This window comes from Oxyura jamaicensis, chromosome 19 (assembly GCF_011077185.1).
Source record: "Oxyura jamaicensis isolate SHBP4307 breed ruddy duck chromosome 19, BPBGC_Ojam_1.0, whole genome shotgun sequence".
Classification (NCBI taxonomy): Eukaryota; Metazoa; Chordata; class Aves; order Anseriformes; family Anatidae; genus Oxyura; species Oxyura jamaicensis.
Window position 1 is genome coordinate 2,559,161 of NC_048911.1, and position 72,089 is coordinate 2,631,249.

Consider the following 72,089-nt stretch of genomic DNA (forward strand, 5'->3'; position numbering starts at 1 on the left):
GTCAGGAATGCTTTGTAACAGTGTTCCCACTGCGTGAGCGTGCACAGGAGCTCTCTGATTCAGGACGTGTTTCTCTCTCTCTGGTATATTTTCTTCTCCCTCGATCATCAGCTGGTTCTTAAACATGATACAATTTGGCACAGACACTTCAGGATGAGAATGGGATGAGAATGGTTGTGTGTTTCATTTGATGACAGAGACATTTGACAGTTTGCTGCAGAGTTTGTTTAGATTTTTTCTTCCTTTTTTTAAAAAAAGAAAACAAAAACCACAGGACGACTGCTTAAAAACACTCTTCAGGGAAAAATCCTTTTTGCCAATCAGCAGAATATCAGCTCTGTGTTAGCAAGCTGGCTTGAGCACAAAATGACCTTTTTAAATTCATGTGTATCCATCTCTCTAGAATTAATCATCCATTCAGCTGGTAGTTTATTTAAACACAAATACCAAAAAAACGGTGCAGTAAGAGTACTCTCAGAATCCAAATATTTGCTTTCTACTTCTTTAACCACCTACCCACCACAAGAGTGAAAGCTGCCAACTGGCAGCTGAAAGCAACATTTTGTCTTCGATTAGTCATATTTGAATTTTTTTTCCTGTGAAATAGTGCCACGGGGATAAATGTGTAACAACAGAGGGCAAATGAGGTCACTTGAAAACCAACTCCTGGGGCATGTCTGGATTGTGAATGAGTTCATGACTTTTGTTCGGAGCTCCCATTCTCCCGTTGAGATTGTATTTCCTGCCTTAGACAGATCACTTCACGGAGCCAACAACTGCCTCCAGGCAAGCAGGATATAACGCTGTGCCCTGAGCAGCACAACACTTAACCTTGTGGGATATTGCACACGGGGTTTGTGTGTGCATGCACGGGGAGGAGGGGGAGGCTGCTTAATGTTACTTACCGACACTGACGCCACTGAGGGCTCCTGCAGTAGTGTGTTCTCTCAGCTGTCTGCTCCAGAGGAAAGGGCTGTGTGAAATGCTTCATCTCCCTCATGGCATGAGAAATGTATTTTGCAGCTATTAATGTTAACCGCTTGTGTTGGGACTCTTCCAAGGATGCCCAGAGATGGACCAGGATCACAGTGGGTGGTTTATGGACACCAAAGAAAAAGGTTTCTGTTGAGATAGAGGCCAATTTATTAGCTAATATTTATGTTCCAGCTCTCTGTGAGCTCCAGTAAGAGTGAGGAACTGTCCAATACGAGATCAGTGAGAATCAACATGCTGATGTGCTAATCGTGTTTTGGGGACTGGGGTTTGATGGGTTTGAATGTGGTTGAGCACAAGGGTCACTCCAAACTGGGCCTGCTGAGCTTTCACTTCACAAGTGACTTTACGAAGGCTTACATGGAAGGCTTCCCAGTGAAAGGAACTGGAGGTGACTGAGTTCCCCAGCTTATTTTTCAAGGTGGCAAATTCCCATGGGGCTATGTTATAAAAATGACGTGTGAGAGAGCGCACATGTCCTCCAAAGACATACTCAAAACTAACAAGAACTCTAAGCATTAGCATTGTGATTGATTCCTCCAGCACTCAGAACTTCTGTGACTAAAAAAAGCACATCTAAAAATAGGGGCTTGTTCTGAAAGGAGGAAAACAAAGTAAAACATCCTCACATGCCTACTTCAGGTCTGCTTTCTGTGTTACAGTAGTGGTTAAGAGATCTGTTCAGACAGGACTGCCCACAGGTTGATGAGCCATGGACACATGAAACCTGTAGCTTACACACCGCACCTTCATCTCATTAGCATGAGAAAGCATTATCATAGAAATAAGCATTTATCTCCAGGCCCAAATCTTCCCAGTCTCTCAATAGTTTTCTTCATACATCACGTTTCTAAAAAAAAAACCAAACCTGTTCTTGCAGCACCTGCACACCTGCTCCCATTACCTGTAACACCAGGGACGGTCCCATTCTGGAGCGCTGCACGGGTGACATCCGCTAACAGCTTGGCTCCTCCAAGCCGGCTGTTCTCAATAGCATCACTGGAGGAATGGCTGCTCCTGTATGAGAAACAGAATGAATTTAATTCCTGTTTCCAGACCTTCTCTATGCACTGTTTTGTGAGCTCACATGATCAGGTATGTTCTGCTTTTAGGACTTAGTCTATGCACATTACTGAACACTTGGATAGTTTCTCTAAGGAAAGCTTAAGAAAGCTCTACAACAACTCAAATAGTCTTATTCACTGCAAAGTCCCCAAATGGTATCAAATTTAAACTTAAGTCCTGCTTGGAGAGGAAATGAAACAGAGAGCAAGGGATTGGGGAGAATCCAAGGTTTTTTAATTAGTTTGTGGTTGAGAGGAATCATCTGCTGTAATACCCTGGTGCTCACATGCATATTGTTCTTTCCAGGGTCAGCTCTGGGAATGTGCTGAGTGACAAAAGGAGGAGGTGAGCTTACCACTTCCTCCTCTCATTCTCTAGTCTCAAATCAGCACAGCATTGTTGAATTTTACCTTTACCTCTACCTCTCCTTGGCTTTACAAGTTATCCCAGCGCAGCAGTAAGGAGCAATGACAGTTAGGTCATGTACACATCCCGCACCTGGACTCTTCAATCAGTATTGCGGTTACAAGGCTAGGCTGCTTTGGTTTAAGTATTTAATTCAACAATGACCTCCTGTCCCTTATATAGAAAGAAAAGCCACCTAGAACATAACATCTATTTCGTATTATGTCCCTGACGGACAGCTAAACATCACTCCTGCAGCTCTCGCTGCATGGATGAACAATGCAGCTGCTGCTGCTCCAGCTCCCCCCGATGAAGCACAGCGTAAGGAGTTTTCAGCACTTGCTCTCCAGACACTGTTCTTTCACGGAGAACGGGCTAAGGAAACATACAGTGGTGGCGAACTTTCCATCAGCATAATGCCACCCCTTCAGAAAACTGATTTGACCTAGTTTTGATTTGTAAAGCCTAGTGACATGCCATTTATTATGTGAAAAAAAAAAAACTTACAAAAAATGATGTAGCGCTCATACTCCTTCCATGCAATCTAATATTTCTATCACGCTGCGCATGCTGCTAATTCAAAAGGCTGATATGGTCACAGGCAGCCCAGCTTCTAGGATTTACCATTAAAACATACTTGAACTGGCACAAAAAATGCAATAAAATAATTCTTTCAGACAAGTTTAGAGAGAGGTATTCCCAAAAGACAGAATTCTGGCTTCCAGTCACATAAAGCTTACACTTTGTCAATAACACAGTGAAGGAAGGCATGAATGAATTTTATTTCATTGGACAAGTGACTTGGAATACAGATAAGGCAGGGTGAGCATATAAACCTTTAAATAAATGTTTTAGCACTATCTGGAAGGGAGGAATGCAATTGATTCCAATCTTTTCTGACAGAAAATCAGTTCCTCTAAAGCTCTTGGGGCAACAAACACTAACTAAGAGCGTCTGTTACTAATAAAATCTTTAAGTACAACAAAATAAACCATTGTCATTTGCAACTAATAGGCTATAATTAATGCGAATTATTACTCTGTAGTTTAATTATTAAACTGTGATATGAAGTCTTTGTTTTACTATGGCTTTAGAGTCATATAACTTCGAGGAGGGATCTTTAAAGACCTCAGGAAAAACCTAGCAGAGAAATACTCGACAAAGCCCCAGACAAAACACAATGCAAACACCAGCATCAGGAATACAAAAGATTCTGCTGCTCAAATGCTAGAGGATTTTTTTTTCCACTGAACATATTTATGTTACCTTAGACTGCTATAAACAGTTAAAAGGAAACACTGAGCCATGATTATGCCCAACATCATTCTTCTTTTGCTTTGTGGGTGTTACTCTACAAAGTTGTTTTGTGTGGAAACTCTTGACCTTTTCTTCCCTCTCTGCCTGTTTAACATGAGACTGGTGTTACTCTGTGCACTGCTGCTACAAGCTGGAGCAGTAAAACTTGCTGTTGTAATTCCGGTTTTGCTTTGCAAACACCCATTATGCTTCGGACTGAAGGAGTGAATTCAGAGTTCTGGGAGTTTTAAAGTTCCACATTTGGAACTTTTACATGAATAACCCACAGAAGGTGCAATTTGTTTTACCATTATAAATCTAACTCAAACCAGAATAGTTTTATTTGCAAAACCACAGGTTGTTAAAATGCATAAATCAAATGTAACATTATTATCAAGGGGGCCCCAGGGATGAATGATACTGCTAGAAAAAGGGACTGTACTCAGTCACAACCCAAATTTCAGATAAAATGGTACTTCATTCATATTGCCTATCTCAACCTATCACATTTGCTATGTGCCTGTTTCCTTTGCCAGTATAAAGCATCAGTGAGCATCAGAAGAGGAAGTGCTAAAAGGGAAGTGTAACACTGAGCACCTTGAAATGATTTATGTGCCCAAGTTCTGATATATTAAACCTAGCAAATGTAGAGACAAACAATCATCTGAACAGCATTTTAGATTTAATAACCCCCAAAAAATTGTGCTGCTGATTTTCAGCATCTTACAGAGAGCAAAACTCTTGAATAAAAGCCAAAGTACTTGGCTGCTGCTATTCCAACAGCCTTGCACTGTGAGCATTTGAGAGAGACATGGTTAAAAATGAACCAGCTTTCAGAGACCGCCACAAGGTGAAGCATCTGATCCCTGTTTTACATCCTGTCTCACATTACTTCTCACAGCCTTCCTGACATACAGAAGCAGGAAGGCAGCTTCACACTGTTGACGTTGTTCTTCCACGATCTTAGCGTGCTGTCCTTAACTTATTGATTCATGCATTGCCCATGCTCACAGCACTCACTTAGTTTTGTACCTTTCTGTAGCTGAATCACGAGTTACAAAACATTTATTTTTATGGAGGGCTGAATGTCCTCTAGAATTTCTGAAATTACCACACCAAAGGAGTAACTTCATTTCCAGTTTTAAATGTTCTTCTCATAATACCTTCCATAATGGGAGCAAAAATTATGGAATGGAAAAAAAAATGCATAGAAATGGAATGCAAATATACTTCAACTTCTTAAACCGATTTGTTGACACCTTGTCCTGTCCAGACACATCTGCAAGCCCCCATACTCATCATCTCTCCTTTAGTAGCAATGAGGGCCTGCAGCTAAGTTTTCCTAAGGTAGGGCTGTGGCTGTTTGCCCAGCTTTCAGTGGCTACATCAATGCTTTTAGCCTAAAATACACAGTAAGCTCTTTATTAGTTGATAGAAAACACTTTCTGGATTAAATTTGCTTTAATGTAATGCTTTCTGAAATCAACTGAATTCGGATTACGTTAGTTATTATAGCTAACATGTCCTTAAAAAGTAACAGATACCTCACAATTTCAGGTAGATGTGCTTGCCACTGTAATCATGTAAAGAGCTCTCACGGTAGACACTCAAATTTAGGCCTGAGTTTCCAGGCCTCCCTGCCCAATAATGAATGTCTGGATCCACCTTAAGCACTCTCTATTTAGAGCTAAGTACTCAGCCCTTAGACTTCAGTGCAAACGGGCTTTGGTACCAAACGAACACAAAACACAAGTGATAAACTCGGGACTTAGAAACAGCAAGTCATATTTCTATTTCCTATTTCTATGGTGAGAGAGGCAATAGAAACCTCTTGGCTATCCTCTCAGGAAGCCAAACTCCCCGCACTGAGGGTAGCTATTTCTTAAGGGACTGCTTTTCGGTTTGGCAGAAGAAAGCATTCAGAAAGTGCATGGAAACAAAAAACAAGTATTAAACAATGGACAACATTTTACTTATATGGCTATGTCTGCACAGTAATCTATACTTCTGCACTGTTGAACCCAAAATAATTGCACAAAGTCTCCAGGACATAAGAGTCATCACTGAAACCTCTACAAATACATCCCAGAACTCTTAATGCTAGCACAGGGTGGAACACAACCCTTCTGCAATCTCCTCTCTCAATTACACGTTTCTGGCAACAGGCACTATGCATATATATGCTTTAAATAAATTTCTGGTTTTAAGTGACACTAAAAAGTGAGAGCTTACATACTGCAGTGAGAGGCACTGATAGATAAAGCTATGAAAGAAACATTCCTTTACTCTCAGGGTATGTTTTTAAACATTAATTTTAACATTCCATCAAAAGCAACAGAACTTCCTGACTTGTGGCAGAGTACCTCAAATCTGAAGGTTTGAAAGTGTTTCTAGAAAATTTCTTCTGTATCTTCTGCCTTTATGGAAACTTTCAAAAATTCTTTTTGATTTCAAAGACAGAGGTGGCAGATTTCTTCCCACTCTCCCCCCAGACTTTGGTAACTCTATTTTTCAATCATCTCTCACGATTACAGATGTCATTAGTGGTGATGGGTTCTTCTGTTTATATGAAAGCTGCACAACCAACCCTGCACCTGAGAACTGAGGGATTAGATAGCCAGTGCTGATGCTTACCCTCTCATAAACTACTTAATTAATGAGAACTGACTGAAGCTGACTGATATACTGTGGAAAACTTTCATTGCAGTAATCTGCCAAATATCTCCACCTTTGGCTGAAGGATACTTTTCTTTCATTAGATATAGTTTTAAAATACAGTTTTCCTAATGCTGAAGAGAGCTAGTTGTGACTCTGTCATCAGCTGGCTATGACAAATGACTGGACAAAGCAGTAATCTAAAAAAAATCAGTTTGTTTTTATTTATTCATTAACCTATTCAGTACTGTAGATTATAAAACCAGAAGAGATCGATCTGACTTTTTCCATAATTCAGACCACGTAACACTTGAAAAGTTACAAAAACTTCTTTTAAAACAGTCCCTGTTTAGCAGGAACATGTGACCTGGAACTCTGAGTAAGGTAAAGTGTGTTTGGAAATTTGGATGTAGCTCCTGATACGCTCAGGGTGTGTGTACTGTCCTCACCTGCTGCTCCAGGGAGAAAAAAGGGGCCTCACATCTCAGTTGCTCAGAACTACCACCACCTGCAAAAGGTTGACCATATGCACATCTAGCATTGAAACTTTCTTTTCCTTTTTGTTTTTGGTTCAAAGTAACGGTGACTACCAGCATGGCATCCTTACAGCCTGATGCAGAGAGCACTGGCCTGAAAGCACGCAGTGACATTTGAGCACGCAGGACTGCCTGGGGTACCACCAAACAGCTCTCCTGGGTGGAGAAGCCTGAGTGGTGTTGGGTAAGGACAGAGTTAATAACAAACAAACCTTAAACACATTCTTATGCTTTCCTCAAGAACTACCTGGGGCTCACTCTACAAGGCAGTACAGAAGTGAACTGATGTGCCTGCAGTATGGCAAACTGCCCTATGGTGAGGCAGGGAGATGAGCATTAGACTTTGCCCTCTGTTCTTCCACTGGAGGCATCTTCCATAACTTGCTGTACCATCTCTTTCCTTTCATATCCCTGCAGTGTTTCTTCTTATTCCCTGTCCTCCTCCCTTTCTGCTGAGCTCCTTTATAAGCAAAGAAGCTTGCGATAATGATTTTTCCAGATATAGCTAGTTGCAAGTATTAAATGAATGCAAGTCAATCATTTGTGCGTACACGGAGGAATCTGGTTTTGATCAACTAAGGCTTTTTTCAGAATGTTGTCTCGAGACATTTCTGCCTACTACATAGAATAATTAAAGCTTGTGGTGAGTGATTTTTATTGTTGTTTTTTATTTTTTACTAGCTGTATCAAATAGTAAGGAAAACCACCATTAAGATTTCAACCTATTCAATTGTGCATGCTCTCCTAACAACTAATCCAAATTGTTAAATTTCTTGTCAACAGCAGGCAATGATTTATGTGGATGACCCTGACTTGCTGCACCTGAAAGTCTTTAACAGCTACACTTTCAACAGCAGCAGCTTCCAGAAGTAAGTAATCAATCTGGAACATGTTGTTTCACAAACATAACTAGGTGATTTTAAAGCTGTGTTTTTCCCATAGTGAAAACACCAGGTTACTGCCAAATCGAGCTAGCTGTCATTCCCATCTGCCTTCATGAAGGCAGTGGGACGCACAACCAAAGTCTGCCAGGGAATCTCTTTGTGTCCCTTCAAGCTGGAGAACTGTGCGAGATCACAAGGCCTGGCGGCACTGGAAGAAAGTGCCAGAACATAAGCCTGCAAACATACTGTTACCAGGCAGATCTGCGGGGATCACTGTGCTGTGTAATTCACACTGACATTCCTCTAACGCATAAAATACCAGGCTAGTACCCGTGTCACACAGAGCACACTTTGCTCCTGCTGCTCTCGCTCCCTGCTGCGCAGATGAGGCTCAGGCTGAACTCCCCCATTTAGGAGGGCAGTGGCACTCTGGATTCATTTTTCTTCAATTTACTCCAACACAGAGAGCAAAGTAAAACTCACGTGCAGCTTTCACCGTGTACAGAACTACACTGCCTGTTACTCTAACACAGCCTTGCTCAGATAAATGTTGCCATACAAACTGTCCTCATCTCAGTGTAGCGAAAAGCTGTGGTACCTTGCAGGCACAGCTCCTCTCCTCCTCCCAGGTCCCCAGGGTACCGCGGCTCGTGCAGACATCCAGTTGGATTGTGCTGCCCTCCTCCTCTGTGTGCTGTTGTAGCCTCTCCCCAAGGCTCTTCCCATTCCTGCTCTCTAAAGGCAGATGGATCCACTTCATGTTACCGTGTGCATCTGAGAAAGAAAAGGCTTAGTTAAAACGATAGATATATGGAAGAGGAAGGAGAAGAAAGTTTGATGAACCGATGGTGAACAATCCCAAGAAAGCTGGTTGCTGTGCTGTCCACTCTGTTCCTTCTCTCCTGCACCACTGGAAGCAGGTACTTTTCTCTGGTGTGGTTCCTCTGGAAGGATGCTGCAGGAGATCTGTCATCCTAGAGAAATACTACTTACCCCATGCCTGGATATAAGAGAGTTTGTTTAGAATTGGAAATAAACACAGGAAACTAATTTCTGCTCCTGACCCTGGCACTGACCTACTGTTTGACTCCTCAGTTCATTTTTCTGTGCTCCCAAAGCATAACACAAAGTTCCACTCCCTCTTTTAACTATATCACCTCTTGGTAGGTAGCAGTTTCTGCAATCCTATCTTCAAATCAAAATGTTGCTAATAGTACACAAAACAGGGCAGGAAACACACATCATTGCACTGTAAGTTAAACACAGCATTAACTGAAATGTTTTGTTGTAATTTGCTTTGCTTGGCTTTTCTTTCACACAAGAAATTGAGACAATTCACCAGAATCAAAGCAATGAACACAGCCTAACTCCAACCCTGCTTACACGTTCTTGTAAGGAGGGTGTGTGTGAGGACATACCTCAGTCACAGCAATGGGTTAACCTCTTTGAGACACTGTGAGGACATACCTAAATCCCACTAACTGGTTAACCTCTTTGAGACACTGTATACTTAACTCAGTGAGGCCTCATTTACTTCTGGTCTTAATGCCAGCATCCCCCAGGACCAAATAAATCTAAAGTCTGACTTTGTTGCAGTAACTTATTCTACTTGTTGCAAAGTCTCATGACAGAAGGAACGTGTGATCCTGAATTTCCCATCACCAACACTGACCGAGAAAATTATACACGTTAAGAATGAAAATTTCCAATGCTTTGTAAGCACTTGTCTTCTCATGAATTACACTTACAAATAACTGAAGGAGGTGCTTCAATTGATATTAAATATAGTTTTATGTATAGCAAGGGCAGTATGTCAAAGCTATTTTAAAAATAATATTGGCTAAAGCAGGCTGAACTGGGGGCTGGGACTTTCCAAGTTAAATTAAAGCCTTTATAAATGGCAATGCTAACCAACAGAAATTCAACTAAAGAAGTTAAGATACAGACAAGGAACGTGTGGTAGCTTCCACGCTATGTTTTATTACTTTACTTTACTGACCAGCTGAACCGACAACTTGAATAGGTTGCCTTTTTCCCCCCTCATCACCCTGATAACATTAGCTAACAGATATAATGAGATCCTGTCTTCAAGGCCACGCTCACTGGCTGATGATACCAGAATGTTTTATTTTTCAATAGTCTTAGAGCAGAGACTAGGATATTAGCATGCAGCTACTTTAATTCACAGAGAACTTGAAAGGATGCTAGCACAACGTCTGAGGAGGCTTTCAGGATGTTACTCTGCATTTGCAGCATCGCTCTGACCATGGACAGGATGTTGTGTGATTAAAATTAAAGCCTCAAAACACAGAACCCGTATCCATTACCAGGAACAAAAAGCTAGCAAGTCAATGGTTTTTGGTAAGATCATAATTTTTGTTTACTGTATCTGCTAAATTATTTAGGAAAGCTCTGCATAATTTATTTCTTTCAACAAGATACTTCTGTGTCTTGATGTTGTTATCTTTTTCAAAACAACATGTATTCAAAGCTAACATGTAAGCACAGGTAGCTTTAAATATGCGTATGTGCATTCATTTTTATTTTGTTAAAGGAAACTTGCAATAGTTTCGAGAAGGTAATTTTGTATAAACTTACACTACCCAGCAGCAGCACTCTGAAGCAGAAGAGTATTTGCTTGTCTTTCAAAAGGGCTTTTTCATAACCTGAATATTATTACTGTAATAATTTACTTTCTAAAATCAGATCTGGTAACTCTCAAGAATTCAGCGTCCTTTGTGATAGCAGAGAGCATGACAAGTTTCCCTAAATACATTTCTGCATTTTTATGCAGGTGGCATTAACATTCAGGTATTGGACCCAGGATCAAACTGCTTGCCAATTCTGCCCCGGTCCTGAACTTAGATGAATATAGGTTTTCTCCTTCCCTGATTACATCACAGAAAAGCACACAATTACTTTAGAATTGAAGATATTCCATGTTACCTCCTGCTAAAGATGGTAATATATTCTGCATCAGAAATCAGTTGATTGGTGTAACACATGGCCAGCAACCAGAGTTGCTTATAACTCACTACCAGCTTACCTAGAATGCAATGAAATTCTCACTGAAATACAAGGCAGTGGCAGCTAGTCAACTTCTGAGGGGTCTGTGGTTTGGTGGTTTTTGTTGTTGATGTTGTTGTTGTTGTTGTTTTAATTACACAAGCATATCTAATTCATTCAAATTCCAGTCCTTCGTGCTGTCTCCACAGGAGTGAACTGTCATCCCTCATGAGGATGCTGTTCTCCTTCATACCTCCTGTATCGAGTGACCTGTCTGTCCCTGTTACCTGCTACGGACCCAGCAATCAGAGGTTAAAACTGAATTCTACTTGCTGGATCTAAGTGCAGCCCTTATTCTTGATTCCCTTTTGGGCACGTCTGTTCCTTACCACCACTACCACACACACCTTGCTCCAGCTCTGAGGTCAATTCAGCTGCGCTGCACAGAGCAAAACCCGTTCCACCGTGGGCCGTCAGAGCAGCAGCAGGGCATGCAGGAGATGGTGGGGAGGGCAGGGCAGGGCACCAGCAGCCTGGGCTTAGATCCGCTTAACCTTCTACCAAGCAGGACCATGTCTTAGAGTCAAAAGGCTCAAACTAGGAGGACCAGGAAGAGCACAACACTTAACTGTGTGCATTTCTGGGAACGATTTTACTATGCTGCCTTTTCCTGACAGTGTGAAGGGGCCTCTCAGAAATCCATCACCTTTCCATCAGGGCATGGCAATTAGCGCCTTACTGCACAGCAAGTCAGTGCCCATCAGCTGAGCCAGCCAGCCCTACCTGGTTTGGGTCCAGGGTACACCCCTGGGTCTTACTGTTACTGTACAGACAGAAGTAGGCAACTGCGGGCTACAGCCTAACCCTCCTCCAGCCTTTAGTGAATACAGTGCCATCCTGTTATCTAATAACCTGGCTTCTCCAACTCCTGCGGCTATGCTCAGATAACCTCACTGAGGGACATGCCCAGAAAACAACCTCCCAGCAGCTCTGAGACAGTACCCGAGTGACGGGAGATCCTCTGAGCTGTTTGCATCAGTCACGGTGAGAGTATTTTTGGCTGTGGATAGACTCGTATCTTTCTGGAGGACTTTGCCCAGATAGGTCAAGTGAAGCAATGCAAACACCTCCACATCAGGCAGCAGGTGAGGAGAGCCTGGAGATCACATTTCCAAACAGTTCGATTTTCATCTGGCCAGAGCACTTCAGCTATCTGCCTGCATTTGAGTCAGAAGACACAGGATTCAACACAAGTTCACGTAATTTAAATTCAGACTCATGTTTGTCTCTCTGATGCATCACCTCCTGCGCACAAGGAAATAAACCCCATAGACGATGGTAGATGTATTGAGAATTAAGTGTGGTTAGTTACAACCAGAGATCAATGAAGTTGCAAATGCTAACCACAGACCTCCAAGAAAAAAACAATTAAACTGTGCAGCAATTTACAGTTAAAAACAATTTGAAAGATATACTTTCATTGTCAAACTACCTCAAACTCTCATTTTTCATTAGTTACTGATCTTTGCTCATTACATACAAAAACTTGGACAAACGATGGTAAAATAAAATAGGTTCTCTTTAAAAAGAGATCGCTGAATTTTGAGCACTGACTTTGCAATTGGCTTTTTTCTTTTTTTTTTTTTTTTTTTGGCTGCCACTCAAACGGGCCCCTCGCTACAAGAAGGACATGGAGGTGCTTGAGCGAGTCCAGAGAAGGGCTACGAAGCTGGTGAGGGGTCTGGAGAACAAGGCTTACGAGGAGCAGCTGAGGGAGCTGGGACTGTTCAGCCTGGAGAAGAGGAGGCTCAGGGGTGACCTTATCGCTCTACACAGGTACCTCAAGGGAGGCTGTAGCGAGGTGGGGGTTGGTCTGTTCTCCCACGTGCCTGGTGACAGGACAAGGGGGAATGGGCTTAAGTTGCGCCAGGGGAGTTTTAGGTTGGATCTTAGGAAGAACTTCTTTACCGAAAGGGTTGTTAGACACTGGAACGGGCTGCCCAGGGAAGTGGTGGAGTCACCATCCCTGGAGGTCTTTAAAAGACGTTTAGATGTAGAGCTTAGGGATATGGTTTAGTGGGGACTGTTAGTGTTAGGTCAGAGGTTGGACTTGATGATCTTGAGGTCTCTTCCAACTTAGAAATTCTGTGATTCTGTAAAACTTTTTCCCCCTCCTAAGCTGTAGCTTACCCTCTGCTGCGAGCAGAGCTAGCATAAGGACAGGCAGCTCCCCTTCTCCGGTGATCTGTTGCTCCAGTCAGCTATTGAAAATTCATTAATGCACAGGTTACACAACATCCCTCTCCCACTCACCGGTACACTCAGCCCTCTCATTTATGAAGTTAATTCAGTGAGGTTAAATGACACAGTGTATTTGACTGCATTTTCTCACCTCCGGCTCCAGCCCTGTCAGGCATCCTAGGTATGGAAAGAAACACTTCCCTGCCTTGTTTTCATACCCACTACAAACGGGATTCCATTACCTGCCCTCCCCCCAACCCCAATTACGAGGCTGTAGAAGCAACTCCAATTAAGTGGTTAGCCATAATAGCATGGCAGCCCTTTAGGAAACTGCTTATCTAAATAGAGATGTGCAGAAGGCAGTTTTCTCTCTAATAGTGATGCATTTTCAATTTATGCAATACAAAGTGCATTGGTCTGCAGTGTCCCTGGCTACTGATGATTAATAGCCCATACACTGCAAGGGTCTACAAAGAAAAGTGCCAAGGGAAGCAGATGCAGCGGGTTTTATATTATCATGACTGCAACAAACTCATTCAGTGGTGTCAGCTCTGACTGCAGGATTCTGATTATGAAATATGATGCGTGTTGAATTTAATGGCTTTCTCTGCCCTTCTGGTGAGTTCACTGCTTTCCAATGTCATTTTGTGTTCTCATCTGAGTGGTAATAAAAGGAATATCATTGACTGTGCTAGCTCTGTAACCACTGTGTGTTTTACAATAAATTGTGTTTCAGGACCTTTCTACCCAGGAGAGTGTGCAGGGCCAGAAAGTAATATTCCCCGGTTTTCCAATATGAATGCTTTCTGTGAGAGGACAGGAAATTATGCAGGGCTGCCCTTCTCTCGAGGCATTCCTTATGTGAGCAGGACATCTCTTTTTCAAAGTGGTTATGTAGTAAAAAGGTCAGTTTGGATTGCAAATCATAAAAAAAAAAAAAAAGATAAAATATCAAAATAAATAGCTACTGCTACAGAGCACAAATTATGATACCTAGATGACAAGATGATAAAAGTTGTTCAAAATAAAATATAAATACGGAACCCGGACATAGGTGATGTTACCCACGTCCAAGTGTGAAGTTGCAGGATGGTGTAAGGTGGAGGGGCGGCTCTTTAGCTGGCAGTCGGTCACCTCACCCAACCTGTCAGCACACTGTGGCCTACACAACTGAGTTAAGCGCTCACCTTCCAGACAGCTGGCAAGCCAAACAGCTACAAGTACTCTGGCAAATCCATCTAATGCCTACTTACCAGCAATTTTCTTGCTTATGCAAACAAAACAAACACACTGTGCTGGTATCAGTGTTACAAGAGTCCGTACAAGACATCACTGCACTGCTGCCCAACACTGCCCCAAGCTGGGCCGGTTTTACCACAGGAGGAACTTTGCTGAGCTGTGCAGAGAGAACAGAGAGGGTCTCGAATCAAAGCCAAGGCATCTTGAGTCACCTGAAAGGCTTCCAGTACTTCCAGCCTCTTTGCTAGCATGCATCTCCTGACTGCTGGCAACTTCAGAGGCTCAGACACTCACACAGCTAGACTGACCAGGGAAAAGCAACACACTAGGTAAATAAAAAGGTTTTTGTTTATTTGTTTGTTGTTTTTTTTTTTGAGATTTGCTGATAAATGAACCTGCCTGAACTTTCCCCCTGCAGGCTACAGCCAAATTTTTAAGCATTAACGCCATGGCTAGGTTAGACACTGTGTGAGCAGAATGCAAGCCCCTTTACCTAGAGAGGGTGAGACATAAGTAGATTCTTCCTTTTCCATCCAAGAAAAGGCACAAGTTAAAGTATTCTTCACTTCTAAACTTAATTCCGTGACTGTCCAAATCTAGAGCATCACTCAAACAGCCAGAGGTGCTCTTTGCACAGAGCAGAACCATACTCACAGAGGCAGGAGTACACGAAACGTAACTGGCACTTCACTCGTTGTAAATGCACAACCAAGCTTACCTGTGATGTTTTCTTAACTACAGACCCCCCAGTGGGGTGTCGCTGCTTCCAGAAACACAAGATATTATTTTTTTCCATGCAGGAGGACTGAATCTCATATATTTAGATTTTAGTTCACTATGATCTGAGTCCATGGTTAGGGCTTGATTATTTATTTATTTTGTGAAGAAACCGAATTGCAGAAGTTGTTCCCAGGAACTCACAGCTAAGGGGGAAGCTTGTCTGATTAGTCACTTCGCACATTCATCTCTTATCAGAAGACAAAGGCCATCAAGAAACCAGGAAACAGACAAGTTAATATCACAGATAGATGCACTGTTCACAGCCAGCACTGCCCTGATTCAGTTCTCTCCAGCTGAAGACGTTTGCATTCAGCAGCTCAGTTATATCCTGCACCGCTATTAAAGGGTCTTCACAAAGAATTTAGAAATGAAACTTCTACTTTTAGAATAATCCAGAACATTTTAAATCTTGTTTTCCTTTGCCTCTAGTTGAAATGCCAGAGATATTCTCTATCATATTTTATGTATGAACACTTACAAAGCTTTGCCTAAAGGACAAGTAAGTATATTCATTCTTTTGTCCTTTCAGAATATACTTCTTGTATTTTCACATAAAAATGTATTGAAACAAGATTTAAAACTGTTACACATTTCATCGAGACCTACCTCCAGAGGGAGAAGAAAAGCAAATTAACATTTAACATGGTGGCTCTGCCTTCCTCCTTCACTGTTTGCTGAAAAACTTGCCGCAGTTGAAATGTAGAAATGTCAGACAGCAATCTGTGATCTGTCTCAAAATTAAGTTATGTACTGCCATAATGAAACAGAGCATTTGTCGTCCTTGGTGTTCTCAGTAAAGAGTCATCAAAGGGGTAATGAACATTCCCAGAGGAAGAGATCATAGGAAAGGGAGGTCCTAAGACTATCACGATTACCGTGACAATTCAAAGATGTTCTTCCCTTCTACATTATGTGACCTTGTTCTTTGATTTCCTCTGGTTTGTAGGCAGAAGCTGTGTGTCAGTCAGTGCACATCTGTGCATACAACATAGCGCGGGGCAGCAACACATGCACCAGGCACTTGCTCTAGGGCTGGAGATGACAGAGCCACATCAGCTTCTGCATGCTGCCTGCCAGGAACTGCGAAATAAAAGGACCAGCCCACGTAAGACACTGGCTGCTCTACCTCCTGGTGTTCTCATGATGCTGGTAAACTGCTGTTCACAAGCAGAAAAAGGCTACTGTTTGCCAGCAGAGAAATTGCAGGCTTCCTGGCACCAATACAAAAATGGCCAGCACTGAAACTTCTCCCTTTGAAAGGAATCCCATCCCTCAGCCTTCTCTGCACAATTGCCGAGGAAGCGCTGCTCTTTAGTTCAAATATCTTCATGAACAGTTAGGCTGATTCAACACGGCAAGGACCAGAGTACGCCAAAGGCATCCATGATGTTCTTCCCAGGCCAGCAGAGAGACTGCGCAGCAGAAGAGAGCTCAGAATGCCAGGGCACGAGAATTTCAAGCAGCTAGAGAGAGGTTCAGCAGGACTAAGAAAAGTTTCTTTGGTGGCTGGGTTATCCTGAGTGGATGGGTGTAAGGGGAGAGAAAGATGTGATATTCCTCAAATAATTTTCTTCAGACGCTTTGTTTGTTTTACTGTTCTCACACTGCTCATCCTCTTTTTCGCAAGCTTCTACCTTATTTTGGAGCAGTGAGGCCTTCTACTGTCTACTTTTCTACTTAGATTTCTCCTTGTTACGACTACACAACTACCTTGGAAAAAAAAAACCAAAATAATTCTCTACTGCAAAAACACAACTTTGTTTCTCACACCTGTGATGTCTGGTGTGAAGTACATCGCTTATTCTGAACTTATTTCTTATGTTTGAAGTTACAAATCTGGTCCTCAAGTTCAACAAAGCTCCAGTGTTTGTAATATTGACTTCAGGGGAGCCTCCGAGCCACAGGTCTGCCCTAAGCAACATGTTTAAAGCCAACCCAGCGTAACCACCCGTCACACTCCACATTTACGCCAATCCCTAACGCTGTCTATCTGGAAGCCTCGTGTCCCTGTACAGTACATCCCTGGATTTGTAAACCTTTTCTGCAGACGTACACAGTCAGTCAGGTTTCTGAGCAAGCTCTGCAATTTGGGAACTCCGGTACGGTCCCACGAGGAGCGTGGCGCAAGGCCTGATTTCACCAACAGCAGCTGATCATCAACAAGTGCTCATTACTCAGATCAAGGCCTCCACAGTCTCGCTGTTTAATTTATGAGAGCCTTGTGATTATGATAAACATGAGATGCTGGATCACTACGGCTGGTTTTGTTACTTTGGGCTGAGCAAAATTTTGTACCAATTCCGTCTGTGCCAGGGCATGTGCCCAGAATGGCTGTTTTGCTACTTTTTTCACCACAAAGGCCATACCTGAAACACCCTGATGCACGTCAATGTTACCTTCTTATTTCACCTCCACCTAACCATGGTTATCTTGTATCATTTGGGCACCTCCAGTCTGGTGGGATAAGTAAATGAAAAGTATTCTAAAATGTGCCTCTAAAATCTAACTGGCGGGGTAGGCCTGCTCGGCCCTAAGAGAGTAGATGTACGGGACAGGGACGATCAATATTCTTGGAGGTTTCCCTTAGCATGCACAAAGCCAGCACAAAGGCACTAATAACCTCCAAGAGTACATTTTCTCTTGGGGATAATAGCTCAAGGATAGAAAGAGAGAATTTTTACACTATATAGGAATATTCTTTTTCTTGTATGAAAACTAACCATTTTGGCTTTTTAGTGCAGAACTGAGCTACCTCGATCCTACGCGTGCATCTGCACCTGTGTAAGGACAACTTTGAGCGCCAACAGAATACACCGTAAGGAGTCTATCTTAGGCATCCCCATTTGCACTTAATTTGTTTCATCACATAGGGATAGGAATTAGAGGCCTTCACTACAGTTTAGGCAGCTTGCCAATACCTATTTTATAGCAATAAAATATGTACAAATTAAGGAATCTCATGTGGAAAATTCATTCAACAGCCTCAAAAGCCAAATGAATGGTAATTACTTCAAACACAATGTGGTGGCAATCAGGCAAGATTGGATCATGCTTTTAAATGTATGTCTAAATTTTTAAGAACCAAGATAATTATGAATTATGAAAATAACTCAGACAATGCCACAGCAAAGACACTGCTTGTGGAATAAGAAAGATGTTCTGCAAGGAATGGGGAGCACTCATTCCAGCACCTGCATGGGAATAGTCAGAGAGCAAATGTGGGGCTGATACTTTACTTCCTTACTTTGAGCCATCATTTTATACTTTAAGGATGGCTCATGGATGCCTCGAGGTAAAGAGTAAGTAGAAGCCTATAAAATAAAATACAAGTAAAAGGGATTTAACCTGCCTACTAAAAGCAATAGAAGTCCTTTCTAGTCCACATTCACAGATATTGCAATGTAAAAATAAATTTACCATCTTAGTTCTCTAGGTGAGCTTTCTACGATATGGAAAAACAGCTTAGTGTTCACCTGGTTATGCCATGCCAACTGAATAAACAGAAAGTGGGTTCATTTATTGTCGGTAAAGCTGAACAGATTTAGATCAATATATATGCCTGCCTTTTACAAGAAGACTGACAAATACAACCATACCTTTGCTGTCTTTTTGAGAAGTCTCTGCAAAACCTTTCCATTCAGGAAAGCGCAACAAAATGGATCTAGATTAAAACCATATAATTCCATTAGCAATCAGTCAAAATATACGTGCAAAACAAAATGCATACACAATGTAAGATTGATTTTTTCACTGGAAAAAATGCCAGGGCACCGGACCAGCTTCCTTGGAATTCTCTTTCTTTTGTTGTAGATCTACAATCTTGTAATTCAGCGGTATCACAGAGTAACTTCAAGTTGGAATGAACCTCTGGAGGTCTCTCGGACAACTCCCTGCTCAAAACAAAGACAACTTCAAATGTTTTGCTCATGGCCTTGTACTGCTAAACAGTAGTGTCAGTACACAGCTGCTGCAGTGTTGCATGTAGTGCTTATCTCTGCACATAGGAAGGGCTGCTGACACACCAGGAAGTGTGAAAAAGCCTACAGGAATTACGTGAAGCCTGGAAAACTTCGGCCTCACACTGCACCACAAGTATTACACTGCAGCAGCATGGTGGCATCACTGCCTTTGCATGGCTAGCTTTTAGACCCTTTCTCACTGTGCATTTGTGCAATGTCAAATCCATTCTTTGGGTTCACTTACAAGCCCTGGGAGAATGCCATTTCCTATTATCACTGCACAGTGCACCAACATCCAAAGCTGCTTTGAAAACCAGAGTGAAGAAGTAACCTGTCGTGGTTAGGACTTACCTAATTCAGTACAGAGTATCCTGTCTGCAACAAAAGACCAGCCTCAACCTCTTCACAGGCAGCACTGCTGGTTGCTTTGTCTTGCTGTGGCAAGACAATGCCAGGTAGCACAATCGCTCAGTGTAACTTGCGAGTGAGTTATTTGTTACTGGAGGGTTATCCCAACTGTTTCCCAGGGAACCTTTGTTAACACCAGCAGCATGCATGGTAAGGCCTGACATCAACTGGAATAATAAAACATTTCATTGATCCCTGAGCCTCCTCATCTTCTAGTGCTCTGTAACAGCTGCTGCTGCTGCCGTGGCTCCCTGTGCCACAAAGCACAGAGCCTGCAGCCCGCAGGCAGAACGACCACCTTGAGCTACAGGGGAAGTTACCAGGCGGTGAGCCGCATCGCCCAGCACCATCGGGGAGTGGGGAAGACAAAGCTCACAGCCCCTCCTCTCCACCCTCTCATCAACTCCCAAGGAAGCTGTCCACTAGTTACTGCTGCGTATGCATATTTATGTGCTGCTCTTTAATTAAAGCTATCCAAATTAGTCATATTTGAGAAGCCTCTCCCTGTGGGAAGGTCTGGTACTACTGTCAGGTCCACAGTGGACGGCTGTGCCAGCTTAATGCACGAGTGAATACAACCACCACCCAGCCTGACAAGTGCAGATGGATTGCCACCAGCTGGGGCGAGAAGTGACAATGATTGACGTCTGAACCACCTCTCAATGACAAACCTGGCCTACTTAATGCACCTTGGTCTCTCTGAGAAGTGAATTTGATCTTACAGACAGTTCAACAGGTGCAGTACCTAGGTGCCCAACGTGTGGGCTGTGTTTTTTCTTTTTTTTAAAGCTCGTTGAAGATTTTCATGTAGAAGATTTTTATTTAAAATGTTTTTCCTCCTCTTTAGGCTTTGCTATACAATTAACCTATCTTTTTATTCCTTTAAGGTTTACACAGAAATACAAGCATTTTATAACTATTTAAATGTTTGTGAAAGAAATTACTTGATTTCTCTTTAATTTCTGTTGTGGTTTAACCCACCGGCAGCTAAACACCACACAGATGTTTGCTCACCCTCCCCCCTCCCTCTCTGGGATGGGGGAGAGAAACGGGAAAGTGAAGCCTCTGGGATGAGATAAAGACAGTTTATTAAGATAGAAAATAATAATAATAATAATAATAATATATACAAACAAGTGATGCACAATGCAATTGCTCACCACCTGCTGACCGATGCCCAGCACAACCCCAAGCAGCCGGCCCTCCACCCCGGCTAGCCACCCCTATATATTGTTCAGCATGACCCCAGATGGTATGGAATTATGGAATACCCCTTTGGCCAGTTGGGGTCAGCTGTCCCGGGTCTGTCCCCTCCCAGCTCTTGCTGCACCCCCAGCCTGCCCGCTGGCAGGACAGAGCGAGGAGCTGAAAAGTCCTTGGCTTAATGTAAGCATTGCTCTGCAGCAATTAAATCATCAGCATGTTATCAGCACTCTTCTCATCCTAATCCAAAACATAGCACCCTACCAGCTACTAGGAGGAAAAATAACTGTCCTAACTGAAACCAGGACAATTTCAATTCCCTACCTTTAAACCTGTTAACAGAAATCAGTTCAGGTGAGGTGTCAGAATTAAGTCTTCCCCTCACTCCGGCCGTTGCTCTTTGCTGACTTTTCAGCCTCCACCAAAGATATCTACTGTGAAACAGGAAAGAAATTACAACTCTAGCATTTCATAGCTTCAAAATAAAAATAAGTAAGTAAATATTAGAAAGCACAGTAGCAAAAGAAGAAATATGTAGCAATGAAAAAGAGTGGATATATACTGAATGTATTCATTTTTCATTTTAAGTTAAAAAAAAAAAGTTTGAAGAATATTTCCCAGGATATTTAAAAATAGTGGAAAAATGTGCTGCCTCAACAATGAAAATATGAGAACATGATTACCTGATGTTTTCCTGCTTCAAACTTGCAACATGCATTTTTTGTTTCTCATCTACCACCTTTATTCTCCATCTTCATACCTGGGCTATACGATGCTCCTCTTTGTAGTCTGTATCTCCTGCTACTGAAAGATAAAAATGAAGTATTTTCATCCTTGAAAATCCCAGTACTTTTAGCAAGCAACTTAAACCAACTACTTTTGGAAAAAGTTCTGAGCCTATCATAAGAGACATTATGAAATTCAGCAGGTACCACTTCCTTCCTTCTGATATTAATTGCATTTAGAGTTTTTTTTTGCAGCACTGGCAACTGCAAATTCAACATGACATCTCCTTGTTTAAGGATACCCGTTATGTACACAGGTATTGCTGAACCTTAGTTTCCAAAGCTGCAAGTGTTCTGTAAAGTAACAAAAAGACATGCACAACATTGAAGACATTATCTGAAAATGACCACAAAATACCGCTTTGTAGATATTGGAAGTGGCAGACGATGCCTTGACAGGGGAGGAAAAAGACAAGGAGCATGCAAGGGTAATTCTTGTTTCACTGCTAATAGTTGAAGATCCAATACAAGTCCTGACTTTCTAGGGGGCTGTGCATATGTGTGTGTGGTTTAATTTAAACAGCTCTGCATTTCACTAAATAGATACCAAAATTGATTCTGCCTACTTCAGGCTAAACGTGTGAAAATGCTGACTGACAGAATCACCTAAGGGTAATAAATCTGCCAAGTGTTTTGTTAAACAGCTATTCAGTTTGAAATGTATCCTGGCATTCTAGAATAACAATGGGCTACTGTAATGTATGGTGCATTAATTATATAGTTGACAAGAAAATTACCCTTCAAGCCAAAAACTTTACTAGGCTTTTTTTTTTTTTTTTTTTTTAACCCTCTCCAGTACTCGATGCAGCCCTCCCTGAGGTTTTTCCACCTCCTCCTGCAGAGTTAACCAGCACGGCAATACACGGGGAATTGCTCTGATGTTTCACGAAGAATATTTGTTGCTTCCCCAAATTTTACCATAGCTGCTAAATGATAAATATCAACATAAAAAACAGCCTCGGCTTTCCTCAGTGTAAGTTTTTTCTGATGAACTCAACAAGTTGTTTCATTTTGTGAGTATATCTACATCTTCTGCCAACCTGGAAAAAATACACCAGCTTTCGAGCACTGCTCACATACTGGTGGAAGATGACAGGTCAATGCTCGGTGGGTGCTGTAAGTGTCATGCCAGGACTTTGTTCTGTAGTCATTTCTTTTAGTACGTATTTTTGTTCAGAAATTTGGGGATGTGAGAAATTCTGAGGATAAAATTAAACTGCGAAGATGACTAATTCTTAGTTTTAAGATAGTAACTTTCTAAACAGCAGTGATGCATTTGCTTTTTTTATTTAGACTCTCTCTCAACACACAGCACAATTCTCTAGTGAGTTTTCAGTATTCACGCACCATTGCTGATATGGAAAAGCACTTCTAGTATTGCCAAGACAGCAAAGAAACGTTTCAAAATCATACTGAAGCATACTCTTAACGACGATGTGACAGGACTGAAGAAAATATTACTGATGGTGTAAGTTGAATTAAAATTGAAGGACCTCTTATAAGCATAAAACTGAAGACTCCACTTCCTACAATCAGAGGTACCAGCATGACTGACAGCCAAACACCTGAAAAATGGTAACACCAAGATTTGCCACCCTGCCGAACAGTCTGTAGGGATCTGTGTTTTTCACATAGCACTACACTTTCTTTACATGGGATACACAGAAATCGACTTCAAAGTATAATTCAAGTAAGTTACAACTTTTATAGTTTGTTTTACTGTAGGTTTTGTAAATTCACCATTAACATAGATGAACAGGTACCACAGACTGAAAACCACACCAACTTCAACTGTTAAAAACCCCGTTTTACCAAATCTCATTACCATGCACTTTATTCTAATGCAGCACATATGACCCTTTAAAGCCAATTCCTACTCCTTACGCATATGTCTGAACATCTTTTTGACTGACCTGTCTGATCGAAAGCCCGCATCACTCGAACAAAACCTTTCCATCTATTATTATTCACTCCAGAGTTGTGATGAGCCTGGTGCTGTAACACCAGTGTTACTGTGTTTTCTTTTGAGGAAAGCTTCAGGTGAAACACTGTGGATAACATGCTTAAAGAGAAAATCAAAGTAACACACTGTGCTCTCCTGATGACCAAGAAGGCCTTCAGCACCACAGAGGAGAGATTTCTTAACAGTGAGGACAGTCAGATCATATCAACAGATGCGTCATTTCAGAACTGGTGTTAGTAATAAGACGTGGGCCCAAGTTAAAACCCTAGTTCTAAACATCACTAACCTCAAGGTGATCACAGCCTAGATGTTACAGGTCAAGTCCTGTTTCTGCTTGTTCCAACAGAAGTCAAAGTCTAACTGGTTTCAGTCAAGAGTCTCGTGTGTACCTGCTGATTTACAGAAAGAAAATTTACAAAATTTCCCAAATGAAAGCACACAGAGCAGAGAACTGATGAGGTCTGATGAGGTTGGTTGATGGGAACAGATGAGGTCTGGCTGATGGGAAGGATATTTAAAAAGAAGAGTCAGAATGCAACGGATGCATTACGGTAATGAAAAGAGCACAGAGAGAAAGGAGGTTTTGTCCAGGAAAAATTAGTACCTGTCAGCCACTGAAATATGGGAACTTGAAGCTCTCTCATTTCCAATGTTTCAAAAACTCTCCCTGGGTCTCTGTCGCCCCTTTCCTCCCTGTCCCCACTCCTGCCCTCACACAGGCTGTAAGAGAACGTCCACAATGTATCTCCACTTCAGCTGAGCTCTTCAGTAGAATGTGACATGAAAAAAAGTTCTAACTCAAGGGCTTTGTAGTGGTTTAAATGTATTGCTATCACCCAGACTTTCTTCTCCCCAAAGACAGGTATTACACACCTTAAAAGAAACCTAATCCCTTCTCAAATGTGTAACGCCACACCAACATTTAATAATGCACCAAGTGAATCAACAGAGAACGGACTAAAGAAGTACAGCTGAAGTCCTCCTCACAATTTCCAGGTCCCACCAACTTATTTATTGCCACTGTCTTGGTGAGCATCTTCCGCAGGTACCAGATGCGGCCCCACCACCTACTGACATTTGCAGGCTTGTCAAGTTTCATCCAAAATTACGTACGTTGTTCTTCCCATTGCCCCACTATGATTACCTGATCTGTCTAACACAGAGCAGAGCATTTGTTGCAGAACATCACCAGATCTGCAGTTCTGAGGACTCTGCCTTGATCACGCAGACTTCAAGCAGCAGCCCATGCCCATCACGCAGAAGGTGATCCAGCTGACAAATACACCCACAGACAAAACTCTGCCTTAACCATGGGTAGCTACGGCTGCCAAACACGGGCTCTTGGACTTTCTAACATGAGATAAAAGAGCTGCTATTATCACAGATCTCCTCCTCAAGTCATCTTTTCTTCTTCTTTTCACACAGGAAAAAGAGATTAAGCCTCTCTTCAGATGGCCTGAGTTGAATCTTTCCTGTAAACCTTTTCCAAATCCTTTCCACTTTGCCAACGTCCTTTTTGAAGTTCACACATCAAAACTGGCCACACATTTCTAATAGTTAAGTAAGAGCACTCTGAAGCTAATTAGAGCAGTTCTATTTAGCAGCTCTCCATCTTACAGCTATGCTTTCACCACTCACTGCCTTTGGGCCGCACAGGCTCTGTTTGCCTACACTTCATTTGAGCTGGGCTTTCTTCAGTGGGAAGAATAAAATGTAAACGCTTGCTTCCTTTCCAGTACAGCTTAATTCATGCTTGATCCTTTCCAGTACAGCTTAATTCAGCTTGATCCATCTGCTTCCAAAATGAGGCACACTTACAATTTTCCAAAAGCGGGGTGGGAAGGGGGGTGCAACATTAAAAAACAAGTCAGCAAACACGAGGAGAAAAAAAAAAAGAATGCCACGTGGCACATTACAACACAGGTAAGCCCTGGAAAACTTTAATTGGCAAAAATCTGTGTACTTCATGCTCACAAATAGACGTTGCTGATATGTAGAAGAGGAATCTTGGCTTTGCTGACTTCTAATACATCAGGTTACAAAATGGGAAAACCCTTCCCAACAGGCAGTACGATTGCAGTTGCCGTTACGTGGCACAACTTCCAGCAATTACTGGCAGCTTCTGTGGGCAGCTGTGCAGCCAGACAGCCCCTGGCCATGTTTCCGAGGGTGATCGCACCCTGCCTAGGCCCCACCTCACAGCCCCCGGGGAGCACCACTGGTTACTGACGAATTCTGCTGAGTCTCCAGAGCCCACATGATCCCGTCCCAAATCAGAAACGTCACACAGATCAAATCACAAGAGGCATTTGTGCCAGGAATCACACAACTCCTGGGTCTGTTCCCCACAAAGTACATTTGCTAGGTACCTTCCATGATGACGCCCTCTACACCAGCACTGCCAGCATCAGCCAGGCTCACAGTGACTGAACACAGCTCAGGACCATCTCAGCAGCCACGTTTTCATGAGCTTGAAATGCTTTAATGCAGCAAACACCTCCACTCTCTGCAATGTAAAAAGGGCTGCCAAAAATGCTAAGCGTACAGGAGGGGAGAAAGCACCAGAGGAGGTTAAAACCAAGCAACAACTCTAAAGAGACACTGCAAGCAGTGACAGCAGGAGATGCCAGGTACCCTGGCAAGCATTAAAATCTCTGTTCCCCCCTGAGTTCGACATAGCCATTTTCATACTCCCTCACTAAACACAGTAAAACAGCATTAAAAGAAAAAAATACATATATCAACAACCTTTCTACATTTACATCAGTGCAACAGTGAAAAACAATGAAAGCCGTTTGGCATTTTTATATGACAGTTCAAATAAAAATTAATGGTACATGTAATAATAATTCCAAGCGCATTTTGTTTCCATTTATATCCAACTAAGAGACAATTTTTGGTGCATTTGGTTTTATAGCTCTGTGTATATGCAGCAAAGTAAAAATTCTGCACAGGGGAAAATAAATAAGTGGCTATATGACTGGTTGACAGTAAGATTTGTAGAGCTAATTAGTTCAATGAATAGGAAAGGCACTCAAAACTAACAGCTCATCAAATAGTTCTTCATACAAGAGATATCTGTCACCCTGCCTCTGCTGAACAAATATTTTTACTGTATTCCAAAGATCGATGCCAACAGAAGCAAATAAAAACAAACCAAACCAAACCTAAAAGCTGTGCAGTGACCCAGGCTGACCTCACTGAGCTCAGAGGTGTTAGAGGTTACTGCAAAGACCATGCCAGGAATTACCTTCTACCTAGCCAAAAGCAGCTTTCTGCGATCCAACACTGATGATCCAACACTGGAAGCTTCTTTTGGGCTCAGTCACAGCTGCTGATGCACCTTACATTCTGTAATAAAAATAAATGGTGCTCCCAGTTTTAGTTTGAGGCCAAAGACCATCATTTTTGCCAGTTGCCCAGTGTGGATTATACCATAACGTGTTATTACTGCCCTGAACAAAACAACAGGTTTGCTCTTGGTCTGCCCTGAAGGACTCAAAACCCGTGGGATTTGCTGCGAGTAAAGATGCTTGTGTAGGAAGGCAGTCCTGGGTGTAGTTCATCACAAGACAGGTATTTACCTAGAAAAGCAGCACCTTTCTATCTGGTTATCCACGTGTATGCAGCTCTGACTGCAGGACAAAGCCAAGCTGGATGCAATTCAAACCCCATCAGCTGACCAGCACCACTGACAGCCTGGGAGGATGGCGTGGAGATGAACAGGGAGCACCTCACTCCCATGCAATACAGCACAAGGATCCTGAGGACCTCTGCATGTCTCCCAGGCACCCATGTGCAAGACCTGTATCAAGACTCAGCATCTTGAAACATTTTCCAGTGGTTTTCCTACTGCTACTGTTGAGAGAGGTGAGAGGAGCTGGTTCCTTAAAGCTGAAAAACTTCTCCCCTATCCCTAAACTAGAAATCTGCACCTCTGAGAAGCAGCCATTGAAATAAAACTGCAAGCATACAATGCAAAAACATCTGAATTTGGTTCAGGGTTCAACTGAGCTTAAGTGCTGAAATGCTGCCAACCTGTCTCAACAATAAGGGGCGTCAAAGGATGTGCTCTCCATACGCTATCCCGATGTTGATCTCAACGCTCATTTCCTGGATGCAAAGCTGGGCCCAGTTCACATACCTCAGCTCTACTTCACATTCCACCGAAGGACAAGAAGACAGTACACAACTATATGCAAATTTTCTCAAGCAACATGTAAATTTACCCCAGCACTTCGCTGCTAACAGTGAGCCGGCGTGCTAGAGCTTAAACCTCCCCGAGCCAGCTGCCAGGCAACCTGCAAATTAGGAATGGTCAGGTATCCACCAAACACGTCCTGCAGCACAGCACAAGAACCGCGTGTGCTGCTGTTGTGCACCAAGTCCTCTCCTGCACAGAACGAACACATTACCAGAGCACACGCGTGCCCTGGCACAAATGGCAATCCCCAGGCAGGGATTTTGAGGTCAGCGAATTTCCATGGGAGTTACCTGCTGAAGTGTTGCTTCATCAGACAGGAACATGTTTAAGCAAGTGCTTTTGTGTCAGGGGATCCCAATGGGCAAAGCACTGCAGATTAAGGAAACTATCATGTTTTGAACTAGTAACAGATTAAATGATAAAAATCAACACTCTTCTAAGAAGAATACTGATAATGCTGCATCTCACCTGGGTTTTTAACTCACATATATCACCTCTTTCAATCTCCTTCTCCTATAAATTAGATTCTCAGAGATAATTTTATTCCCCAAGAACTTGTATAAAATACTGTATGAAATACGTAATTATGAGAGACAAGCCAGGTTACAAGAAACTGGCCTGGGCAGGACAGTTACTTACAGCTAGCACAATACAAAAGCATCAATCTGTCCATTTCTCCTGCTTCTTGATGTGGAAGAGAAAATAACGTACAAAGTTAATAACGAATACAAAAAAATAAGAACACCATACCAATAAAAAGAAGCGATAATCATACACTTGAACGCAGTCGCAGCACAGAGCAAGGACTCTACGTCTGTCCTTCCAGCAACACGTGCTGAGCGGGACGGAGGGGAGGGACAAAACGAAGGCTGTGAGCGGCCGATGGGAGGGAATTGCTCACACCAGCACCAAGAGGCAGCAAAACTCCTGCAGAGGACCCTGAGAGCTGTTTTACATCTGGTCATAAACCAGTCTGCCCATCTCTGGCAGTTCCTGCCAACTAGTATCAGCAGAACTGTCCCTGTAACAGAGAAATGTAATAATGTTCAATAGTCCGAAGTAATTCATGGCTTATACAATTTTATTATTGACATTTAGGTAAACCATCTCCTCCTCTGGCGAGCAATATTTCTAATTGATTTGAAATTGTGATAAACCTGTTATTCAATCAACTCAGTTTTGCAAACTAAATTGATATCTGAAACCATTCCAAGAGATAACATGAGAATGCAGTAGCTACTTATTTTAAAAAAGGAGAAAAAGTAAACCATCTGTTTGCTTTTGTACAGTAATATAAAACATATCCTTGCCATCTCTTTTGATATTGCCACTCTACTCTTTTGAAAAAGCAACACAGGAGAAAAATGCTTAGGCTATAGCTGGCTTTCATCGAACACCCCAAATCTTAGTGCTCTTTTAAAGCAAATCACTACAATTCTATTCATCTTTTTATGCCTATAATCCAGAGTTTCAAGCACACTCTTGGATAGAAAGGCCATTTGAGACATACATAAATTGATGAAACATTGGCCTTGTCTTCTAAGCATTTGAAAATGATGAGAAACATTTCAGTATTGAAATACTTCTAAAACTGAGGAGCAGGAGTGAATGAAAGCAGAATTGAGTAAACTCACCTCTGAACAGTCATTTGTGATTTAACTTTTTAACACCACTCTGTCAAATCTTCCCGAGCTACCTTAATAACAAAGCCGTACAGCAGATACATTTCCACTCAGATATTGAAACTGACTCTTCAAAACACGGTACAAAAAGAGGCTAATAGTCGCTTCTTTTCACTAGCTTAGCGCCAACACAGCCCCCCACTGAGTTCAGTAACTTTGCAGGGTGACTAAGCCAGGTGGCCAGAACGGAGAACGCCCACGTTCACAACGGGCAGCATTCAAGACAAATTGTTCCTGCTGTGCTCACCCTCTTACCCTGAATTCTTCCTGTGTGCAGACAGGTAGGCCATGGCCAGGGCTGCACTAAGAATTCAGGTTCGCTAAGTTGCTGTTTCCATTATCAAACCCAATTTCCAAGGTTTAATAAGTCAGCAGTTCCAATTGCACAGGGGTGAAATTTGACATTCAAGATATCAGCAGAGACACAGCTTGGGCTTATCTGTTTATCAAAAGCATCATTTAAATCCACTCAGCTGTTGCTGAATCAGAGATCTAAAAGGCAGGGCCAGCATCCTCCTCTTCATCTGTTTAGGGGTTTCATGCTCTGAACACCAGATTTTCCACTGGGTCAAGTGAGCACAGGTGCATTTTGGTGAAGGAATCAGAAATGCCTCCTGTCCCACAAGCTTTGGGTTTATTCCCAGTGCTCCCTGTTTACTCATACAGTCCCCGATGCACAGAATGAATTACTACATTTAGATGTTCAGATGCACATGTGCAAAAATTAAGCAACCTGGTAATTCAGGATCTGATTGTATCATGAACTTAAAACAGGCAAGACCCGTAAGACACACGGTACAACACCCTGGGGAGCTCAGGGGGTGAAGTGGGAGAGGAGGGAGGTCTCTGTGCATCTTACCAGCACAGAGCCGAGTCTGGGCCAGGCTCAAAGCCAGGTCCCAGGGCAGAGGCAGGGCCAGTGTCAGCAGCTTCTACTGCCTCCTTTCCCCCACGTCAAGGGATTCAGCTTGCTGGCTGACCCAGCAGCAGGTCAGCCCTGCTGCACAGCACATGGCCAAGCCCTGCCACGCGAGGCTGGGGGAGCTGTGCCAGCACAGACACCCAGGCTGGAAACCTCTGAGGCAGCACAACCCACGGGGACAAGCCACAGGTAGGCGGGAAATTCAGGTACTGCTTTCCCCGAAGTTCATCACCTCCCAGAAACCCTGCAACCTCTTCTGTGGTACACAGACCAAGCGTGCACAGTCTTGCGGAATACAAGATTAATACAGCCAACTTCCTATTACCTGTCCCCTTCATCACTGAGTGAGCAGACACATTACGAATAAGGAAAGGGATAACTCACATGTTTTGAAAGTTATGTGTATAAAACTAGATAAAGCTAAACATAATATACTTATGTACAAAAATGGGAAATACATCTGCAAAAATCGTAGATGACTCGATATCCCAAGCACCATTCTCTTATTTGGGACACAAAATATGCCAGTATCCCACTGTGGTAAGATTATCGTACATGTAAGAGTCAAACTGTAACTGACAGAATAGCCAGCTTGATTTACCACTCTATCCAGGTCCGGGTCAGCTTTTAGCTTCAATAGACACATCCTCTGTTCTTAGAATGTAACAGGAACTAATTTATTCCTATCAAAATAACAATAATAAAGTAACTGAAATTAATCACAGGGAGGAATATCTCCCAATTTTTTGTCCACCAAAACGTCCTTATGTAAAATTGACAAAAAATAAAGGAAATCCTAATGAGCTTTTCTGCATCAAAAAGCAACACTGAATTCAACCTTAGTTCCTAAGGACTTGCATTTTCAAAGCTGTGTATGTAGGTCAGGTATGCAAGCCCCACAGAAATGCAACAACTTCCCCAGGTTATTTCTGAAACACCCTCTCTGAAAGAACACAGATCTGGACAAGTTCTTAGATGGTTGAAATCAACACAGGCCCTTCTGCTTCGGACAAAACACCAGCTGAGAGTTGACAACTTTCATCTTTCCAGGTGTCCGCATTTTGGCCTCTACAAAAAGGTGAAGTACTGAATCCTCTTGTGCAAAAGAACATGAATTCATTTCCCAGTCATGACAGTGAAACCTCTGCTCCCCAAAACGTTTCCTTCTCTGCTAGTCGAGACATGCAGCAACTCCAAGTTGTCTCGATGGGGTCTGCATGCACAAGAAGTAGATGCTCACAATATGGCCCATGCCGAGCCCCAGAAGGGAGTAGATTTGGGATGTCATGACAGAACATCTATGGGGTGCTTTATACGGTTTCACGTACATTGCTTTATTGAAAAAGGGCAGCAAGAGCACCTGACACTGAAACTATAACTGAACCTTTCCACACTGGAGCACCTGGGTACAATCAGGAGTAAAGCCATACCCATGTGAATGACTAGAACTGAACGTGCGCAGCAGGCAGCAGCACAGCGAGCACAAGAGGGAAATGGAAGCACGTCCGATGTTTACATTTAAGAGCCACTAGCAAGGCAATCGCAGCAATTACTGGGCAATTTTTTGTTGAGACACCATAAAAGCCTGCCGTGCAGTGTGTCAAAGGAGAGAGATGTTACTCTGATTCAATTTCATGTGTGATAATGGCAGAAAAGAAAAATCTGATCAAAATACTCCATCGCATAGCTTTCTTAGAGAGGCAGAATTCACTGTTTTGGAATAACTTCTCTCATCTAACCCTGTTCTGGTCTTAAGATTATTTTAGTCTGGAGTAAATCATTCCCCTGAACTGCTGCTGCCCAAAACATCCACAATACTTTGAGGAAAGATTTCTGTAACATGGAAGAGTGAAAAAATGATTAGTGGAACATTTCAAGAAGAACAAAGTGTGGCCTTGCTAATATCATTAATACAGTAACAGTAATCCTGCTGGTATAAGGAGGACACAAGTCCAGCACCTACCTACAATGTGACTTTCAGTCTTCAAGTTCTCTTGCATACTAGTGAGAATTCAGAGCACTTTCTCTCCAGACAACCTAATTATAGCAGTAAGGAGAGAATGAAATACTCAGAGATTCATTTCACCTTCCTTCGTTATCATACCTTCTTTTGTTTTACTCAAGATTGTGAAAGCTAACAATGATGAAGCACATCAGAATTGAGAAGATGAGCACATATAACTTGCTAGACTATCTCCAATGTGTTATGCACTGTTCAATATTGATTTTGATTCAACTAGACTTCTATTAGAATTACCTGTTCTAGCCAGCTGCCAAATATACCTGCTCAGTAATGTGTCCAAATTCATTAACAGTTTTGTTTTAATAATATTTCATTTTTAAAGTTTAATTTTATCCACACATTAGCTTCATATTACTTATGCAAATAAAAGCTTTATGGCTATATTAGCAATAATTCATTATCATTCCCTACTGGCTTAGTGAAGGAATTTGCAACTTTGGAGTACATCCAGCGCTTTTAATTGAAGATACTAAGGGAAGCCTACATTTAGTTAAAATCATTTGCACATACAAATTAAATATGATTAGCATAAGTCTCTAAAACTCTTTCCAGACTCAAAGATAGATTGTGGTTTTTCCTTGAGCCCTGTCTGAAGGGTGCTGTATTAATGTGGAATCTGATGAGCGTCCTGGGGAAAGAGGCTGTGACTATCACAGCTGGCATCCGGGACAGGAGAGCAATCCGCTTATTGGAAGTTATTTCCCACTCTCCTCCATCTTCACTCTTTTGACAGAGGTTAACACTTGTTCCCTCCTCACCTGTCTACCCCACATCACCTCTGAACAGAGGGCGAGAGGAAAGCAGTGGCTCGACCCCTGGTGATTTCCCTTCTAGGGACTCAGACCTGGTGGTAGGCGCTTACAGCACAGCAAAGTACCAGGATTCAAGCATCAGGTTGCAAAGCCAGCTCTGTTTTCTTTGCTGAGGGAGGGAGCATGTTTTGGTGCAACTTTGTTCTTTCCTATTGCTTTACAACTCAGAACTAGCCCCACATAGGAAGCTTACAACGACTAAAGATACAGAATACTACAAGTACATTAAATTGATGGTAGCCAGCTATCTGTCAGGTATTGCCACAGCAGTCCTGCAGTGCCACTCTTACAAGCTCCAAGTGTTCCTATCTCCGCTACAACGGTGGAAGACTGGACCTGAAATTATCTCAAAAGCTTATTAAGGAGATTGCATTAAGCACTCTCCTTCCTTTGTGCTCCAAATGAGCTCTTGTTGGATTAGGAACTGACTCATGTTTACTTTATTATGTCCCAAGTCACATAAGGACCATGGGTACCTTCCCCCTCTCCTAGAGAAGATGTTTTAATTAGCCAATTATATTAGTAAAAAAGCAATCTAATTTCCAGGCCAAACAATAGCGTGGCACAGATAGTAAAATCAAATTAGCAAGACATACCAGTGTTTTCCTTTAGCATACAAAAACGACCTCCTGCACAGATAATTAGCATTATGCCTGCACTGTGATCTGTGGCAGTGAAAAAAACACAAACAGTGGTGAGTAATGAACACAGTAACAGGTGTAAGGATTTCTCTCCACTGTCTCTCTACGACTTTTGCCCTTTTAATTTACCTTATTAATAACCATGGTGTGTCCTTAAAAAAAAAACACAACCACTTGTAAACAAGCAGCAGCGCTGCTTCCAGGAGACAAGAGCTACATGCAATGCCAGGATCCAGTTCTCGGCTCACCGCAGATTTCCCGTGACCCTGTCAAAGCCACGCAATTTCTGTACCTCTGCTGTGTGAGGACAACCTTTCTCGCAGCTCTTTCCTCCCTCCATTTCAAGCGAGTGTCTTGAGACACAGAAGACACCTCACCACCCCTCTGCGTGGCACCTCCCATTTGGAGCAAGGGCTGAATTCAATACCCACAGAAGCGCAGGGAACCCCGGGCCCCCGCAGCTTGCTGTGCACGGGTACAATTATAATGGGTTTTCTCCAAAAAGAAAATCCAGTAATGCAACCTTTAACTCTGCTGGGAGAAATGAGGCTTTCTTCAGAAGATATACTTTTTTTTAAAAAAAAAAAAAGGCGGGGTGGGGAAAATCTTAGAGCCTCACCTCCGTACTGCTTCTTTCTTTCCTCACAACTGCAAGTTGTAGCCCACGCAGAGACCTCCAATTTTTGATCCAGGCTGATGGGTGCCTTTGATTGCCAACTAGCAAAAGCTGAAAGGAACCTTTTAAATGGTGCCCAGAATCCGCATTCCAATATGGGAACAGACTGAAAATGTGTTTATTTGGGAATCAAAAACAGACATTTACTAAACAGCGAGCTGCTTTGAAAATGCATGCTTCTCCCTTCCTCCCCAAGAGAAGCCAGAAGCCCATTCCCTGCTGCCTTACACCAGCAATGTAGGCACCAGCCGTGCTCCTGACAACAGCTGTGCAGCAAACTAAGTCGCTCTGAAAAGCGGTGTGGATTTGTCTGAATAAGACATTTATCCTTCAAAGGCCAGGGCAGCACAGCACCCGTCCTGGAAAAGCTAACAGATCAATTCTGCTTAATCCCTGAACTCTGAATCTCTATTACAACCCTTTGCAGACTCTGAGGTGTAAAAGCACCTCTAAGCAAAACAAGAACAAAGTCTGCCGTGCAGTGCAATGGATGGAGTAGAAGAAATATGCTAACAGAGCAGCTGCAGCAGGTATTGCCTCAACTGCTGAGCTGCAGAGCCCGTGTGTCTGCAGTGTGCCTGCCATGGGCTTCCTGACCTTCAGCCCCGAAGTCTGGCTTGACTCAGACTTGGAGTCATTGTTCCCCTAACAGTGAGTGGCAGCCCAGAAACGCCCAGAACTGGTACCAACACTTTCCTCATCTGCTCTAATGCAGAAAGTGAATAATTTCCCTGGGTGAAATGGTAGCTTTTAAAGGTGCAATACTTCCACGTTCCTGAAGCCAAGTTAAATCTGTTACAAATCAGTGTAAGAGCAGAAGGGGGCTACAGGGATATATCATGCTTCTCTGGCTGTTTGGTGTCGTAGGTGCTTCTAGCCATACGTGTTGTACCGATGACCTGCAATTCTGAGAACATTCACAGTCAAGAAGAAAGGCAAATGAAACACAAAGGATTTCACTGCTGTTCTGGTGTACCTGCTCTCACTACTGCTGGTAACTCAAGTCAATGGGTTTGTATGTAGTTTACTTTGCCTGGGAGAGCATAAGGTCCTTCTGTAATTTTTCAGTGCAGAAGCCCTTCCCCTCACCTCACTCCGTGCAATGCTTACCCACTGCCCCACAACCAACAGAAGCAGTAGGATTATGCCCTGGATTAAACCACACGTTCCATCAGCTAAACAAAATGATCAATTAAAAGCTCAGTTCTCCAAGTGATTCCTGAAAAAAATGCATGCAGAATTATCCCATTTTTAAGCCACTGATACTCAAACCTACGACCCCAGGGCTTGCTATACCTGTTGCTGCTCAACACTTAGCAGCAATATTCTCTTACTTGCCTGTGTCCACAGAGGGATTAACATCAGTCTCTTAGCTCTTTAAACCATTCCATTTTCCTGTCTGTTGGAGAGCACTTGGGTGCATCTTTTCTTTAGCCTTTTGCTAGCAATTGTAAGAAAGATATCCTGAAATTACAGCTCAGTACTTCTGCAGAAATTCACGCAAGGGGCCTGCCTGTCACCTTCTCTTCAGCCATGTGACGTTATTTGTGTGCTCACTCAGACTCCTCCTTTCCACCAGATGACCTGTGTTTTGCTGCATCTTTATTCTCGTCATCTTTGCCCCTCCTGCAGTTTGAAATGGAGTCACAGATACCAGATTTGGACTTGGTAATAACATTTGCCTACACTAATGCCTAAACTTTGCCCAAACTAATGCTCACACACAGGAAAGGCCGACAGAAGCATATGGGGGAGGTGATGATTCCTAATAGTGTTAGCGTCCTGTTTCTGATAGAACAGAGCTTTCGGTAGCATCATGGATGGATGTTTCCAACACCTTGATACATGCAGATTGCCCAGCCCACCAGCTGGAAAGCATTCACTTACAAATCCTCCCAGACACCCCACGGATCAGGACCACCACGGCATCTCCACTAGGAACACCTGCTGCACCTACAGCCCTCTGCCAGGCTCGTTACCTCCAGGAGCAGCACGCTGTTACTGAGCTCAGGCTCCGCTTCCACCACAACCACCACCAAATCAACCGCGGGCAGCACGGGTGAGCTCTGGAGAAGAGCCACCCAACCAGCCCTATGGGGGGACTCCAGACACCATCCAAGCACTGCAGTTGTGCTGCAGGCACGCTGCCAGCTGCAGCTCACGTCCCTGGGACAGGACCATGGAATGGCTGAGGCCGGCAGGGACCTCTGGGTCCTGGCCCAGTCCTGCTCCAGCAGCGCCACCCAGAGCAGGGTGCCCGGGACCACCTCCTTCTCGACCTGCTGGCGATAGCAGGCCTAAAGTAGCCAAGAATACCATTAGCCTTTAATGGCAAGGGCACACCGCTGACTCATGGTCAACTTGGTGTCCACTAGGACTCCCAGCACCTTTTCTGCAGAGCTGATTTCCAGCTGGGTAGCCCCCAGCCTGTCCAGATGCCTGGGGCTGTTCCTCCCCAGGGAGGGCTCTGCACTGCACAAGCTTTCCGTCAGCCCCCCTCCGGCCTGTCGAGGTCCCTCCAGATGGCCGCACGGTCCTCTGGTGAGTCAGCCACTCCTCCCAGTTTCGTGACATCTGGGAATTTACTGAGGGTGCACTCTGTCCCGATTGCCCAGAGCATTAATGAAGATGTTCAATAGGACTTGGCCCAGTACTGACCCCTGGGGTACTCCGCTTGTTACTGGCCTCTGGCTAGACTTGGCACCACTGACTGCTACTCTCTGGGCCTGGCCATTCAGCCAGTTTTCGATCAACCTCACTGTCTGCTCATCCAGCCCAGGCTTCAACAGCTTCTCTTCTTTTTCCTGGAGCCCAGGAGTCCATTTCCATTGCTCTGCTCCCCCCTCATCCATCACGCTGGTGACTTCATTATGGAGTCTTATCAGGTTGGCCAGGCATGGTTTCCTCCCAGTGAATCCATGCTGACTACTGATGGTCTTCTACTCCATGTGTCTGGAAGTGGTTTCCAGGACGAGCTGTTCAACCACCTTCCCAGGGACCAAGATGAGGCTGACCAGCTCGTAGTTCCCTGAGTCCTTCTTCTTGCCTTTCCTGTAGATAGGAGTGACACGTGCTTCCCTCCAGTCCTTGGGCACCTCCCCCTGTGCCACAATTGACCAAAGGTTATAGAGTGGCCTTGCAATCACATCTGCCAAATCCCTCAGTGCCTGTGGGTACATCCCATCAGGGCCCATGAACTTACAGGTGTCCAGTTTACTTAAGTATTCCCTGACCCGATCCTCTTCCACCAACGGTACATCTTCCTTGCTCCAGCCTTTCAGCCTAATCTCTAGGACCTGGGATTCCTGAAGGCCACTCTACCTGGTAAAAGGTATGCAAAACAGGCATTCGGTACCTTGGCCTTTTCACTGTCCTGGGTAACCAGGTCTCCCATTTCATTCAGCTCTGGACCCATGTTCTCCTCAGTGTTTTGTTACTGATGTACTTGCAGAAGCCCATCTTGTTGCCCTTGACATCCCTGGCCAGATCCAGTTCCATCTGGGCTTTCCCTGCTCCATCCCAGGATGCTCTGACAGTATCTCTGTATTTCTCCCAGATTGTCCTTGCTTCCCCCCTGTGTAGGCCTCCTTTTTATGACAGTTTCGCCTTGAGTTTGCTCCTTGTTCAGCCATGCAGACCTCCTGGCATTTTTGCATTGACTTCCTCCTCGCTGAGATGCATCACTCACGAGCTTAGAAAAGGTAAACTTGGAATATTAACCAGCTGTCTTGGGCCCCTTCTTCCCTCTAGGGCCTTACCCTACAGGACTCAACCAAGTAGATCCTGGAAAAGGCCAAGGTCTGTTCTCCTGAAGCCCAGGAGAGCAGCCTTCAGACAGACCCCTTAGGCTAAACAAGCCTGGGTCACTGTCACGGTGAGGGGTGAGCAGAAGTGCATCCACGGCACCAGGCAACTACCCAACTGCTTGCAGCTCACGCTTACCTTCAGTAATCATACCCCTTGTGGCAGCATGACAAGGCCTTACCAGTGAAGAAATAGTAAGGAAAAAAATAGCTTGTTAGTTTTAGGATTCTGCAGCACAGTGCATAGCTGGGGTGAGAATACGGTTGCAAATGGCACACTGAGAGCACAACATGCAGATTCCAGCTTGTGAATGCTCCACAATCTAAGATCTAGCACCATGATTTTGGAATGAACTTCCCTCCCCCAGTGTTTAGCTACAAAGTGTTTGAGTAAAGAATGCTAAATTACATGCAAGTCACATTAAGAACAATCAGTCTCATGTAATAGGGAATCTAATAGTTCATAAATGAGATGCAAATTCATTTTTACGGGTGCACTATAATAAGCCAATTATTTCAGAGCTCTTCAATTATGCGTTTTCAAAAAGCTGAATTGCTTTAATTTTTTATTTTTTTTAAAGAAGCTTTAGGTTTTTCCATAGCTTACAAGGGGAAGAAAATATATCTGCCTTGCAAGCAACATCAAAAACAAAAAACAAAAAACAACATGCCAAGTTGCCAGCAAGGAGCAATACAAACATAAAAGAATAAGCCAGCTGGCAAGCCACACACATAGCAGACAAGCAGACAATGGACCTCTGTGTTCCCACCAATTAAAGACATTCAGAAGCCCATCCTATAGCAGGCTGGCATGAGTATCACAGCGTGTGAGATTAGCATTAGGGAATCTCAACAGCAGCAGCGATATACCAGGTCTGCACACAGAACTGACACTGCAGCTCAGTGACAATGCCCTACCGCCCTCAGAATGGCCCTTTGTGACTTCTGGCACTGAAATCCTGAAAAGAGATGTTTTTCCTTTGGAAAAAGGGTCAATGCTGGGATAGTCTTGCCGGAACCCCTGCACTGCTGTTCTTCCAAGGGACTAGGGACAGAAGAATGTAGGTACTGGTTTGGTCAGGAAAAAAACAACTGAAAATATTATGCAAAGGCAAAAGCATTCTCATTGTGCATTACTTGCAAAAGAAGAGAAATAGTGTGAGAACCCAGCCAGACTCTTTGCAACCTGTATGGTAACATGAGGTGCAACTTGTATCAACTCAGCTGTAAATCTGCCTTACAGTTTTTCCAAGAAATTTTGCAAAAACCAAAGCAATCCTTCCAACGGGTGACACTCCCTAGTTTTACAGAAATCTTCCTTTCTTAAATGTTATTGCTGTTTATTATTAACAGGCTTGAATCACAGATCATGTGAGGAACAAACCTCTCTTTATGATTTTAAGACCTTTTAAGGTTCTTGCTGCAATGATTGCTATATGGGATCTTCGCTGTTGTTGTCTTGAGTACCCCGCTACTGAACCTTGACAGCTGATGACACGTGGCCTGATTTTGGTCCATTATTTTCAACTAGGACAAAATAGTTTGTGCAATCTATGTGCAATTCCTCTCTCTCATATGAACCATATTTTATTCACATAGCCACAGAGAGGAAGATCACACAAATTGAAAAATCACAATTGCTCAGATCTTAGCTACACAACAATAATGAACTTAGTTTTAAGCATGATGGTAACATGCAGTGCCAGCCTGCATTTCTGCTACTCATCACTCCTCTTTATGCTGTTACTATTCATACTGTGGCCTCAAGAACAAGGAACTCTTCTAATACAGAGCTCAGGCACTGTCCCAAAGAGGCTCAAAAGTGCTGGACTCCTGTCTGATCTTTCACATTATCATTTATCCTTTTTCCATGCAGCACATGCATATATAGTAACTGAGGACAGCGCTTCCCTTCCGGTACAACGGGCAGGCGTATCTTTCAGCCCTTGCTGTGGAAGTGTTTGGACCAAATGAAATGTGCAGACAGAAGTAAGGCTGCTGTGAGAAATGGCAATGGCAATGTAATGTAATCCACCCCACTCCCCCAAAGGCTTCCAGCCACCCTGCCATGTGGGTTCAAGGCTGTTGCTCAGGCACACTCACCGTCTAGGTGTCTTGGTCTGCTCGGGCTCACCTCCAGACTCGTCTGTTAATTTCTTGTAGCAAGCATAATACTGCTATCCACTGGCCTGAGCTGCTTAGTCCCTCAGAAATGCTGGACCACAGGTATTCAGAGCTTCTCGTGTTACCTCTCTCAGGGATGCCACTACAGGAAAGCAAGAAATACACTGAGAAAAGTTAAGCTGGGATTCATATGAAGAGGTGGTATCTTACGCTTGTGCACTGCACAATTCTTCTTCAGTTGTATTTAGTTTCAAAGCATGCTGCTTTTATTTCAGGATTCACGTAGGCTTACATGCCTCAAGCATGCGAGCCAGTCAAGTAAAATACACAGCTTCTACTTAGGAACCTTGTCCATCCAAACCGTTACTGAGATTTGGACATGGGCTTTCCTACCATCACAGAGATCGCCATTTAAAGCCCTGCAGAGTCGCACGATGCCTCCTCCTTTCCACCCTCCTTGTGAGCCTTTGTCAACTTTGCTAGCAGACCCGGAGGAGCCGGACTCAGTCTGACATCTCTGACAAATCCTCTTGGACAGGACATCCCAACAGAGCAAGTTTCTGAGCAGAAGCAAAAGACGCAATCGAGATAAATTGTAGCACAGCATTTTACACTGTTTATGCTTTCTAGAGGCAGTACAAAATTGATGTTCAGATTTAGAACGAATTGTTTAGTTTGGAAAATGATTTTAACCACGGCTCAGAACAAAGCCTATCAGAGTTTCAAACACATTCCTATCTAAATCCACATGTACCATTTGAAACTGGAAAATGATCCTCATTTTAACAAAAGCCATATTCAAAAGCAAAAATATTGAAAATATACTGTGAAGAGTCTCATGTCTGGATCAGAAGTTGTGTGACTAGAGGCTGTGACAGACTCAGAGGCAGCTTTTGAGAAGGGCGCCCCTTAGCAGAGCTCAGCATCCGAGTCGGCAGCCAGTTGACCTTCTGGGACGGAATGATTTTAATGGCATTCTGGGCTTATAATGCTGTAAACCATATTGTGAATACATACATCAATCTTGGGTAAGAAGCTTAATAATAAATTAGTTCATTTTTTTTTTCCTTCAGCCAAACGGCAGTCCAAGCCATAGCTTTATTTACAAAAGGTTAAACATTTCTTTAATTGGATTGCTGGCATTTAAGTGTGCAGCAGAATATCCTTCAGCAGTGTCCCTTTTATTTGTGACTGGAGAAGTGCCTAGAGAAATGCCAAGGGAAGATTTCATTTTAATAAAAAAGAGAAGCTTAAGATCCCTTTGGAGGCTTATGTTACATCTCAAAACTACCATGAACTAAAGAATTTAATCTAAAAGGTCCCCAACCACAGGACCGAAGAGAAATTGCAACAGTGGTGTAGCTTGACCAAGCTGACTTTCTATGCATGTTAGCAGTTGTATCTTTGTGCTTACATCCTGTAGTGAATACAAACATGCACATCTGAAGATTTCAGTCATTAAAAAGATATTTTAAAATGAGAAATATGGTTGTCCTACAGCATCCTAAAGATACTTCAAAGAACCATTTGTGTCAGAGACTTACACACAAATTGAGCAAAAAGGAAAATCCACACGCCCCTTCTCCCATGAGTCGGTGCTTTGGAAAAAAATATACACCAAAAATTCTACTGCCTGGAAAAAAAAAAGAGCCCCTTGTTGGATCATACTGGGGTCACGCTGAGGACCCAGTTCTGCATGGTGCTGGAAACCGAGTGCACTCAGCCCTCCTAGGCTGAGTTACTATCTCACAGTTGTTACATGCACAGTATGGAAGTCTCCTGGGAGAGTGGCTAATGTACTCTTTGATTCCCTAGAAAGCAGGGTGGGAATTTATGAGGAAATAAAATAGGGTCTATAAATTACACAGAGGACCTTTAAATGAAGGTATAGGTTTCATTATTGGAGCATGTTACTGGATGGTCAAAATTAAAAACAGCTTCTAAAAAGTGGATTGCATTTAACGTTCCATTTGGGAGAAAAGAAAAAGAGGAACAATTTCAAACACAGCCCTGATTAACTGGGCAAGTTACGAAGTATGATGCCAAGTTTGCACTGACACAGTAAGTGCCCAGCATGTAAGTCATCATCCATCAGGTACCTCTACTTTATCATCTCATTTTGCTTTCTGAAATGTGGTAATTCAAACATTGCTTTAATGCTACTGATCCATCTAGGAGACAGAATTGCCCTGGAACATGCTTTACTAATGCCTTAGAAGGCCTGAGTCTGTAATCCTCGTGCAATGGTTGAGCTCCAGCACACTGCAGAGGTGTGAGAGAGACAGGGAACCACTGAAGAATGTGGGCAAAGAACATCTTACCTCAAGGCAGGATTTCCCAACTCTACCAGCACAGAGCACGGCAGCCAGACCTCCCCACCTACAAACCATCCCAGTCTTGCCCTCACCAAACCCATCACAGCCACGGTGTAAGGCAAGGCTCTCCAGAGATGAGGTTTTGACCCTTAATTAGCTAGAGCCTCAAGTATTTAAACAAACAACTACTATTTCAGGCATGCTGGCTCCTTTCTCACAAGATACCCGCGCTCCCAGAAACACCAAACAATCCAGGAGAAACTCACCTATCTCAGGAATTTCCAGTGTTGCTTTAGTGTTTTAAGTCACAACTGCCAGTGTTTAGATATGACGCTCCCATTTCATGAAGAAGTGAGCATTGTGCCTTTGTGGTGCTACAGAAAAGATGGAGAAAACAATGAATACTCTTAACAACCTGCAAACCAGACAGCAAATCAAAACAATGCACAATTGCATCATACCAATAGTTTGATTTACCTGTTTAATACAATTTGTAGAAATTTGCAATTGGAAACCTTGAACTTTCCAACTCTATTTTACTCAAAAGAGTAGAAGTCTCAAGTCACTAAATCAAGACACGAGTTTATTGCTACACAGACCTTCAAAAAGAGCTGGTGACAACCAGGCCTTATTGGAATGGAGGAATCCACACTAAAACAAAATATTTCAGATTCTTGCTTGCATTCCATCACACTGTTACTTGAAAAGGTATCTAGGGAAAGAAAAACATAATTTATAAAATAATTTATAAAATGTTGAAATGACATTTCACTCCAAAATGTTTTTAATCACGGCTACAATCTTTATATCTACTAAAGACAAAAATAAAATATTGCATTTAAGGTTAACCAAAACATTCTTCCAGCTTTAAAAAAAAAAAAAAAAAAAAAAAAAAAACTCTTCCTTAATTATTTTGTTTTTCTCAATCATCCTAAAACAACGAGAGCAAAACTTTAACAAGACACTTATCTGCACAGGGTTTCTTCTCCTGGCCAGCTCTAACTCCACCTGCAACACACAGAAGTGGTAGCTTCCTTCTTGTGGGACAAGGTCCTGAGAAAAAATCCTGGAAATACCAGCTTCAACTTCTTCTATTCTGAAGTCACATATTTGTCCTTTGAGTCGTGATTCTTTGACTCTACTCACCACGCTCTGTACTGGATTTTTACATTTAATGAGGTTGCAGGCTGCTGCTTTTCACTATTATCCTTAATCAAGTTCTATTGATTACTGGGACACAGCATCAATAGAAGGAACATTACAAACAAATGGAAAAGCTGCCCAGAAGCTACTGGTATGCTTTTTGTGTTCCAGCAAAAAAACAGCTAATGTTAAAAATAAATAAACAAATACTAATGATGTCACTGCCTCTAAGATTCAATCCAGCATACACCATGCTGTGCACTCCATTCAAGATACTCTGATGATCCTGGACTACTCTGCAACCCTGTAATCCTGAGACTCCCTTGATGAAAATCCGGTTGATGGGGAGAGGCTGAAGGTGCACGTATGCAGATGCTGAGGAAGAGCTAGAGGCAGGAGGATCACTCATCATCATTTGCTGTAGGCAGGTAAAACTCCTACTGTCTTACACAGGCTCTCTTCCTCTCAGATAGGAGGAAGGCTGCAGAAGGCTGAAAGGATGGTGAAACACAAAGATTATTTATTTTGCAGTTACCTGTAACTACGTAATCGTATTGGAGTTAATGGCATGGAAATCACCTAGGCCAGGTACTACCATAGGTAACATGCCTGCAGAAAATTAACAAATCAGAAAAAGTGACCAGTCATTCTCATTACAGGGGATTAAATTAAAACCTATTTAATATTCTACAATAAAATCCATGGCTAGAAATTAAATCAGCTAAATTTTAAGCCCCTCATGAACAGCAGCATATGTATTATCAAGGTACATTAGAACATCAAATAATAGAATTGTGGAATTTATGATATGCAATATAGTTGTGCCCGAGGGACTGAGCTAATTAAAAAAAAAAACCTCTGCCAGTTCTTAAACATCCATTACTATTTAGAATGAAAGCAGGGTGACAGCAGTGACCCATACCAACACGCGCATTTCCATGAAGTGTTTGAGAAAGGAAATTAAGTTTGTTTGTGAGCCAGGATCCCATTAAACACTGCAACCCACTGAGATACAGGCTCTACCTCATATCATCACATCACTCTTCAAACTCTTCCCATTCTTTTCTAGGTATAAGTTGCAATTTCCCAAGAAAGTTGAAAGGAACCAGAAAGTTACTGCTGTTCTACCCCTTTTGGCTCTTCTCGCCATTGTTATGGATGATTTTGCCATGGGATTCAGCATACCTTGTGAAAATATCCCTCAAAGAAAGCATGTTGGAGCTCTTGATTTCTTTATCTTGAAATTCCCAACTGCACTGCATAAGACTAATGACTAAATGTCTTCCATGAAGAACAAACACGTAACAAAGGGTTGTCTGCACAGGGTGGAAGAAACTTTCCTTAATTTCATGTAATTTATGTGTCTGCTATGCCATGAAGGAAATGGATCTCTCCCCATGCACCTAAGTGGAGCTACATGGGCAATTAATAGTCAACAAAAGGAAAACCTAACTCGAAATTTCACCTTCATGCAATTACAATTATCTGAAAAGCATAATCACATTAATGCAGCTCGTAATGGCCATCATTTGCAGGAGACAAAGTAGCCAGGTTTAAACAAATAAACCAACTCTACCACTAACTTAACTGCACATTGAATGCATCAAAAGCTGTGTGATTAGTGTAATTATTTCACTCACCCCTGTCCCCACTTTTAAGCTTCTGTTCACTGTTCTGAAGAAAAGAAAAGGCCTTTGTTCAGTATTGCTTGCAGACGTGACATCCCGTGTCCTTCCTGTCACGCCGCTGTGATGTGATGTGAGGATGTTATCCAAGGAGACACACAGGTGAAGAGGAACTGGCTGTCAGCACTGGTATGCCCACGCTTCAAACAGCTGCTTACGCGGACATGGTCAGCCCAGACTGAAAGTACACGGTGCAAGAAGCACGTTGGAGGAGCCCCAGCAACCCAGATCCCCTGCCACTACACACCTGGCACGGAAAGAGCAACCAGCGCTGAGCCCTGGGTACGCAGCACAGCCCAGCAAGGTGCCTTGTCCAGGTCCCTCGCAGCATGAGCCTGCAGATACACTCTGGTTACGCACACGGGCTCGGAGAAGGCAGCAGATCGCACGTGGTTTGAGGAAAGGTTTGAGGAAAACTGCATTGCAGTGTTTGTTTTTTTTGGAGGTTTTACGTGTCCTTGGACATCTGCTAATTAGGGAGTACCCAGCACTGCAAGCAAAAAGCATCTCGTTCACAGCTTTGTGTTCTGGTACCACGGGTCCTGATCCTTTCCTGGGGCTCCCCAGTGCCTCTGCAGTGGAAGAGATGAGTCCAAGATTTATTAAATGGGGGACATTTCCTAGCTGTCCACTACGAGAGACAGCAAAGCAGATGCCTTGTCAGGCACAGACTACGAATGTTTTCCAGCTGGTGCCACTCATGCTCAGCACTACATTACTTCGTTCCATTTCTCTGCCCTTTGTTACTCCTTGTTCAGAGAAGGTGGGATGGAAGTTACCATATCTTCAACCTGTCATTTGGTGACACAGCTGCAAGGCTCACATGCCTATCTTCTGGCTTGCAGTTTTCCCCCTGCCCCCACTTTGTTTTCCCTACAACATACATGTATTAGGAGCTTCCTCTTAAATTTGCTTTATTTTATCTGTGCATTAATTGCTAAATTACCGTGTGTCATATCCTTTCAACTGCTCATGAATGTCTTTGTAAGTATGATATTTTATGGCAATTTAACTGTGGAGATTACAAATAAAATTATCAGCTAAAAACAGAATGATTAGTAAACCAAGATAAATGCTGTAAATTAATCACCATTTCATACATCACACTACAGTTTAGCATTTTCACATTAATATAACAGACACAAGTTGCTGAGGTGAATAGAGTTACAATTTTAACTACACCAAATACCAGTACTTAAACACCAACAAAACACACTGGGAATTTTTAACTCACCTTTCAGTCGCACACAACTTTGCAGAACAATACCTGGTTTTCAGCGGATACTTGCCCAGTTGCCACACAATGGTTATTCTGTCAGTTTCTGTTCTTTGACTGTTCAGCTGATGTTGAAGAGTGTACAAATAGCACAGCATCCACTGCTTCCTTTAGTTAAATTTGAAAGAACAAAACTCAGCTGTCTGCAAGTCCTGGTGGGGCAGGACACGCTCTTCTTTCCAAGTTTATGCAGCATTTGACACAAGGGACAGGTCCTCGCTTATTAGAAGACTTTTGGATGCTAAGGGAACATCTGCAAAATAATGGAGAGAAACCTTTTCATATGAAAACTAACGGATGTGTACCCTGACACCCTCTAACATGAAACACACGAACATATTCCTCCTATGTCCAAACACAGATGCAAACACTCCCCCATTTTAATTACACAGCATTGGCTCAGCTAGACAGAAAACGTGCACGGTTACTGCAGACAAAGATTAATCTCTCTGATATATTCAATACTTCACATGCTCCACATTATCAGGTGAGTATATATGCCTTGCCTTCAAGAACGTGATGTACTATGCCATACATCATCGTCTAATTTATTGAGTGCACCTCTGCAGCACGCACTGTACATCCCTGCCCAGGGTCAGGATCACACGCCAATCTTCAGCCTCGCTTTTCCCAGCCCCGGGACGCTGCCGCGTGCCAATGCTGCCATGGTCTGTGCTGCAAGCCGTGTGCTCACAGCTCAGCTGCACCCTACGCTGCTTTTGTCAGAGCAGGTGCATGTTGAGCCTGAACCACAGACAATCCACCACACTCATTAAAAGCAAGATTGTGGGAAAATCCAGAAGTAGTAAGAAAGATGGCACCCCAGCAGGAGCCCCTGGAACAAGGAAAGCATCTGGATCCACAGGCTCACACACTGGCAGCCAGACAGAGATTCTCCTGGCTTCACTTTACAGAACGGAAATCCTGCTGGGGCAGTTGAGGTTTCCATTTGCCACATTTACCTCCTTGCAGTCCAGCTGTTTCTTAAATATGAGGAAGCTGAGAGACAGAAAGATGATCCTGACTCACCCAAATTAGGTTCAGCTTCAGAGAGATTTCCATGGAAATGCAGCAGGATGTGTTCTTCTACACCAGGCCCTCTCCAGCCACCCGCTGCACCCAGCACCAGCCAGCACTGGAGCTGCCATCCAAGGGGTGCCCACAGCCTGTGTGGGTAGGAATGGCAGAAAACAGAAATGATCAGATAGAAATGCAAAAGTCTTCTAAGTACGTGTTATATTAAAGGCATGGGGCTACTGCAGGGAAACAGCCTGGAGTGCTGCCTTGCAGCTCTTTGTTACAACCACACAACAACTTGCTTCTTGCCAGACAATGGTCAGAACGCTCTGTCCGCTGCTGTGATTACCAAGACTATCTAACCCCACTTACTTCTTTCTTTGGTGTACATGCAAGAATCGTCATCTACAGCTGAACTTAAATGGAAGCATGCTGCATAAATATTGATACTTGCTGTGATTAATATTGCTATTTACATTAGCGATGAATTGGGTTCACATAAAAATAATTAGCACAGCATGCCTGGGTATTATTTGCTCCTAATTATATCACAGTTCATTTCACCAACAGCAACGTGTCACCAAGTCAGTAACAACCAATGATTAATACACAGAATGCATTACCTTAAAATAATACCCCGTGTCACTCCCCGCGTTACGATGAAATACTATTGGGAAGCCCCTGGATAATTGCTTCAGGTGAGTTCCTGGCTGGAGTTAGTGACACTAACATAAATTGCAAATGCAGGTTTAAAAAAGGTGTTACTGGGCTTTTGCTTGTTCATTTTCTTGCTTTTACTCTTTTCCCCATTATTTCCTTTCACACTGAGAGTCAAGGGTGACTGCGGGCACCAAAGCATCGGCAGACGCCTTCTGCAACGAGTGACTCCCTCAGCCCCACCGCTGCCCCCGAGAGCAAGGCGGTGTGCTTCAGGTGCTCCCCCTCAGGGAGCAAGCAGAGCTCCTCACCTTCAGCCTGAGAGCTCCTGATGCACTCCTAGCAAACACCTCACAGAACAGACGGACTCAGGCAATTACGTCCCAATCACACCACCCAGGCAGCAGCATAAATATAACAAACATGTAATAAACGCAGCCAACAAAATCATCCCCAGGGTCCGCCTCCTACATCTGCCCAGCCTCACTCATCTCCCAACTCCCCTGAGCAAGTCATTTAACCACTCTCTTTGCCATCTGGAAAGCTGGGACACTGCCGCTACTGCAGCACTCACGGGCTATCAGGAGACTTTGTTTACTGGCTTTGTGAAGAAAACTGAGATTTTGGGATGAAATGAGTTGTCGTGGGCTCCATTCTACAAGATGCTGGCTCTGGCCTGCATCCAGCAAAGCACTTAAGCACACAGCTATCCCTTTAAGAAGTACAGCAAATTTTCTCTGATACGGTTAGTAGAAAAGGTATCCAAAAGAGCTTAACAATAGCTTAAAGGCCATAGGACACCCTAACACAAGGGCAGACTCCAAGGCACGAGAAGAACAGCTTGACGCTGTTCTCAAGAGCAGCATTCCCACTTTGGGCTCTGATGGCACCTGCGGCATTTGAACAGATGAGAGCGGCCACGTGTCACAGCTGGAATCAAAAACTCTGAAAGATGCAGATCCACAGATCATTGTAAGACAGCAAATACAAACTTCTCTTTGCTCATCACTTACTGCTTAAGACAAACTTGGATGTAAGTTAATACTTCTTGCCAATATCTGTCAAACATACAGCCAGCTAACGAATACTAAATATCCCGCTGTATATTGCATGCCCATAAATCAACCCAGCCAGCATTAACATATGCAGCATCTTTACGGTGTGCTACTGCCCCCATGTGTAATAAACATTTCTAACACTGAGCCTAGAACTGAAAAGCACCAGCCTGATTTTCATTAGCCCAGAGCTAGAGGAGTATTGTGGATAAAATATCCCGGTTCCCCGCAGCCAGAAACCAAAAGAAACATCAGGTGACTACTGTACCGCAGGGATAGCTGGCTTGTTCTTAACCTGTCAGTGACAGGGCAGCACTGTCCCTTCTCGTTTATTCCACCACTTCATATACTCAGATAGACTTTTTTAACAGTCTTGAAGCACAGAAAAAAACATGTTGGGACACGGAAGGTAAGCTTTTTCAAGTCAGCTCAACCATTATTCAGGTATAAAACCAAATAATCAGAATTTGAAAGTTTTCAGCAGGGTAACTCAAGTGCTTTTGAAAAGAAGTTATCTACAAGTGTTACTCTCAACACTTAATGAAAAACAGGTCTCTTTGGAAAAAATGAGATTTTAAACATGCTGCTGAGCAGCCTGCAGAGCCTGGCAGAGTTTGAGAAACATCTCAGTGCTGGCTCCAAACACCCAATAGGAGGGAAAACACACAGCTCGTCACAGCGATGGCAGAACCTCCCCTGTCTGATCAACCTCTGTGCAGCAAAGGCTTCTCCCTCAGTGGAAAACAAGTGCAGTTTCCTGTCCTGGCACACCTTTCAGTAGCTGCTCATCCAGTGATCTGCATCTGCAAAAAAAATGAGCCGGCCTATCATCTCAGTTTTATTTCAAGCAAAACCGATACTTCTAGCCTTCTTGTCTTAAACGCTGAGAACAATGTTAAGTAACAACAAAGAAACTCACTTCGTCAGTTTGCCAACACTGGTATCAGGCATTTTGAAATTACTAAAAAAGGGAAATTACTGAAAAAAAAATCCACTACCTTCTCTTGCATCGAGACCCAGTTTTATAATCAGCATTTTTTGATTAAAAACAACATAATGGCAAAAATTCTCAACAGCTGTACTTAGCACCTCGAGAAATGAGCTACTCAGCAAGTACTTCATTTAATTTATGAAAAGAAAGATGAAGAGGATAAAATTTGCTTCTCTTACTTTCTAAGCACATATTCCCCCCACCCAACGCAAATGGAAGCAGAGCCCCTGCTCCCTCACCTGCCCCAGCTCCTCTGCCAACGCTGGACGCAGAGGGCTTGTCCCCAGCACCGGCCTTGCACACCCAAGGGCAAAGGGGACAGGACATGTCTCTTTTTTTAAGCCCTGTGTGGCTCCCACTCCCACAAACCATCTCCCAGGTGCAGCCCCATTTTCAACACAGCTTTAATGAGCTGGGAAATGAGTGCGGCAGCTGTCCTCTTCCCCCGCTATCCCAGAATTGACGAGCATGAGCTGCCACCCCCGGAGCTGCAGCTCTCTGCTGGCCTTGTGCCTGACCGCACGCACCCCATCAGCCAAGGCAGTCCTGGCACACCAGGGCCAGTGCTCGACAAGTCCAAATGTCCCCAATTTTTCTCAGGACACAGGATGACCCAGCTGTGGGTCCCACATCACAGGAACTTGCCTTTTTTTCCAGCAGATGGGAACCTTGGTGTTCCATTTGCCCGTGAGATCCTCTTCCAAAAGGCCTCGGACCACTTGCCCTATTTGCAGACCAGTCCATGGACAACCACGGGCTAATCCTAAGGGAGCCACAAAATAAGGAAGGAAAGTTTATTTCCCCCCCCACAGTTATGTGGTACCTTGTACCTAGACAGGAAAGCTTTTAGAGATTACACTGAGAAAGAATGAAACCATTCCTGCAGTACCATGGCCTCGCATCCCCAGTTCAAGGCAGAGGGGGAGGCCTTGAACAGCCCGCGAGTGCTTCAGTGCCAGCACTCTGAGCAAGCCCCAAGCTGGCCTTCTGGAAACCCCCTAAGAGCCACGAGATCGGAAGTTCACACTATTCAAATTTATGTTGCAGCTTTTTCTGCAGGACAACGCGGAGCACAAGCCCCAGCAAGGCCACCCCAGCCATGGCTGTGCCTCTCGCTGCACCCTCCAGGCTAAGCAGACCCACGACCGAGCACAGGCAGCTGCCCCCAGCCTCACGCCTCCAGATGCCCGTGCCAAGGGCATACAAGACACAGAAGCAGAGGTGTTTTGAAGCTTCACAGCAGAATTTCATCTTCTGGCAAGCTTATATCTTAGCTCAGTAGCATCTCGGATGGCAACAGGCTTCTCTGCGCCCCTTCCAACTGGAAGCAGTGTTCCTCTGCATTTCCACTTCACTCACACTTATTTTTCAAGATGAATTAACCCTTTGGTCGCAAGGTTCATTTCCCAATGCAGAGTACACACCAACAGAGAGTCCAAGTGGCACTGAAACCCCACACATCTGCCAGAGGGAAGGAGCCCCATGGCACGGCCGGCAGGATCGCTGCACAGTGCTCGGGGGCGTTCGGGCCCAGTGCCCCTACGGTGCAGAGCTGCATACAGCAGGACAGGCAGATGATACGTGGCTACCCAGAGAACTTTATTAACATGTTCAGGATTACAAAAATATGCAGCCTAAGCTTTTTCAGCTTTTCCTTTTTTTTTTTTTTTTTTTAAAGAAGATATTTTCCACTAACTAAACCGATTTTTAAGTACGGAGCAGTCATTTGCCAGGTTTTCAAAGCCATCTGTTTTCAAAGCTTACCTTCCTTGTTGTTTACCACAGGCTGTCTATCTGTTTTAACAACCTCCACTGGGATTTCACATACCTCATTATGCAAAATCACTACTTATGCATTCACTCCAGCACTTGTCTAACTAATCTGCACTCATAACACCTTCCGTGGAAGATGCAGCATTCCTCTTCAGAGGCTGCAGATCAAAAACAATAGTAGCTGGTGTCATAGCAAGACAAAACACAGCCTCCTGTGTATTACTGTTGTGATACAGGCCTAATCCAAGACTGCTCGGAGCTGCTAAAATATAATAAAAAAAATACACAAAGAGATCACAAGAGATCCTGTATCATATCCCTATCACAAGAGATCCTGTATCATATGCAAGATGAAAAGCATCTATTTTTAATGCTGGGACTTATGCTTGTCTTCGTCAAGAGGATTCCAAGTATTTTGGTCTCCCGGGCTCGTCCCCAGCAATCTGACGAGCACCCTGACCCTCTTCTGAAGTTCCTCACAGCCTCCTGTTAGGTTCATCCCAGGCCCCATGCTTCTCTTGCCAGCTTTCCACCTGCAGCAGGCAGCCCGAGCAGCTGACGGAGCTGGAGCTGTTCAGAGCCTCCCTCTGCCTCCGCTCCACCTCCCCGCAGGTCCCTGCTGTAAGCAGCGGATCATCGACAGCGCCAGACCCCGCAAACTGCTCCGGTCTGTCGTGTCGAGGCCTGCTTGGGGACCCTTTAACCACACATCATTGATACAATCCATCACGTTAAGAGCTTGCTGGGGGATGCTTTAATTCACGGATTATTAACACAATAGACTGTAGCGTCTGGTACCATTATGGCTGGCTGTGTCACCGAACATCCGCAGGTAGGTTAAAAAACAAAGCAAAATAAATTCTGCTAGCAGGAGATCCACTGTATGTAGGGTTCTCCAAATAATTTAAAGAATCAGAATTTATTAAGATCATTTTTTGTGTAAGAAATTCAAGCATGAGCTCATCTCCCTTGGAAAATCTTGCCACTATCTGTTTGTCTGTATATTGTAAAATGTGAGAGCTAAACATGAAAGTAAAACTTGCTGTTCTTAGATCTTTAAAACATTACAGCTGCAATGACACTGCTTTGGTAAGATTTAACACTAAAACTCCAAAAAGACAAAATGACTTTAAATTATGTTTATTTTACATGGGGGAGCAAGGGAACTCCTGTTGAGCAAAGCACAAGAGACTGAAGTAACAGAAAGAAGTGGAATTTCATGGTTATGATTTCATAGAAAAAAAATGTAATACATTGGTCCTGTAAAAGGCTTTTCATCTATGAAACTGAAAGCATTTTCTGAGTGAGGTAAGCATCATATCACTATCCCATTTCACACATGAGGAAACAGAGATTAGAAATAAAGGGGGGGGACGTTTCCAAAGCGCAGGCATCCAGCTCTGGATGCAGCTGTACCACGTGCAGATGTCACAGCCCTCCACCCCACATCCTACCCCTGCATGCTACCGCTCCCCAGCTTCACCCTTGGCTACAGAAAACCCCCAAAAAGATCTCTAGCCCCACCCCTCCCCCCTGACATAAGAATCGGCCTGCCAGAGCCTGCCCTAAGCAGGCAGGGTGTGAGGGCACGTCCTTTGCCCGCTCAGCCCCTCCGGATGCCGTGCCAAGCAGGCAGCGCTATGCTGCTAGACCACTACAAAAGGACTGGCCCCTAAAACACCCCCCAGATTGGGCAGGACATCCTTCCCTTGCCCAAATGAATCAGTTCCCTAATTGTATCTGTCCAACACAGCCAGAGCCTCCAAGCACTCGGTGGGACCCCTTTTTGTGCGCAGCCCAGCAGCACGCTCCAGGATGCGGAGCAGGGACTCCAGGCAGGAGCCTCGCTGCACCGAGTGGCACAGGGCACGCTGGTGGCACAGGGCACGTCGGTGGCACAGGGCACACAGGCAACACAAGGGCAGAAGCCGCCTGCTCAGACAGCCCCAGCAGCCAAACTGAGGTAGGAAACCAGAGCTCGCTGGAGAGGGTTCTAACTGGCAGTTTGGGAACTGGCTGTGATTTCACCTAAAACTGCATCCAGCAGGGCCCCGGCAGCATTGTCACAAATCTGCCAACGCCTCGTGTAGCCTTGGTCCCCCTGAAATCAGAGTGGTTTTTAGTGGAGTGAGTGCTCGTGGAATGAGGCTCCAGGAGAGAATTACCTGTAACATCCACGCCCGTATCTTCTGCCATGACTGGAACAAGCCCAGAATCAGGGCGTGCATTTCATTGTGTCTTTGTCTTGCTTTGACACAAAATGGAAATCATCCCATTCCCTCACGTTGCAAACCATTCTGTGGTTAAACATGCTGTTACGTATAACGCCCTGTATATCTGGAGAGATGAAACATACATAGCAGCATTAGTATTTTTAGTTTCTATGCAAGAAAAAAGTTTCACTTAAACCTATAAACCTCTTATTTGGAAACACTAATTAAGTCAGTACACACTGTGTTATACATCTCCGCTATATCATAAATTACTGTTTCTTTTTTCTTTATTTGCTTTACCTGGCTGGTCTATTGTTACCAGCAGTGCAAATTCAACCACTATTTGCATTTTGCTGAACCTATTTTATTTACTGCTGACTGATTCAACTGTGCCAGCACAGATGCTCAAGGTAAGAGTGCTAAATACCTGACCTGCCTTGTGCACTTCTGGAACACGTCGGGCTCGTCAGAGTGGCTGAACACCGGCGTGCCCCAGCGTCAGGAGACTGCAGGTATGGATTAGGATTGCATCTGTGTAGGCACTGGATAAATATGGAATAATGAGCAGGTTTTGCACCAAGTTGTTCAAATGATTTATATAAATGCCAGCTACAAATAGGATCAGATTAACTTTCAGCTCCGGTGAATACTATTTTCATTGGAACCAAATCCTCTGCTTCTAGAGAGGCTGCTGGAAATAGCAGGCTAGCTATCCAAGGAGCGTTACGATAACAATACTTAAGAACAGTGGTTGGGTGGCCCTAAGGCAAAACCCCATCAGTTTAGATTACAGGTCAGATAGCTAGCACAGACCTGTTAAATGTTTGTATTTAAACTAATACACTCCCATCAGGAGCGGTTCTATTCTTCACCGCACACACACCTGGTTTTCCAAACAGCGCAGAGCGCAGCACCACTGTTCTTAAATATCCCCTTTCAGCTCGCTCATGATGTAATTTAGAAAACTGCTACAACGGGGATCAGAACTGCATTAAACAAACACAACGGAAGTCAAGCTGCTGGAGACAAACATATAAAACAAACATTGTATTAAAAAGGCAAAGCATGGGGTATGGGGAGCCTGAGCTCGGTGCTGTGGGGAGCAGTGGAACAGCCCTGCCGCGGCACAGAAGGCACGGCCACCCCAGGTGCTCCTGACACAGAGGCTGGGGCAGCTCCTTAGGGCTCCAATGGAGATGGAGACCACACTGCATTCAGCAACGGGCACAGGAAGCTTTACCCAAGAGGCAGCGACTCCTCAGGCAGCTGATTCAACACTGGAGATGTTGCAACACTCAGCCTGGCCATGCTGCACGCCCTACTCCTATCACTCACCTGTGCATCAGGCCAGATCCTGCTTCTCCCCTGCTTCAGGAACACTTCTGCTTAAGGCAGGAGCAGTGATAACCAAGTAAGGTGCTGGTAGGCATTACAGGGCTGCCAGGACCTCATTTTGACCATGAGGTGGCCAGAGGAAGGAGGACCGTCTCACCAAGATACCATTGCCACTACAGCAATAAGCAGTTGTTTTTGTTTTTTTTTTAAGAGTTTCATGTGATATTCCCGACAACACCTATTGACCGAGCATTCGCTCCTCATTTCCTCTGACCTCTGCAGCGTTCCTCACTCCAGTATTTAAGCAGCACACTAAAACCAAGTATCAACAGGTCCAAACTAAGCACAGAAGATGGATACAAATATCTAGCCTTTTGCTTCTAATGGACCTTGAAATTAGCATGACTTTTTTATTTCATCACCGTTTTTCAGAGTTTAAACTCTTTAGGAAGGGAACCTTCTAAATTCCTTCTCCAAGTCTGCACAGCACGAGGGTAGACAGGTGGGTCTTGGCTGCTGCAGAGATAAGCAGAGACACAGGGACTGCTCAGAAAATACGGCCACAGCCCAAGAGCAGTGTACACAAGAGATATGCAATACACACTCGTAAATGAGAAGGTGGATCTCCGCAGTTTTTAACCATTTCCAAGCAGGGTAATCTTCAGTACACTGGTGTTAATATCTTCATTAAATGATCCAGTGGTAAAGATGAAGCTATAAAACAGTTACAGAGCAAACTCCAAGAGTTAGGATTACTGATAAGCTTTACAACCAAGTCTAACAGCAACTGCTGGGGAGAAATCAGGTAAAAAATTTTGCTCAACTATGGTTTGATCTCTGGGGTCCTTCTGGCTCCCAGGATCTCAAGGCCACATCCCTGTACTCAGCCAGAAGAACTTCCACCACCATTTGCAAATGCAGAAACCACCAAGATGATGCTCTCTTCTACAGACCCCATCTACAAAAGCACTGCAGCATCTCTGCTGTAGGCATCTGCAAAGCGCAGGAGATAGGGAAGATCTCAGAAGCCTTAAGACTCTTTGGGAACTTAGGTCCTGGTCAACGTCAGGAAGATTTGTGCTCTCAAGTCAGGTATCTTGCTTTAGTTACAGCCTTCAAGGGGCAGCTCTGCCCCCAAAGGGCTGCCAAAGTCAACCTGGGCAATTCGACATGAGCTGGAGCAGCCCTGCTATTTCCTCTGTTCCACCTCCCTGAAGTTCAGGGCTAGCTTTTTGGAATTGCAAAGATCTACATCCAAAAGCCTAAAATCCAAACCAGATCTCCTAATTCAATATTTCATAACACACTACTAAAAGATTTGGCATTCACTGGAGTAGTCTGAAACCAGAAACAGCACTCCCCGATTTCTCTTTGCAAAGCGTGAGGACAGAATCTGAAGGCTCCTGGACACCCAGTGTTGGTCAGCTCATGGAGACAAGGCAGCAGCACTACTGCAAGCGTTTGGGATTCACTGGACAAACCGTGCAGCGAAGGTTGGATGTGTTTGGTTTTAGTACTGATAAACACAGTGCTTCCCTAACAGCCCCTCAGAGCCTGCTGGTGTCAGAAACCTGCCACCAAACCGAACCTGACGTGTCCATATCTAAATCCTGACCTCACAGGAATCTGTTAGACAGGTGTGAGTTTAGATTAATGGTTTTGCCCCAGTTTATTTCCAGAAATGAGTGGTCTGAAACTGCCAGCATTAATGTGATGCTTTACTGTGCAGTTAAATTTGGATTTTGCAGCAAAGCTGCAGATAATGTAATTGACTCCTTTTATAGCTTAACTCTCAGCTACAACATCAATATTAGAACAGGAAATGTCATTTCTAATTTAACTTAATTTTTAAAGAACACGTTTCTCTAACTTTAGGTATGTAATATCTTTTTATTTTAATTTAAAAACATCTCTTTTAAATGATAAAGTAGGCTAATATGAAAGCCAATATTCAGTTAGCTGATAATTTCAAAGTAAACAAGCCCTTTCTGCATAAATGGAGGCCATCAGTCAGCTTTGGTCTAATCCTCTGAACTCAAAAATATTACCCCAGAAAGGAAGTAATTAGAAAATATTTTATGCAGATTTGAATAGGGGTCTTTGTGCAGGCAAAGAGTGAGACAGTTGCTGTCACCACGAGCCATGCTACCAGAACATGTTGTTCTTTTGATTTCAGAGACTCCGGGCATATTTATGATTTTTTAAAAAAGCCAACCCTGGGACTGGAAGCTACATGTTAGCTGACTTCAATTAAAATATTTAAGCTTGGCTTTTAAATCATGCTAGCAGCCTGGGCTCAAATTCCTTGCTTCTAAGGTTCTGGTCCCATGCGGATATGTAATGCACCGTGATAAAGAACAGGAAAGCAAAATCGGAACATATGTGATTTAAAAGGCACATTGCAACCATTTTAAAACCAATTATCTCTTCTCAAAATACTAAAGAAGGGAGAAAACCACCCACTCTAAAGCTTAGCTGGACTCCATCCAGAGCCATTAGTCCAGGAATTCAAAACATGAATGCTGTTCTTTTTTAAAAATCCTAAACTTCTTCAGTTTGATTTCTCCTAGCTCTATCCTTTGAGTTAAGATGGCATCCTTAAAATGGATATTTAATAAACATAACATGAAGTTCACATCCAGTTTTGATGAAAAACATCAGTCTAACCTTCCTATGCTTTTGCAATTACTGTCTTTCTCAGTTCCCATTTTCTTTCCTTTATTAACAATTGCCTTTAAATAAGGTAACCATAGCAATGCTTTTCAACCTTGATGTCTTTTGTTTAGCTTGCTTGAAGACAAAGTCACAACATAATTTTCACCAACAACTCTTATGACAAACAATTTCAATATTAAGCCATTTTTAAAGGTGTGCTATGAAAGAGGGGGTTCCCCCAGAAAATACACCTAAAATAATTCAGATTTAAAGAAATAGAAGGCACAGTGACTGGTGGTATAACGCTCTTACCTCACCTTGAGCGCTGATCTGAATGATCCTAAACCTTTTTTCAGTCCGCTGACGTATACAGGGCATGAATGAGGACGTGGATTCTGTCAGGCAGCTCCTCGACGTCTGTTCGGGCTGCGCTCAGCCTCACCGAGCACACGTGCCTGCACGTACTGGTGGCAACTGCTGGGCAAAGCCAAGCTTGAAAGCTCCACACACCCTGATATACAAAGACTACAAGGGGTCAAAGGAATTTTTTTTTAGCCATTTCCCTCACTTTGAGAAAGATGTGAAGACCTCTGGCAGTAACCACATGAAATTTGTAAACGATAACTCAGCTGCATTTTTTCAGGCAGGGCACAAGGTGGATCACACATGAACTCTCCTTCCACTTCGCTCCCTCGGCCATGCAGATCCGAGGTGTGGGGATGGCTTGCTTTCACGTGGTCCTGGCTCCACGTCCATACCCTTTACAAATCTGATAAGGAACATTCACTGTCTTTAATCACAATTTTATTTAAATACTGGAGTCCCAACATAAATTTTGAACAAAGATATTATGCTTAATATTCTACCATACAGTTTGCTTTACAGCCCCAGCGTACCATACATTTCCACCAAGAATATCTCGCATTAAGCTATGTGCATGGAAATTGCATCTGAAAAAAAAATATCGTAGCAATTAGTAATCTATTTCATTTAAAAACAGCCTGCTAGTTACCTCCAAAGTAGAGGTTTAAATGGGAACATATAAATACTCCTTAGCCTTCTTTTTCTTCCCTTGAGGCTCTGTTAGCTCCACCCCGTAGTCCTTCTGGGTCTCAGGCACGGTCCCACACCAAAGCTGATTCATCACTTCTGGTTTGCAGTGATTCACAAGCAGGACCCCAGCCTACTCCCCCTGATCATAGAGCAGAAACGCCTCTTGTCTTTGGCAGGAGCAGGAATGTTACTTTGAACTCGTCCTCCCCTACGGATGGGATGTTGCTAAGTCATGCAATGTTAACTTTAGCCATTGTCTTTGTACACTGTTCTTGAACGTCATTTATCTTGTGATTAACTGCACACAGACTGCAGACCAGGACCTGAAAACCATTTATAAGACTGGCTGTGCCCAAGAATAATTCAATTTAAGTTAAGGAGACACTACTTCCAGCATTAATGTTAGAAAAATGGACCCACTGCACGTTTTAGTACTCTTTGCACCTGAAATTATCAATACTAGCACATTTTCATTCAGATCTGATCTTCCCACAAAGACTCTTTGCTGACCTTTACAAGCTCCCTATCGAGGTGCGCTCTTGTTCTTCAGACCCATCACTTCCTTTGGCCACAGGATTTTTCCACGTACTCAGAGGCTTCCTCTCTAATCAGATTACTCATCACAGCAATCTAAAACCCACTGCAAGTATCAGGCTTTGTGAACGCTTTTTACAGGCTTTGGATCAGACCGGCACACTGGCAGGAAAACCCCTGACATGTCTGACAGCCTGGACAACATTTTCTTGTACTTTTTCCAAACGAAGAGAGCTCCAACGGCTCTTTCCAAAGGGATTTGTTTCTGTCTCCTCCCAGTAAGATGCCTACTACTGTGTAGGCTGCACAAAATATTTTGCTAAGGCAACTTGTTCTTGCCAGTCGAGACCTCAGTGTTTAGTCATAATACACAATCATCTACAATACATATGTGCTGCTACTACATTCTGTAATTGCATGCAAAACAGAGAAGCTGGCAACTGCAACATTTGTATTTATTTTGCCTTTTCCCCGCAATGTCCCTACTTCTCTCTCACATGTCACATTCTTACCTCCAAGCAGAAGTGCTAAGTACATTTAATACTGGCAATTCCCCAGGATTGTATTTTTTTTTTAATAAATCAGATTTTCTGCTGTTATAGCCCATTTCTCTCATCTCCCTCCCTCTGGCAATAGCAACTGCAAGTGGAAAGCTGAGACACCAAAGCTGGTTTCCTGCGGCAAAGCTCGGTGCCAGCCATTGTTCTAGCAGCACGTACCTGCTCAACAGTGCTCGCATTCAGTGCCTCTGAATGCTTTCCTTCCCTCCAGGGTGACAGCTTTGAACAACAACCCTCTTGCCATACTCAAACCCCCAAAAGCTTTCTGCTTCTGCAGCAGTAATTTGATCAACAACTCAAAGGTACAAGCTCTCAGCAAACAAGTGCATCTACATACCAGCCTCCCCAGTGTGAAGCAGCTTCCCACCATCTCTTTTTTCCTTAATCTTCTGTTGAAAAATCTTGAGAATCTTGCTTATACCATGGGGATGTTTCCCCTCTCTCACTGGTCAAAATCCGGTTCCTTGCAAAGAACTTGAAGAACAAAAAGGAAAATAAAAGAGTCAGGCTGGGGAACTTAGCTCTGCTCCCTGCCTGCCTCCCTGGAGGACCTCACTCGCACCGATCCTTCTGCAGTCATGGTTTATTGGTGCCTGCAGGAGTTCCCTAGATTTTTGTACAGATGGGAAAATGTTCTCCCATTTTAGATCTCTTGCATGGCTCACTGTTAAACCGGGGCCTGCAAGCTTGCTTCAGATTGAGGGAAAACAAAGCAAAGGTAAAAACTGTGCCTAGTCCTTGAGAATAACACGGATAGCACAGGCTGCCTGCAGAAGTCATCACCGAGCTGAGATGGCCTGAGGCCACCAGCTGACACTGGACTTTGGCTTTTGCCAGGCCTGCAGCAAAGACGACTGAGCACTGCCTTTTTCTGGAGACCATGGGGCAGGAACGTCTCCATTTGCCAGTCTCAACAATATCTGGTGGTTTTCTCAAACCATCTGCGCTTGGAAGTTCAGTAACAAGCTACGGAAAAGAATGTTTTAATTCCTGGTATTGTTCACAGTGAATAACCTCAGGATTAAAACTTTTCAGAAATAATACTTGGGCTCCTACACGACCCTTGTGGATTAAACCTGGGTTGGAGGGAAGGAGGGAAGAGAGGGAAGGAAGGAGAGAAGGGAGGGAAGGAGGGGAGACAACCCTGAACTTGCATCTCCCATCAAAAAGAAGCTGAAACACAACACCCAATACAGAGCACCACCAAAAGAAATTCAGGAGAGTGCTGTGTCCAAGGAGAGGGATTTGTAGGATATTTTGCTCATTGCCCCCAGCAAGCGAGGCTGTGGGAGATAGAGGAGGCGCTGCCCAGCACACAGTCCAAGCCCCAGGCAGGGGACCACTGACCGTCTCAGTAATGTACTCCTGAACCACAGCATCTTCCTCGCCAGACACCCAGGGCATTTCACCTCGTGCCAGACTGAAAACCTTTCATTATTCTCATGTTTCCAATGATTTCATTACATTTTCTCTAACTTACCCAAATTTCTAGTGGGGAAAAACTTATTTCTTTCTGTAATAAGGCCTATGGCTATTCACGTATTTTAAGACAACTGTCAGAGCATGAATTAAGATCCAACTTCGAACATTTTACTCTTTTGCATGTGGGGGTACACGTTTATGCTCATTACCTGTCTTACTTGTAAGTTCCTGTTGTTATTATGTCTCTCCTCTTCCCCACAGCAGCTAACCCAAATATTTCCTAGAGATTAAGAACCAGTACTAATCACATACCACACATGGCGATTAGCAGGATGGTGGGACCAAAATTCACATGTGCCTTTCAGAATCAACATTTTGACTTCCCAGCTAGGTTCACCGTAATTAGTGCACAACAAACAGCACGTCTAATGCTCCAGGGATTTAAAGTGGGAGCGATTCATGTCGTGTCACAAGTTGAGTTAAGTGTATTTTATTTACTTTAGAAAATGAGTATTTTACTCTATTTAACACCAGAGGGGGTGATGCAGTTTTTAATTAATTTACTGTTTTGGCTTTTTTAATGTCAAGAAAACAAATGGAGCAATATAAAAACAACAGCAAAACGGCTGATGTGGGGGTCTATAATGTAACCATAAAAGGAGCATTTTCAAAGCACTTGCAAAGTTCCAGCCACATGATTCCCATTAACTGTAATGAGCACTGGACAGATAAATTCACACATGTTGCTTTGATGATTTATTCTAAATTGGCCTCATCTTTGTTAGCACTAAAGGAATAATGATACTACACAATATGAAAGAGAAATCTTTCAATTTGCCCCCTGCAATTTTCATCATTATCCACAGAATTCTCCAGTAGCCAGTCAGACTACAGATTCATAACCTTTCCAATTTTACAGACAGTTAAAAATATTAGCTATAGCAGAGCGGTCAATCTCTGCAGAATATAGAGCTCAAATGTTCCTTTGTTTAAAGCACAGGCCTAGCTAGTTGTGCTCTGAAGCCGTATCAAAGGCCTGAATAAGTAGAACAGCGCAGGGAGAAAGCTGCTGCTGTGTAGACGCCAATCCATATTACCTTGCCAAATCTTTAATTGCTGTGTGTGTACATTTGGCTTGATCTTGGGCTGCTTTGAAGTAAAGATATTAGCTTCAATTAATCCCAAAATGACCTCAAGTTACAGGCTTTGGGAAAAAAAGAAAAACAGAAAACGGCACAGAAACCATGTGAGCTGCTTGCTGTTTCTTCTTCTTTCTTTTCCCCCTTCCTCCTTTTCTTGTGTGAGGACTGGATTTAGCATTCATGGCAGAAGCTGAACAGCTGCTGCAAATGAAGGCTCCTCTCCACCCGGCGAGGAGAGCGCGCCTCCGGCCGTGTGAGCAGGCAGCTCCCCACTGCCACTCCTCACACCTGGGCTGCTCTCTGCTGCCCGACGTCCTGCCGGCCTAGTCTGAGATGGGGACTTAGTGCTGCCAAAAGCCACTGACACCATCTTCCTACCCACCATTTTCATCCCAGTGAGTTAATGCTTTTGAAATTATTCACTTCATAGTCGCAGTGTTTATGGAGGGGACACATCAACAACGTTAACACCCAGATGCCTATACAACAAAATCTTTATAACTAGTCTGACCCAGAGTGGGGAAAATCCCCAGTCGATCAGAAATTGCGAAGTCTCACAAATGTTTCTGTACTAAATTGGTCAAAAGTCACAACTGAATTATTATGTGCTCTCTGACAACATGTGATATACATCATTCAAAAAAGACAAAGCAATAAAAACCTCCAAAACACTAGAAAAAAGAAACAATTCTTGAATACCTTTTGCTTCTGCTGTTGCTGTGTGCATGGCTTGAGCTACTGGGTCTGTCCCGAAGTATACCATTTCCTGTACCAGGCAGTGGCTTCAGAGCACAGTGGGTACTCTTTCTTCAGAATTGCACCTTCAGGGAAAAAAAAAAAAAAAAAAAAAAAGGTTTTGTATTTTTAAACAAGTAGTAAAACTGAGTATGCCTGAGGTTCCTCCTCACTGTATTCTGACACCTGCAGTGCCAAAGGCGTGCTCCCTGCACAGCGACTGCAAACCCCGCTGTCCTCAAGCACCGCACCTAACCAGGCAGCAGCAAGAACAGTTGCTTACTTAAGCTTCTTACTGGTTTTCCTACATGCATTTTTTTGTCGTTGGATTTTTTTTGTCTTCTAATGTGATGACATTTCTGTGCTATTCCTTCAGAATCCTAAGTAGCAAATGCAACTGAACCAGTCTCCGATTTCATAGCTTCCTCCAAATCAAAAGACTTCCGAACTACGTAGAGTTATCTTTATGTCAGCACATTCCCTTGAGGGCAAAATTGTCTTTTTCCCTTGTCAGTTAATTTGTTCATTGCAACACAAGTTTATTGAAAGCACTCTGAGTCTTAATTAGTGCTTTTACTTACTTGTTCCCTTAGCTGTTGTGTCTCAGTATACCAAATGCTGTGGAGCAGAATTGAGACAAAATTTCATTACAGCAGTGACTTAAAAATGAAATATTATGGGTATCTGCAGCAATATACTTTTACTTAACTTTGAGCCCTGAAATTTAAATATTTACACCTGAAAAAAATCACCCTTGCATTGCACACATAGATGCACAGATTCCTGGAAGTCCTCACAAAGCCAGACACGTATCAATTTAAGAGCACAGAAAGAGGAAGTCTTCTCCTGGGCCACAGAGGTCTGACGACTGTTCAGACACAGAACTGTGCCTTACAGATTCCTACACAACGCACGTGACACTAAATGCACGTTCCTACATTGCCACTGGCACACCTACCAGCAAACTGCTCCAACAATTCTACTCTGAACTTCCATTCAGTGCTAGAAGCTTTCTCCTAGAACAAGTCTGCCCTACCAATTTATGTGCCTTTAATCTTGCACCATTATTGTCTGTGTTCTTTAGGAGATCTCCCCCATTCTTCAGCCTTTCCTGCTGACACGTTTGCAGACACGGACCATATCCTGCTCCATAGGCCTCATTCTGCCAGGTGGCAGAAGCCCAGGCTCCCAGCTTCATCTCACAGGTTGAGCTCCCTGACTCTCCTGGTAGCATCCTCTGCAGCTGTTCCTGCATTATTTCATTTCTCCTAAACACCGAGGACCAGATGTGTCCCCATATTCCACACACGGTCTCGCCTGTGCCTAACACAACAGCAGTATAAACACCATGGTTGTACTACCACCGCCTTGCTGGATGTACTGCACAGTTCCTCTGGGTTTCCTCGTCAGTTAGTCCCAAATTACAAAGCTCCACCTCAAAAATGAAATTCATATTACTCGCCCCTAATTACTCACTTGAATTTTATACTAATATATTTCATGGTCTCTGATTTCAGTCCCTGGGACTACCCTCCACTTCCACTACAACAGTCTCATCCTTTGCCTGGTTTGATGGAGATCCCCAGTGCTTTATTGTCAGTAACACGAGTGACTTCGGATTGAGTCCTGTTGTCATTAAAGCTGGTCACCCTTCCTTTCTGTGGGCATTCCAGCCTGCTCTGCCCCAGCCCACTAGTTCCCTGAACATCACAAAAAGGGGCTGTTTTTCAGCTGGATCCTTGTACCAACTTCCAGCCTCACTACTGATTTCCCACGTGGCCCTGTAGCTAATGCCTTACTGAAATCCAAACAGATTAGATCTTAGAGTCTCCAAGATCCCTTCATGGCTTTGAAAACGACACCAGAAAGACCTTATAGTTAATGTTATTTTGTTTATTTTAATTATGTGCTTTGTTGCATATTAGAAGAAAGCAGCCTTTTGTGTTTCTCTACTCCTGCACCGAGAGCTCTCTCCTTAATGAGTCTTGCATCTGCAGGTGAGGGAGCCCAGGCAAAAGGTAGCAGTAAATCAAGCACTTCCTCTGCTAGAAAAAAGGACCTTCAGAGCTCTGCTGCTCTTGGTCAAAAGTTGCAATGACTACAAATAAAGGTTTTAGAGGAACAGGTAGATTATTAATCCCACCAAAATGTAAGAGATGTGTAGAGTGGGAGTGACTGTTACCCACTGTCTCAAGTCCTGGCAGCTACAGTACCCCCAGGCTGCAAGCAAAATGCTCCTCCCAGATAAGAGGAATTGATGGTATCTCAGGGTGCTGGAAAACTTGGTCCTGACCATTCCCATCTTCTCCTGTCTACACACACTGAATTCCTTTCTGCATCCGTGGAAGGGGAATATCCAATTATTTGGGGTTGTGAAAAACACTGCTCCAACTTGCCTGTTTTGAGACAGCAAACAGTAATGGAAATGCAGAGACTTGGCACTGCGTGCTGGTCAAACACTGCTGATCTGCCATGGTACAGGATGACACCAGTGTTTTGTCATGTCCCACACCAGTTTGCATCACACGAAGCAGCAATGCTGCCGTACCCGTCCTGGCCCAAAGCTATACGCCAGACACGTTCTTGGACTGAGACTCTGTGGCATAGGAAATCTTGTGCATGTAACCTCACCTCTACATCCATAAATGTATTATTTCTCTTTCCAGACCTTCTCTTCAAGTGTTGCTTGCGTGCAACACCATCTTGAAACCCAAAACACGGCAGAGGATCCCACTAAGTCAACACTTCTGCGACAAAGAACAAGATACAGCAAGTATAATTTCAAGCAATTTTGAAAGAAATTGAAAAGAAACTTTTATTAGTCTAATAAAAATACATAACCCTTGAAATGCTTTCAAATAGCTCCACATTTCCATGTTTTAAAACAACTATATGAAAACTACAGGAACAAAATTGCATAAAGGAGCTGATTTGAAAGCTCCCTGACTACACCATCTTCGACAACAGAAGAAATTTCAGTCTAAGAAGAGTGGGCGCCAGCTTTACACTCCCCTTGGGTTTACTTTGGTAAAGGAGTTATAGACACACAATTCCAGTTATGTGGCTTAACGTACAAGACAAAATATTTCCTGAGATTTGTGAAGTATTTTGCATGTACAGTTACGCTACTCCCATTAATTTTAATACGGAGCTGAGGAAATGTGTAGTTTACAATCATATCATCATCAAAAACCTCCTTTCCCCAAGCACAAATTTAGTAAATCATACCTGTAATTTAATTCTTAATCAAGAGGCCCTTGAGCCTGACTCCCGAGACTCACTTTATGGATTTTGTTATGCATAGTATGAAAATGAAGCAGAAACTGCACTTTGATCTGCTCTCGGTTCACACCACTACCTCCTGCCTTTCCACCATTATGAAGCTAAAAGAAAGAACTATCTTGTTCTCATTTTTTTCAGTCGTTTAAGAAATGATTTTTCAATAGAAAAACACCAGCTACAACAAGGATACAGACAGCCTACATGGTTCCAAGCCTGAGAAGCCTGAGCAAACTCCTTGTTTCTAATGTTCTGTGTCCAGAATTGAAAACAGGATTTTGAAATAAATTTTGTCTTCCCATGTAAAACAAGAGATGACATTTATGCCTGGAAAAATTAGGTGTGGTAGGTTTATTTGGAGAGGGAAAAGAAGAAGCCACCAAAAAACAACCCACAACTGCATTTTTTAAATGCATAATTACCTGGAGATTTGGACTGAGCCTGCCAACCATTTCAGCTATTCCAGCTTCTGAAAACAGCAATTAATGCACTTAGTCATTGCACATATTAAGGATTTTTAATACTTGATTTGAAGTTATATTGTATAGAAAGAACATACGTGTGCATTTACTTATGTTTCGAGTGTAAGGTGGGAAATCAGTTGAAAACAAACAAAATTACTTATTTCCCCCCAAGAATTCTTTTAGCAATGGTGGAAAAAAAATCCTAAAAGCCAAGTTAAAACTTTGTAGGGTTGAAATGAAGCAGTTTCATCTCACACTGCTGTAGTTCCCCCATCTTTGCAGCAGTGGTGCCATGAGCTGACCCTGCAGCTATCAGACAGAGCCACAGCAAAGGCAAGCGGCCGTGTCACCGCACGAGCAGGGGCTCGGTCCCACCCCACTGCTCACCCCTCTGCTTTGCCTGGGGAAGAACACTGGCAGGATGGCGTCTTCTCCATCAGGCCTCCAGATTATTGGAAAATGATTAAGAGCTCACTGCAGAAGCCCCTCCAACAGCTGTAAAGGCTCAACTTTAAGACACTTTTATCTACAGAGAGCATTTCCTATCCTGAGGTGGCCCCCAGCACCTATCCGAACAGGCAGTGAGAAGCAGCAGCCGGAATGGTCCCTGCGGAAAGCGTCAGAAGGAAATCGCAGCAAGTCCTGCTTGGTGAGGCAGGTTGGAGGGGAGGAAAAACTTCAAGTATTAATGCCAAAGCTTTCTGCCAAGTGATCCAACTGGATGTTCCTGGTTCTGAAACTGCAATTCAAACCAACCAACCAAAATCCGGTGGTATCATTTGGTGGAAGTCCAGATTTTGGTAATAACCCCAAAAGGGGAACAATCAGCGTGGTAATGGAACTTGTTTCCATGATTTGAAGACACAGAAGGAAAATTTCCAGCAATAAGCATGGAAGTGTGTCTTGTACACATCAAATGACAACCACACATGTATGTGACTGCACAACACTCCAAAACATTTATTATGGATAAAAAAATATTCTGCCCTAAACCTAGACCAGGTAATCTCTTAGCAGGAACACAAGCCTTTACGTAACGAACCTAGGATGAAACCTATTTAGTTTGATGTTTCCTTAATTTGAAGACAATGCACCAAAATAAATAAAGTAAGTAGAAAGGGCAAGATGTCCCCTTGAATCAGTGTTTTATCTCAGTGAGCAACTTATTTTGCATAAAGATTTTCAGTAAATAATTAAAGATAAAAACATTCTGCTTTCCAAGTTGGCACAGATGTTGGAAGTAGTCCCACATAAATAACCTTTCCAAGTGGCAACACGAATAAAAGTCTAATCAGTACTCTAGCTGTGCAGAGTACAAAGTGAACATTTTAATACAATCAATAATGCCAAGGTAAAGAGATGATGGCTACACAGCAAGCCTCAGTGGGATATAGATTTCAGGTTACAAATCAACAAAGATGTAATAACTCACTGCAGCTGCAGCATATTCCTTGGAGGCCTACTTGCAAGCTCGTTCACCACCCAGGGATATTCTCAGGAGCAGATCAAACCCACTGAAGGATGCTTCTTTGCATGACTGTGTTCCATGTGCGCCATAGGATGGAAAGCAGGAAATAGAGCCACCAGAGCCCAAGTCACAGGGATTCCTAGAGGCAAGTCTTATAAATACAAGCAAGTGAAGCGAACTGAGTGATTCCACCACTGCAGCAGCGAGGCCTACTATTCTCACCCAAAAATCGTTTCCATTAACGAGTGATGGACTTGAGAGTCCGCGTTACCCTCCATGATGGGCACACAGGGTGCACCTGCTATCGCCAAACTACAGACCCAGCCAGGACCCAATGCACACCTTGCATATGAAATTCAGCCAGCACCTGAACCCAGCTTCACGAAGTACTGTTCTGGCACATTTGATTCCACATCTTACTGTTCCTTCGAGTGCTACAGCAATCTAATCTCCTAAAACGCTTTGCCAAACTTCATGAAAAGCTTCCAGAGCTTTATGGAAATTTCAGTTCTTATTGCAGACACAAAGCTTTGGGTTTAGGGCTCTGGAGAGCTGGCTGTCTACACCACAATGAAGAGTAAGTTCCCCTGCAGATGTGCAGAAGCACTCCTGACCGGACACATCTGAGCACAATGGATACTCAGCAGCTCATCTCTATTTTTATGGTAAAAAATTGTATTGCATTTTATTGTATGTCAAGTCTCTCTGCAGTCTAGACAGAGATGGAATCTCGTCTGGTTTATGCAGCTTTGGTCGAATCATTAAGTGAGTTTTGCAGGGCAAAACTCTTTCAACACTGCACACCTGCATGGTTTGCTTTCCATTTTCTCCCCAGGCCACATTTTCTGCAGCTGCTGCTGCTGACTCAGAGCCATTTTAGACTCCATTCCTGCAGAGCCCACTCCCTGCAGCTTTGACCAAAGTAGGCAAGGATTCAAGGGCCTCGATTACTCTTCCTGTGCCAGTATGCTTTTATAGACGTGGTAAGCCCCTGGAAGGCAGTTAGCCACTGTTGGTATCTGGAGCACAGACCTCTCTCTGTTCTCCAAATCCCTTCCAATAACCCTTCTCTCCCCAAGACGAGCACAACCGGTGGGCATCATTTGAATTGCACATGGAGTTAGTGCTGCTCCACCACCAAGCTAGAATTAAAATATGGGTTATTTATTAGCAGAACAACATGAGGGACAAGCATTAATGGGCAGGAAACATACATAAAAACTAACAGGAAAGCAGGACTCACACTAAGGCATGAAGAGAAGACTTTCAGTGACAGGAGTTCCATTGCACACAGGCATTTGTGGGGATTTCTGCAAGCTCCTTGTATTTATGAACTTAACAGAAAGTCAACACTAAATAAAACACTTACATATGAGACATAATAAAAACAGTTTAGAGTATGTTTCCTCTGGTTTGCAGTAACAGTTCATTTCATAAGCTACACTATGGATTTTTTAAAAGATTTTCCTCTTGTGATTGAAGATGGCAGTCATGATACCTGCATGACCCAGATAATCTCAAGCAAATGAATTGAAACAACCAGCGACCATCACTGGAGCTGGAATAAGATGCACAGGTGCTTGTGGCCATTAAAAACTTTCCAACAGAACAATTTATATCAGAAAAAAAAAAATAAAGTTCATCAAAACATCTTAGTTGATTAATTTGGCTAAAACTCTGATGAAAACATGGCATCTTTCCACTGGAAAATGACTTCATTTCCTCATAGCTCCTCTGCAGTCATCCCAGCAGGCTGATGGAAACCCAGGGATAAAGAAACCCTGACTCCTAAACCCACAGACTTGCAAGTTCACAAGCCAAGTTTGCAAGGCTCCCAGTCACACCGGTGGGCTGCCAGCAAAGTGCCCTGAATTTACGGTAACCCCACTGCTGCTGAAGTCTCCAGCTCCTTAGGAGCCTTCTAGCAACAGGCAAGCTGAATGCCAGGCCCTCTGGTTTCCAAGCACTCCAGGAATTTGGTGCAAGCCTGGATGCATTTAGAAGAATCTGTGTATTTGCAGAAGGAAATTTCAACATTCCCGTTCTGCAGGAAAGCTGAATGTTCATGTTTACATGCCGTTTGGAACAAGAAACTTACACTTCAACTAGCTGGAAAACAGGATGTATGTATCCAAGTAAGTTACTGTGATCTGTTGTCCCGAATAGGAAAAGGAGCCACACTAGTTCGTTATTCAGAAAGTAACAAAGCTGTGTTTGCAATAGAGAATCAAGGTTTCAGTTGCTGCTGACTCACACTGACATGGCTGAGCACTCACTAGACAAAGAACCAACTGTTCTGTAGCAAGCCCACTGGCCCCTGGGAGCCCAGGCTCAAAGGCATGTGCCCGTTCCTCTCGGCTGCATCAGAGGCACACAAACATCACAGAAATCAGCAGCGTCGTAGAGATGACTGCCAAAGCATACCTGGAACATGACAGCTGCAAGTTTCTTCTATTCCAACCAAAAATTAAAATCAAAGAGTAAGGTAAGAGCTTTATCATCCCTTCAGAAGCTGGAAAAACAGCTTTTTTTTTTTAATTTCATAACTATCCTCAAATCCTTCGCCAGTTCGTAATCTTAAACTGGCACAGACTGTAGTGTGTGTTCCCATGAATGAGAACATTCCCAGCAAATGATTACAGATACTCTGAGAGCAAATTGTAACCAGACACAGAAAGGTGGACCGAACCAACCTTTCACATGCAAATTCATTTCAGACAACTGGGATTTCTGCATGAAAACAAAGTAGATCTAGTCAGTCACTTTCAGAAAGAAGATGCATTGAAATTATGAACTTTTATCCTAGCACTTCAATGAAATAGGTTATTTTTCCATGAAAAATCAATTTCATGGAAAATTTAACTGATTGGAATACATCTGTCTCCCATCACGTCAATATTTTGAAGATATTTCTAATTCCCAATTTCACACAAGCATAACAATGCAGCGAGCTCAGCCCTGGAACACGTCTATCATTGCACAACACAGGCCTTTGGAGCGATCCCAGAGTCA

General features: G+C 43.4%; 3 long non-coding RNA genes across 6 annotated transcripts in view; all 3 read right to left on the reverse strand.

Moving 5' to 3' along the window:
- The window catches only part of LOC118176341, a 258,610-nt gene extending 258,379 nt beyond the window's left edge, over positions 1 to 231 (reverse strand). Inside the window, exon 1 of the long non-coding RNA XR_004755348.1 lies at positions 1 to 231. This exon is cut by the window's left edge and continues 253 nt beyond it. This is a non-coding gene — a long non-coding RNA (uncharacterized LOC118176341).
- Positions 232 to 6,956: 6,725 nt separating this feature from the next.
- On the reverse strand, positions 6,957 to 40,437 carry LOC118176342. Of its 4 annotated transcripts, XR_004755349.1 has the most exons (8): positions 40,285 to 40,437; positions 39,100 to 39,226; positions 37,581 to 37,699; positions 21,354 to 21,474; positions 20,995 to 21,104; positions 18,697 to 18,761; positions 14,533 to 14,623; positions 6,957 to 8,608 (listed from the first exon to the last, which is right to left on the reverse strand). It is a non-coding gene; the product is annotated as an uncharacterized LOC118176342 (long non-coding RNA). The 4 variants fall into 4 exon arrangements; XR_004755352.1 differs by lacking the exons at positions 6,957 to 8,608; positions 14,533 to 14,623 and adding an exon at positions 16,876 to 17,011; XR_004755350.1 differs by lacking the exons at positions 37,581 to 37,699; positions 39,100 to 39,226; positions 40,285 to 40,437 and adding an exon at positions 29,257 to 29,393.
- A 9,685-nt stretch (positions 40,438 to 50,122) lies between these two features.
- LOC118176413 lies at positions 50,123 to 63,944 on the reverse strand. Its single transcript, XR_004755397.1, has 3 exons — positions 63,831 to 63,944; positions 60,905 to 61,041; positions 50,123 to 50,256 (listed from the first exon to the last, which is right to left on the reverse strand). It is a non-coding gene; the product is annotated as an uncharacterized LOC118176413 (long non-coding RNA).
- Between the last annotated feature and the right edge of the window lie 8,145 nt (positions 63,945 to 72,089).